Source organism: Acanthaster planci, linkage group LG19 (genome assembly GCF_054643075.1).
Source record: "Acanthaster planci isolate LZ-2023a linkage group LG19, COTS_SCS, whole genome shotgun sequence".
In the NCBI taxonomy this organism is placed as follows: domain Eukaryota; kingdom Metazoa; phylum Echinodermata; class Asteroidea; order Valvatida; family Acanthasteridae; genus Acanthaster; species Acanthaster planci.
Genome location: NC_141795.1, coordinates 54,702 through 126,509, shown reverse-complemented (window position 1 = coordinate 126,509; position 71,808 = coordinate 54,702). Strand labels below are relative to the sequence as shown.

Sequence of the window (71,808 nt, the reverse complement as noted above, 5' to 3'; positions counted from 1 at the left end):
CTGAAAAAGAAAAAGATCTACTTTTCATTATAAGTGATACCGTGACATATCAAGGTTTATGAAGGAACCGGCTTTTAGGCCTGAAATATTTTCACAATCCCTCGAAGTCTTATAATCACCAGCTGTGGAAAAGTCACAATAATAATGTGCAAGGGGGCTGGACATTATTTTGCGGTATTGGGTGGTACTCACATAGTGGTGCTTAACAGGCTACTTGAGCTGTGCTTCCTAACGCCAGTTGATTCGAAGGGGCCTGTATTCTTCTTGAGAATGATGCAGCGGTTATTCTCGAGTCATCAGTCTACAGTTCCTAGCGTAGCCGTGAAGAGCGGCGCCCGGATACGGATCTGGAAATTCATCCTTCACGCAGAAGAGGAACTCTGTTTAAGAGATTTCGTTTGAAGAGAGAGAGGGTAGAGATTGATGGGCTACATGGCGTGGCGTGAGATGACGTGGCAAGAATTTGGGAAGTGAAAACAGGGAAGCATGTGTACGGGAAGAGAACCCCCATCCGCAACAAGATTGATGTGAGGCATTATTTTTTTTAAGTTGGAAGTTGTGATGGGGGGGGGGTTATACGGGAATGACTCACTGTGAAAGACAGCGGCCGTCACCATGTGGCTCACATCTTTTCTTTTCCACAAAATGTAACGATTTCATGGGTCATTTTGGTTTGTATGCGGTTGTTGTAGTTAACGTTAGTTTTGGTCTGAAAGGGCGGCGCCGAACCGTTTTCTATGCAGAGAGCTGAGATGGTTGTAAGAATTTTAAGTAAGCATAATAACAATGTAAAGCGGCTTTATGGTGGATTTGTGCGCTTTATAAAATCGTCATAATGATTGATTTCCTCTTAATTAGCTTTTTAATCAATCTTAGATAATGTGTGAACGTCACCACTACTCCAGCTAACACCACCACCTTCAACGCAATCTTGCTCACCACAATTGCCGTGTCATTGCCTTTGTACAACCTATCATAATCATCCCGAGTGCACCGCGTCTTGTTCATATTTCAATCCATATGTCGTAAATCATAAGGTCAGCATCTTCGTGTCATTTCATGCAAGACGCCCTCCACCACATGCTTTCCTGACCCATTGGAGGATGTCCCAGGGATGTTTACGATTCTTTCCAACCGTCCCAAACGAGTCATAAGGCTGTGCATTCCAGCGAGGGGTTCATCTCGGCTGACAAGCCAAGCGTTAACCGATATGACAAGGTTGCCGCGGATCAACCTGCCTGCAGACTTTGGTTCATAAACCTATCAATTATCCTGTCAAAAAGTTGTCGGCGAGCCAGTATAATTAACCGCAGAGGCTGACAAGCGGGAGGGTTTCGGATTTTCTCCCTGGCTTTCAGCTGGCGTTAAAATGGATGAATACAGGAAGCGAATACACTTTGGACAGGATGGTCGCAGGAGTTGCATTCTCAGAAAAGGTATATTATCGGCATGTCCATGATGGATGACACGCGTGGTGCACCTCTGTCGGTCGCCTTGACGTTGCAGATTTGTCAAAAAGCTATTAGCTTAAAAGTGTTAGTGCAGCGAGAAGGCAACAAGTTCACTTTCATCCAACAATAACATTTGGAGGGAAGCAGGCTTGTGCACTTTGTCTGATATCTGATGGGAATATCGATTTCGTGTTTCAAAAAGACAACGGTTGATATTCAAACTGATAAGCAAGAAAAGTTTACCAGCCAAAATCTGGTTGGTTTTTGAAAAAAGTTTCAAGTGATGTAATCTTTTGAAACCTAAATGGTCCTTTTTTGCTTTGGCTTTAATAATTTGCATCATTGCTCGATAATTAAATAGGTGTGATAGGTGGAGGGTATAGCAACCAGGATCTCTGTATACATTATGTGGGTTTAATGAACTGACTGGATGTCGTCCTCTTTGGTCTACTGGTCAAGCCAGTGTTTCTGTACTCTTGTTGAAGATGAGAAGCTATCTCCGGTCACTGACGACGACAGGTGAATTTGTTCTGGGGTAAACATGCAAGACCCTCCCGTCTACTGCGGCAGGTTGGTCTGGGAGAGGAAGCATCTGAACACTGTCACTTCTCGCTGTGCTACCGTACCGTCGGCTAGCCGCTTTAGAGCTGCTGAATTCTCTTCCTCCTAGCGACTTTCGAAATTAAGCGGTAACACCAATTCTGTCGGAGCACTACTGGCATCGGGGTGGGGGGGGGGCTGCGCCGCGGATGTGTTCGGGCAACGTGTTTTCTAACAAATTAAAACGCTTTGTGTCACCGGCGTATCAAAGCCACCGCGACTGCTCGGGACATCTGTCCCGTCACCCGCTATCATTTCCTGACCGCGCACTGCAGTCTTGTCCGCTGCTTAACCGTCCCCGCCTGATACAATATAATCGGCGGTGCCGTTTGCTCAAATAATTAAAGGATTATTCAAGGGACATGGGGGCATATCCCTCTCACATTCATGTATCTCCTCCAGCTAGTCTCCATGGTGACGGGGGAGATTGTGATTGGCGCCTGGAGCTTGTGACGTAATTATCGATGATTAAAAGAACTGCCGACGAGGCAGGTCTACCGCTAGACTGGCTCTTCTCTTCGGATCCCCCCCCCATATTTCCCACAAGGGTGAAATGACAGTACGAGAAAATGTGGCAGAAATAAAATCTCAGCGGGTGCCGGTGAAACGGTGTTATCTTAAGAGAGCCATCAAAATTGTGTGATTGAATCCAGACAAACAGAAACTCGGCGGCCGGCGAGTGGGAGCCTATTGAAGCCGCGGAGGCAAACTTGGCTTCAGTACAACCATCATCATGGTACAGCAACGCTAAGCTGTCAAAAATTCGGATGAAAAGCACGGCAGCTCCATGTGTAGGGCCTCGAGGCGTCGGGGCTGTTCTTCGTATACTTTTTTTGGTTTTTTGGTGGTTGCGGTGTGGTGATGACGCAAACCGTCTTGAGGAGATTCCCAGGCGGTGCAAGGCGTGAGACTTCCTCACTTGGCGGGGGAGCAGGCCCGGTGATGTTGGATGACACTCGTTTAGCCTCCGATATGACGATTTAGGCCCGGGGATGCAGGCTGTAATGTTCGAACTGTGCGTCATAGAAGAAACAGCCAAGAAACATATGAAAAAACAAAAAGAGGCCCTACTCTAAAATTGGCCACTTTTTAATCCAGTAGCAAGCACTGTAGAATCAGAAGGGAATTTACTTCCATGAAAAAAAGTGTGAACTTTATTTTGAAAATGTGAATGTTGCGAATTTGAACAAAATTAATGCTGAAGTTTGGACATTGGAAACCTAGTTACTGTACACTTTAAATTGGATAGCACCCTCTTTTAGCGAGGAGTGTCGATTACGCTCGTTCAAAGGCAGATCTTTCCTTTCAAATCTCAGTGTCGCCATCATCATCACAAACGTATATCAGAAATCTACATGTGGGATGCTCGATTTTGTTTTATGCTTCCCTTTACTTGTGGCCCCTGGCCCAGGTCTAGCACCTAGTATACATCCCAGTCCCTGTGTACTGACATTATGTCGCATAAAATTATAGTATGACTTGGCTATCGATACAAAAAGCGTTGTTTTAATCAAACATCTGTAGAGGAATGTATAGATTCACTGTCGTCTCTCTTCACCGGAATCATGGTGCCTGACTAACCAACCCCTTCCCCCAAATGCTGTCATCAAATTCAGCTTTGGAATTCCTTTGATGGCTCGCCGAACTGACATCGCAATTTCCCGTCGTCCCAAATGCTGCTATCCCATGGGGTCTTGGCCCCGAATTCCCTACCCTATGGGATCTAGAAACGTCTGCAAAACCACTTTTCCCCCTGTCACCGACTTTTAATTCAACATGCCAGCGGCGGCACACCATACCGGCACTGCACCGAGACGTGCAAGTTATCGCTCTGAAATTTTAATCGAAATAAATGCTTTGACTTTCCGACTTTTCTGGTGATCAATATCTCGGCATGCGAAAATCCAATTTATTTGACAAAAAAATGGATGAATGGAGATCTAGAAATTGATTCGGTGGAAGCAGCAGTCATTGGAAACATTTGTTTGAAGTATTGCTGACTTTTCCCCATCAACAGCCGCCTAAGGCCGCTTTTACTCTCGGCCAATTTTACGGAGCTTGTATAGACTGCTGGTAAATTGAGCAGAGTTTCAATGACGCTTCACTGGTTGGCTGAGTTGCCTCTCGGAATCTTAAGGTATAAACATCACCAGATTTCATTACCTTCCTCGTTTCAGGTTTTGCGAAAGTTTTTGTCTGACCTAAGTAAATAAATAAACGGAGAAAAGGCCATTTGTTTCGCGCGAAACGACAAGAAATTCATTTGTGTAATAATGCCCTCTGTCTTGCAGGACACTTGAGAGTGATAAAAGGAAGCTTCCCTAAACAATGTCGATGATGTAATTCATCAAACAGCCTCGTAAGATTCGCTCCGAAATGCTCCAATCTCCAACTGTCGGCTTGTCAACCGAACTATGCAGATGTTGACCTCTGCACACCCAGGCTCACTAAGCGCGGTGTGTTATATACCGCCTTGTTTTATTATCGACAACATTTCTCATTTGATGTCAATTTGTCATTAAGGCGCTGTATCTGTGGGTAGCCTCCGCACAGCCCCAGAAGAGCGTCTGTGACGAGTCAGAGCTGTGAAGCTGACGGCTGCTATAGAGCGCCAAATGTGTCAATGATCGTCACGAGCTTCAGTGATGTCTGCCACCCATAAACATGTGCAATGCATGTTGCTGATCACATTACTACGTGTATTGTGTGATGTCAAGTGACAACATTTGTCTTCAAATGAATCCTGAATTGGGAAAGGATCACAGCAGAAGACCCCAAAATCCATGGACTTTAAGTTGAAATGTACCCCATCGCAAAGTACAACCCAAATAATATTCTGCCAACTTTTCAGCCCATGTGGCAAACACCTGAACTGTGATCCAGTCAAGTCAAACGTTGATAATGAGTTGAACCGCATGGCTATAGTCACAGGAAATTGACAAAGAAATTTGGTTCATATGACTTGACCTGATACCGGATGAACTTGTCATAGGGTTGTTAGTGACTTACGATGACTTGATCGTTATGCACCGGATGATGCCGACATGAATTTGTTTGTTTCAGCATTTCTTACCAACGGAGACTGCTTGTTTCCCCTTGCCATAGTCAGTACAGTAGTCGGGCCCCAAGTCAGCTGAGTTGAATTTTTCCTAAACGAAGTAGTTAAAGAATCTGTCCATAGATTTGTAGATTTGTGCTTAGTTTAAGATTTTGTAAGTCAAGTGCCGCTGAATGGTGCAAACCGGCCGTACTGAGCACGATGTAGGCCTATGGCACATAATCCAGCATGTGCAGGTGTATAGTTCGTTTCACGTTTAAGGTATGATGCGCTGGGCTCTTTACTGTCGTGGCTGTCTCCTTCAATAGCATTATACATGTTTATACGTATTACCCTTCAAACTGATTCAATGAACTTATTCGTCCTATGACAGTGGTCTCCGTTCAAGACGTTATACATGAATATGGATCTTAATTTCTCAACCATCAACTTGGTTTTTTTCCTGTGGTCTTTTCGTACCAAGTGGTACAAAACTCACGCAAAACAGCTGCTTTATGTCTCAGCGTTTCTTAAACCATAACAAATTCATACAGGATATTTTTTTATTTGGGATTACAAAGGTGAGTTTGTCCGAGTCATAATTCGGGTTACTGAGGCCGTGTCCGAAACGGATTTTCAGAACTACGGCTATATTGTCTGCGTGTCTCTGTATATTTTCAATAAAGTGAAGACCTAAACCTAGCTCTGGACAAGAGATTCGGATGCATGCAGCCTAACTTGATTCCACCAAATTCACACAAAAGAAACCCCCAAGTCTGGCCTTTGTCGTCGCATGCCTCCCCATGGGGGGATTCGGCCGCCGCTCATGATCCTGCTTTATACGGGACATGTGTCAGACCATAGCTCTATGGTCAGACCACAAAGGGAACAAAACGCCAAGCCCCCGTTTTCACAAAACCACTCTGGGTGATTATGAAACCATCGGCTTGCCATACCCATCCCTGCTGCGAGGCCCGGGGACCGGCGGTGTGGGCTGTTTGTTCCTGTCGGCTTCGCCTCTGTTGTCGCCCGTCCAGTAGACGATAAATATTGTGTTTTGCCTGTCTTGCTGTGCGGATACCGACAGCTGAGTTTACTGTCAGTCCCTCGAGCCGATAAGCTGCGTTGTCCTGTCCGTTAATGTCAATGAAATATCGCTGTTGTATCGATAGAGAATATACCATCTGTAAATGTTGTATACCAGGCAAGATATGGGACGGAGGGGTATCCCCTTACCTGTCCAATCCCAATACACACTCTAGACCATTGTTACCTAACACATCCCCCCTAGAAGTCAGTAAAAAATTCATGAGATTCCGATCAAACACTGACCAACACAAAGGCAGGGGGGGTTCTCTCCGTCCCATATCTTGCTTCAAATGAAATGTTGTAGGAACCAACAACAATCGCATCAGCTCAGACCAACGGGAGCTTGTGGCGTTTCATTTGCGCGTTTTACATGAGAACAAATCAAGGTCACACCTGCTTTAGGGACAGTATTAGGCGCATTCTCTTTATACTAACAAAAGTGAGTAACTTTCTTCCCACTCCCTTTCGCACAATGGTCAATATTCCAACTCACATGTACATGTAGAAGAAAACTCGTCAGAGACGAGTAATTTTTTTCACGAGACTGCAGTGACAGAGGAAACTTTGCGATCATCTAAGCACTTTCCAAACAACGACTTCGACTCTAAGGTAAGTTTAAGATCATTCTGATTGACAGCAATTACACTAATGAAAGACCTTATGAGAAGCTGTAATCACTCGTGTTGAAAACAGAGTCTGGCCTGACCGCTTTGGAACCTATGATAAGCGATACCAGCGGTGATTGACGTGCAGCATTTGCCCACTGCGGACTGGGCGGCGGACACCCGACCACAGTCAACCCTCGCGTAATCAGACCTGGCATATTACGGATACGTGAACTACTCGTCTGAGGATACCGCAGGGGCCACCCACCTTAACGTGTCCTATTACGAATGCAGTGAGTGGATGGAGGACCAATCAAAGCGATGGAAATATGAAAGGTCTCGAACGAGTAGTTAATGACCCAGAAATAGGATTTGAGAAAAGGTGCACTTAGACGCGAAAAACAACGGCAATTTTTCATGGTCTGGTCGGCCAGCGTGTTTTGTTTTTAAATTACACAACTATCAGGGATGTACATGTACTTTCCTGTGGGAAAATGGTTCAGCTTGCTTGAGAGAACAGTCTTGGCGCATTGTGGGAGCATCCTTTGTTGACATGCCGGACTTTACTTCCGTCTGAAAATATCCTCGAGAGCCACGATTTTAGCCTTTATTCAAGTCGGACTTCCCCAGCATGTTTTGTAAAGAACTTGATTCTGCGACCGGCCGACGTCAGAAATTATCTTTTCCATTTTCACGAAGTTAATGAGATTGGACCTAAATCAAGTCTTTATTTAGCAGGAAATTCCAGCAACACAGTCGGTGTCAGGAAACTCACAGTTTTAATATTAACCTCAGTTTAGATTAAGACCGGTTGAACAGTCTAGTCTCATGATACTATCAATTTTTCTTTGGACGTTTTCCGAGTCTTGGTTCCGTCGGCAGCATGGATTGCAGGCTCCGCAAAGTCATAATTTCATATATCAATTTAATAATCTGGGTCAATTTTTCTGGAGCACAACCATCCAATCTTCTAAACGATCAGATATTTGATTTTTATTAGTATTAGTTTGTGTCGTGCATTCATGATTTCCAAAATGGTTCTAAAGTCGGATACACATGAGAGTTCAATGTTGCTTTATGGAGAAAATTATAACCGTCTACGGCATATCGTTTGAGGGCGCACTTTGTCCCAGCGGTGAAAATTTCTTGTTCCATACTAACGGTTGAGTCGTAGACTCCCAACTTGTCGGAAACGAAGCAAATAAACGACTTGCACCTGCATTGCCGCGTTTCGCAAATTACGATATGGTTTCAATCCTTGCCGTGGGCTGGCCAAATCACGAGGTCTCTGTAACTGGTACTGTCTCCAATATTAGATTTTAATGTCCCGCGAGCGTCTAGTTCTGCCCTGCCAGTACAGCTCTGTTCTGCCAAACGGAATCTGGAAAAGCCGGTTTGATGTATTATTTAGCGGTGTTTTCTGTGGCTTTTTTCCCCTTATGTGGCCGTGACTGGGAGGGCAGGATGGCAAGCGGCCTGAACAAACTGAGACGGGCCTTTCATCCGCGCCGCTTCCCGGTAGGACCTCCTTGGCTCTCGGTCGGGTGCGACGGTCCGAGTTGATGATAATGTCAATTTGGATTTGAGGTGGGCAGATTCGAGATGATGGCTTGATGAACCAGATCCAGCCTGGGCCAGTCTCCGAGCCCAGACCCTCGCATTTCTACTGCGGTTGGGCACCGCTGACCAGGTTAGGAGGGAATGAAACTGCCTTGTTGGCGGTCACCGCTTCGGGGATGAGACGAAATTTCGCCAAGCTGAAATCCAATCTGAAGACACGTAGTTGTAACAGTCTTATGGGTGGTTTGTGTCAACACAATTATTGATTCGACTGCAAGTCGTGGGAATCGAAATAACAAAGCTTGACTGCAGTGCTGTGCACTGAACCTCACTCAGAATAGTGGAATAAATGTAGAAAGTCGCATTTCAAAAGATATGAAAGATACACGGTGTATTAGTTTTCATCTCATCATCTGCTCATCGTCCCTGATGTTGACCGTCAGCCAATTTTAGTCTTATTAGTTGTGGCCTCTGCACTTTCTTTGCTTTACATTTACCTCATCACCCTCAATAATTTCAATGACCTCAGCTAAATTTATGCTTTCCTGGGTCTGTTTCGTCAAGCAGTTCCCTGAGTTTGTCTACACTCATGCACCCCCATCCATCACTGACTCCGTCTCACGTCCTATCGGGGACTTCCTCCTTTCGTGTATCCAGTCTCCCCTCTTTCCCCTACCTAGTTTAATTATCATCGAGCCTGTCACCTTGCCATCATCTCTTCTCTTCATCTCATCTCCTGTCACTGACCTTCCCTAGCCTTGGAGGGGGGGTATAGATACGAGGAGAGAGAGTCATCCTCTCCCCACATCTCGCCGGCTGACTTGCACCCGGTTGTGACATCCCCAAGACGCGGAGATGAAACCAAGATGATATTTCCGTTGGCTGGCCTGTCTTGTCGCGCTGTCTTCGGCGGGGCGGGCTCTCCACTGCTCACTGAACCGTGCAGATTGGAGAAGAGTACATAACAATGCGCAGATCCATTGGGAGACAGATTGCACTATCCATGTCAACGTGGTTCAACTTGCCTTGAATACCATTCGGTTTTGTAATGTTGCAAGTTTATCACTTTATTTCAAAGTACACTTTAACAGTGCAAAATTGAGACCACCAAAGAGACAAATCTTGGTTGCCTCTGGTTATAATTCGCAGAATGCTTTTTTATCTTTTACCGAAAATAACACGAAGAGTGATTAGAGACGGATGTTCACGGGACACAAGGTAGGCTTGTGTTTTGTTGTTCAGAAAACTGAGTCGCATATAATTTCGGACTCGACGAAAAACGACCCCTCGACCACGGTACGCATTCTTGTTATTCACAAGCAATAAGAACATACACGTGAGGAAATTTCATGCAAGTCGAAATTTCATCCGTCGCTGTAGCAAAACGCTTGTCCTATACCCACCATGTCCTCGGGCATCGGTGCTCTCAACGATAATAGTTGTATCCATTGTGTCAGACTAATAGAATGACCGACATTAATGCTTGTTATTATATTGTCCTGCTGGAGCGAGGTTCTGTGGTTCCGTATACGGAGAGGATGGACAGATCATCCTCGATGACGTAATGAGTTGCGACACAGCCAATAAAAATGACGCCCGCTTGAAACTGCAGTAAAGTAGGGTAAGTGTACCAATCGGATTTTGCTTTGCAAAAGAATACATGTGACGTTACACTAATAAGCTTCAAAACTTCATCATCATGGGACGCTAATTGATAAAAATGACGTCTACCCCACTCACTGGAAAGGACACAAACATGCACACTCCATGAAGACATAGAGAGATTGTACTCGTCCATTTTACTGACTTAAGTCCTCTGTTTTTAGAGTGAGTAAGTTTTTTTAAAGTCATTCTCTTGAAATGTTATGGGGTTTTCTCATCGCTAGTTGACGCAAGAGGGCGCAACTTTAGGTTGGAGGTACTATGTTTACCGTTGAGAACCTGGTACCGTGACCTCTATGGTCTCTGGCTTTGAAGACGATTTTGAAGCAAAGAAATAAAGCTCATTCGTTGTACTGGCATAGTGTACTCGAATGTTGAGTTTTGCTTTAGGGGATACCTTTTGGGGGAGTTTATCTGTCAAACTGCGCCAAAAAGAAAAAGAAAAAATGAAAAAAGAAGTGAATAAATTCTGGCAAAAAAAGAAGCACTTTGTAGCAGTGCCAAGGGGAACACGGGTATGTCATGTCTGTATGTTATGATACGGCGGTGGCAGCTCTTGATGTAGTCCCCGCATAATTAAAAGTAAACACGCAACAGAAGGTTGATAGGCGCGTTGTTGGATCGATCGCCTGCGGTAGCCGGCCCGGCCAGCGGTTTCGCCCCAGCACGCTCAGCCGTCAAAACGTGCCCCGGAATACCGCCAGAAACTCCCCGCCAAGCACACGCTCCTCCCCAGAAACAAAAACACACTGTCAGGAGCGATCGCGCGGATAATTCGGGGGCAAGTCCTGCAAAAGGGGCAAAAACCTGCACAACACTAGAACAAAAACAGGACGTGGATGCTTAATATCGCCGTGATATGAGCGACTTGATGGGGGGAGAGAAGCAAAGGGGGGCATTCCTGGGGGTAGAAAAACAAAAATCGAGCGAAGCAATTCCGAGGTTCCGACATCCCTAGGGCATGGATTGGCCGGGAAAGAGACAGAAAGCCGTTCATTGTCAGATATTTCTACTGAGCACACATCCGAGTAATCACAATGGAGATTTTAATGGTTGCCGGATTATTGCATAGTTTCTACTGTGTACTAGCAGGAGGGTGCATTTAGGCGGTATCACCGAGTTAAAATCAAACACAAAAGCCAAACAAAACACAAACACTCGCAAAACACAAAAACAGATCAAGGATGCATGGTTGTCATTCCGGTTGCGATTAATACGTCTGACTCTTCAGCTTTTCTTACTACGGAACAAATGAGCAAAAACAGCATCTGATTAATTTATCCTTGTATCACTCGAGCAAAAGCTGCGATTGGTTTGAAAGCAGTGACAGACGTTAATTCACCCTACTTCCCTGGTTGTGAGTAAGCATCGAAGGAGCTCATCTTTCTCACCCAAAGTACCGTTATCTAAATTTGAATTCATTACCTATACTTCCCCACCGACATTGGCAGGTCCAGGCAAAGCCAACGGGGTCATGCCCCAATATTCAGGGGGGAAAAAATGAAACAACGACATTTCTAAAAGGATTTTGTTCACTCTCCTTCCTTCTAAAAGCCCCACAATTTAACTTTATCCCTCGAAAAGACCATAAAGGGGTACGCGAAGAGGTTTCCAAATTCATGGGCTGCTAACAACGATAATTTTGACACCTCCAAAATCGGTTCTGGATCCACCCTGGCCGTCCCAAATATACATTAGTAAGCATTGGCTCAAAGAAAAGAAACAATAATGGAATTTTAAAACCGCAAACATCCCAAAGAAAATAATTTTTATCCTCTAGCGATCCTCAAAGACAGTAGGAAAAACCACAAATTACCAGAAAAAAAACACAACCGTGATCATACCACATCCGCGCGAGGACAAAAAAGACGCCTGCATTCAACGTGTTATCCCAGTAACACGATTACTGTGGCGTTATGGACGCAGGCGAGTGTCGGTTGTATCGACGGCTAACGCACCTGTAGGCTGTGCCTCTCTCTCTCTCTCTCTCCTTCTCTTTTTGTATGCTCTCCCCTCACTGGCCCAGACTGAAATAGCGTGTTCCACTCTCTCTCATCAATGTCAGGCTGAATCATCAGCTTCTCGAAGATGATTGATGACTGGAGGTAATATCACTTTCTTCATTTGCTCCTCGAGTGCGAGGTATTCCCCTTAGATTGGTTGCTAGTCGCTCCAGGATGCAAACCCTTTCACACGGATGAGCATGGTATAAATCCATTCTGTAAGGGGGTCGAGGGCGCTACCGGACCGTCTGACACAACAGTGCAGGTTATTCCTTGACTTTCAAGAATACTTGAGTTGCACGAATTAGTATTTTACAGACAAATCCAGAGTAAAACTTTGTCTGAGAAGACGGGTTTACGGGCCCGCCCTGTGGATTGGTTAAATACAGGTTTCACGTGTGGCGTTGTATGCCGGATACCACCACTTTGAAATTTGAAATTTGACACTTTCTCACCAAGGACAATATTTTAGGGCCCATAAATGTCTTGAATGCAATGATGGGACAAGACCAGGTAATAGTGAAATCGGGTGCATTAAACCTTTACATGCATCATTTATTAATAGGGCCTACATGGAACCCCTGTACACCATCCAAACAAAGAAGATCATCCATTTTATGTGGGAGTGAAAAGAGACATTCCAGTTTAAGAGGACCATCTGTAAAATAATAGCAAGACAAGTTTTGAATGCTGAAAAAAAATGCTTAAAGCCATGCACTGTTGTTAGTAAATCTTTTCTGGAAGACTGGGGGCTATGATAATCGTTATGAGAAAAAAAACAGTGTCTTTCCAACGAGCGACTTGTAACGCGTCTAGCGATCTGACTGCGAGAGATGTCTCAACAAGCCAATAAAGTTCGCGGGTCAACATCACTTATCACATTAGATCATTTAGCCCCGTCCTCAGTGAGAACAGCAGTAACTACATTATCAGTGAGGAAGATAGCCTGGAATACATCCTGGTCAAATAATTGGCTTTGGCTGAAATGGGTTAGCGAACTGTGGTTTAGAATTCAATTCAATCCCTTCTGCATGAGTCTCGGTATTGCCATGAAACTCCAGTTTTCCTCTTCCTGAAAATAGTAACTTCGATCGTTGGGCCTTCGTCCTTATCCTTGGGATAATCATAACGCATGTTAGTGCTGTATTAAAGTAAAATTTATTTGATAAAACAAGCTTCCGCCTAATTTCTCATCCAATTGGGGAATGCTTTACACGTATAACTTCGTGTCTTCGTATAGCCGAACCACCTCTATATGATGGATTAATTAATAGGTATGGCATTCACAAATGATCCTTAAAACTCATTTCAAAGTTTTATTTGGGGTCAGCTTTTGGCCAGTAGAGATCTTTCATTAGCCATCCCTCGAAGATTGTATAGCTAACGTAATACATCAGCATGCAAAATACTGACGATGGAATTGGGATGTTTGCGATCTAATTCATATAACTGGCACAAATTCACCAGATTTATGGCAGGGCTCAGGCTGCAGGGCCGCTTCAACTTGCCAACTTTTTTGTACGTCACCCTCTCTGCAGAATAGCTAATGTATGACAGCGTACTGCTCGAAGTCATCAGCAAGCGCAACCGCTTCCCTAAGCTGGTGGTCCGCTGACTTCTCCTCATACATCGTGGGTTGTAGGAAGCAACGGCGTTTGAAAATTAAACCTGACGCAACCTGTCTGTTGATTCCCTCTCCCTTCCCGTTGCAACCGAGAACAGACACCACACCTACCCGGCCCTTGGCAATAGCATTGACCTCAATCCTGCAGACTCAAACTAGTCATATCCATGTGGGGCATCGGTGCAACCTTGAACCAACCTCAGCGATCGACGTGGCCTTGAAATAATTTTCAAAGACTCAGACCCACCAAATTAGTCATCATTCATCAGTGCTTTCACCCTAAATCGAGACTGTGCCACCCATCGAAGTAGTTGGGTTCTATCACAGACAATCAGTTTGTTGGACCACGGACCAGAGTGATTATGGCGGCTTGACAAGTTGTAATTTGCTCTGTCCTCGCCAAATCTTGAGGGGTTGAGTCTGTCCCGGCCCTCTTCTGTTCCTATCGACCCAGATTTCGACGGTTCGCGACGTCTTGGGCCTACCAGTCCTGATAGTTTTACCGAGCAGAGTGAAGCCAGGCTAGCTGACGGTATACAGGGGCTCCATGTCAGAGTCGGTTTCTGCAGATGACTGATATGCAATATCGCTGTCTTCAGCTGGCAATCAGACCCGATATCGCTGCCGCATCGGCCTGTCGTGTCTTGAGGCCATCACCTGGAGAAGAGAACCAAGCAAAAACGACTGCTCCATGATTGAATGAAACCAAAATGATGGACTGAAATAATACGGTTTGTGACATACGGAGTCCTTTGAAAATCTGCACGATGTAAACACTAAAGATAACGAAACATTCAACCAGACGTGAAAGTTTCCATCTCTCAATATGCTCTATCGCATCTATTTTTAAGAATATACATAATGATCATGTCAATTTCTGCCACGATTCTAATCTAAATGTTGAAACTAAAATACAAAATGAAGTAGAGTTAAGTGGCTGGTTTTTCAATAGACATAAACAATAGTCTTTACACCAGCTTGCCGAAATCGTGTTGAAATTTCTCCTATGAAAAATATATCTTAACTTGGCAGCACCTTTTTAAACAAGCATTTATAGTTTCTTAGTACTGATTTTAATATTTATTCATTTATATTTTGGTGTACAGCGCCTTGGAGCAGCATAATGGATTGGGCGCTTTATAAATGTCAGTTGTTATTATTATATTCCCTCCTGGTTTAATAAAAATGATATAAAGTCAACAGGGTAATGGCGTTTTAATTAATTCCCCCACGTTATGGGCAATAAAAACACCCATCGAACCGGCTCAACCGCGACACCCAAACACGAAACGGTCGCCGTCCAGAGAAGATTGAGCCCATTCCCGTCGGGTATCACCTGGTCTCAGTCGGTCCGTCTCTGTACCTTGATCAGTTCTAAATCGCATTAATAACAGGCAGTGTGTCACTCATATGAAACTCCGTCGTGTTATTGTCCCGTCAGATCCCATCACAAGCTGAGATGATGGGACGCTAGAGAGATGAGCTTGACGGGGCTCGGAGAAGGAACAGAACTCGGGGAGGGAGCTTATACCCTCCAGCAGTATCAGAAAAGTCGCTCTGGGAGTTTCGTTAGACTGGAAGGGAACAGACCAGCTTGGATCTGAAAGTTTTGCAACATTCATCGGAGCTGTGTCTCGTCATACCTTTCCATTGTTTTGATCAACTGAAGAAATAGGACATTCACCCTCTTACTCCGTTTTGGTACGAACTTCCAGACAATGGGTTTGGACGATTGCTCTGGTAAAAAGCTCGATTCTCTTCATTCGAAAAATTGCAAAACATTCGTTCGGCAAGAACGTTGAAATGATAACAGGATCGACACTGCCCATTTTAATATTAATCCGATCTCCGAATAACCCAACTTTCATCTAACTCAGACATCATTGCGTTACGATTATTAGTGAGAAGGATCTGCTTGCTGCTCTTAACTTGACAGTCCTGTCTCAATTCTAACAGAGAATTAAAGGAGCAGCAACATTTTTAGCAGTGCGTGGTACACCGTGTAGGTGTACTTGGAATAAGGTTGATTTTGGAATCTCGGCAGCTGACTTTGTTGCTATATAAAACCCACTTTGGTATTTTGTTCGTATTGCTCTTTGAAGAGTACGTGTTTTACTGGGCCTAGCACAGAGGTAAATCGACTGGCGTGATTGACCCTATTTGAAATTCTTTAAAATGTCATCGAATGTGAACTAGTTCCATGTTTATCTCTGGTTACTGTCACCCAAATCGGGCACAAAAACGAATTGCCAACTAATTTGTAATGAATGGACTTCACTTATGGTTGAGTCCGCCAAGCCCTTTATTTTGCTCAGCAATATTTGCTGCTGAGAAGTGCCACAAATATCGAAAACCTGCGGTCCAATCTTGACTTGGTTCCTTTGCCGGTCCACCCCCACCGGCGCCATTTCGCCTTCCGTCACGGAAAGGGGTTTCCGTCCATCCTCTTCAAGAACTAGATCACGTCATCGACGAAATGCCCCTTCAAACGGCATACGGTCAGCCCTAGCTGACACGGGCCACTGCACATATACGCCGGCACCGGGAGACGGACTTGGGGGCTGTTTTGAGATGAATTAACGATTAATTATGAAATCAGCACCGTCTCCGGTTGAAGACATCTCGGCGGAGATTGCCAGATAATACGCCCCGTCCTATCGACCGGCCTGAGGCGCTGGTCTCAAGGAGTCTGTCGAGACTTGCCCAAGGGGGTGTTTTTTTCTCCTGCTTTCCTTGGCGCTTGGAAGTCACGGTTTGTAGGATTTGGGCCCGATAATGTCAATAATTTTCGAGATGGTGGAACTAATGGGAGCAGTTGAAGTAAAGATCACGGAGAAGCAACTCCAAGGTATGATAAGACGTCCTTACTTGAGCCCGAATCGACCCTTCAACCCTTAGGGGAAGAAAGGACCAAGATTTTTATCATTAACGGCTACCGCTTGCTACTAGCCGACAAGGGACCAATCCGAGGTATTTAAGAGCTGAAAATTCAAAAGTCAGAGTACTTTCAAACACTGACACAAAATTATCATAAGTGAAACTTTCATTACACCGGGGTTTATTTCAATCAGTATTTTTTATTACTTCTAGAACTACAAAACAAAGATTACTTGAAAAGAAATGATACCTTTTTAATCCAACCCTGAAACTCGTGTGTACCGGTGTCAATGTATTTTGTATTTCTTTCCTTGGGACCAACTGAACCATAGACTGTCACATGTATTTTTATCGAGTATTCTTTGACTCACGGCTTTGGATGTTGCTTTTGTAAGAGTAATGTGGACGAAGACGTTCGTGCCGTTTCGGACGCGCGTCAGGTTTTAGAGGCCAGTAAAATAGACCCTACGAATTGCCTGTGCGGTCCGTGGACAGGAGTATGTGTAAAACAGACGGATGGAAGCCACCAAAAGAGACTAGCAGCTTGTATTTCTGAGAGGTTTGAAAAAATCAGAGCCTTCCACATGGCTTTATTTTGCAATGGAGTAGTGTAGGTATCAGTCTTAAAAATGGCGATGGGCTTTAAGACTATTTTTTAGGCGGGATCATCTTGAAATGAAAACATCTTCAAAATTCATCAGTTAACCCAGCAAGAACTGAAAAGAGATTGAGAGATCAGCTTTAATTGGATGTGCGTCTTTATCACCTGACTTGTGATAATTTGTCATTGATGTCTGTGACATCTAATTTTGTGGTCTGCAGGAAGCAGACCACTTTTTCAAGTGATGATTTTTGCCAAGCTCAGTGCATGAAAAGTGCCGCCACAGTTTCTTTTCAAAGGGGAAATTGGTGGAAAACATCTGGTATTGTAAACATGTGGGCCAGGATCATTTCTTGGTTTGGGGGCTTCTATTCGATTTCAGAGTTGATAAAAAATTATGGATGAAAAATGAGTTTAAGTGCCTGAGAGAGATGGCATTTAAAATGTCTGCGTGCAGGTTTGGAGTTATCACTTTCCGGGGACTGAGTTTGTGTTGTTTGAATAATAAAAACTCTAATCGGCTAACCCACTAAACATTTAAAGGATGGAAAGATTAGGCACAAGACAATAATTTTATTTTGTTTGAAGAACTTCGGTTTTGATTTTTTTTTAGCCCTGAACTTTGTAGACATTACACCGTTTTCAATGGGCTTAAATATGTTCACTACATAACAACCACGCAAAAGCTTCAAGACTGCGCTTCACACTCAAATGGCATTTTAAATAGCGCCCTCAAGAGGTGTATTCCTGGAATCGCTTCGCGCGCACATTACTTCACGCCTGTGTAATGCATACAACTATGAACTAAGGTTGAGTAGAATTTTAAGCCAAGGATTTATGTTGAAAATGGCTTCCCAGAGTAGTCAAGAAAGTGTTGGTTCCAGACAGGGAAAAGTTACCACAATTGTCCCTGAGAGGTCGCGGTTTCCATCCAGAAGACGACTGGCGTGAGTTGATTGCTAGGCCTAACATGCTAACAATGCTGCTGAACTTAGCCCCGCTAGTGTGGCTCGGATCACTCCCGATTTATCCACTAGTGGGGCAATACTGAACTGTACTAGGCTAGGCCTAGTTCATTAGCACCCTGTTCCTGTCACTCTACAGACTTACTCGGCCTATAGCTTTATAAGGAAACAAATTCTACTTTTTCGAAATAACTTATCTAAACAAGTTGTTGGTGATTTCCTCTGTCGTATCAGAAAGAAAAGAGAACAGGGCTTTTGGTTTTGAGGGAAAGTTTTGATAGAATTTTTGGTAGCGTACATGACCGCCCTGAAGAACTAGCTGTGAACATGGTGAATGATAAATAAGCGAATGTAGTCTGGCTCCTTGACCTGGATGTAGGTTTGTTTTGATGGTTGCACTACACCAAATATGCGCCCATAGTAAACAGTGCATAATTGGACCAAAATAGCTCCACCTGTTAACTATCTTGTGAAGAGGTTGGCTTCCGTTTTTTCCCTGGAAATTCAAGATTATTGCCAGAAGATCACTTTTCGTTTCAATTTCTTGGGGGTTAGCCATGAAAATTCTTATGCACCTTTGAATGAAGATACCCCCAAAATAGCAGTAAAAGTTTTACTAAAACTAAGCACTCTTTTCTGAATGTAGCTGTAGCCGCCTGCTTCTATTAGCCAAAATAGGCCTGCAATTTGGGGCTTTTTGTGAAAGAAATACCACGAACTGGAAACTATCACTCCCAAATTTGGAATTTATAGAAATATTTCTATGATGCCTCCTGATTATGGCCTGTCATTGTAAAAATCCCATGGGATCACAAAACTCGGGTTAGAAATTTGAAGTTTTCTCTCTTGAATATTGTCAAAATTTACCTAAACTAGGCCTATCAGGATTGAGTAATGGTTCCGTAAGGTCAAAATGTTAGTTAGGTCGAGAAAGTGTACTTTGTTTCCTTATTATAGGAACAGGGTGCTAATGGTAATGAGCCCCACTAACATGGCTGAGAACTAGTCTGACCATGGTCTGACATGTCCGTGTAACTTGGGACCCTGAAATCGCCTTTTTAAACAGTTTGACATGGTTGGATGATAGAAGGGTCCAAGTACCTTCCATAAGCTTTAGCTTCCATTAATTCATTGCACTCAAAATAGTTCCTACCCCGAATCAAATCCCTCCCCCCATGGTCTTTAACCCCTTCACGCTGGAACGCGGCTAGAGCCGCCGTAAAAATTGAGATCGTCAACCCGCTTTTCAGCTGTTATTCTCGGCCCACGCTCGAACAAACACGGTGAAAGAAGGCAGACCCTGGCTCTTGTATATATGGTGATTGGCTTTTGTGTGTAGCCCAGAAATGAAAAGCCGAATTTGCATCATAATCACCAGCTTCACAATAGTTCCCACTTTGAAAAGAGGCAACGGGAATGTGGAAGTGTGAGTAGAGCCGCATGCCACCTTACAATCAGCCTTTTCACCGTGTAATTCAAAGTGTGCAGAGCACGCAGGGCCACAAACTGAGAATTTGTGGTTTGGCAGGTGGCCTTCATGGCCAAGCGAGGCTGGAATTCTTGGAGTCGGCTTTCAGAAAGAAATTCCCGTTGTCAAGGGGTTAAACTGTCTAAGGCACCCAGCTAAGGATCAAGTGAGAATCAGAGATTCCAATAATGATGAGAAAGTACTCACATTTGGGAAGAAAAGATTAATTTCCCCTTCAAATCGGAAGATTGAAAAAGGATGAGTATAGTGCCCTGGTTGATGGGTCTGGGGCATGCTTTTATTTGAACTTGTTGCTTTTTTGTTGCACAGGAAGAGGCAAACCACCTTACGAGCATTCACATTTGTCCGAGATTGGGATGTGAGACAGTCACCGTTAGCATCGGTCCATAGCCAGCCAGCCGACAAGGTACTTCCATAGGGGCTAACCAGATGGAGACACTACGGTTTTGTCCAAATTACTTGGCTGTAAGGGTGTGAGGTTCAAACATTTAAATGAAGAAATATTCAGTTAATATTCACATATTTTCCGAAACATTTTGAAGAACCTCCTTTTTCCAGGTTTGACACAAATTGACGTGATCTGGCGTTGGACCTGAGTAAATGTCCATGCGTTCCTCCTAATTGCATAGGGATTGTTTCCTTTCCTCATCCACCTACAGTTTTCAGGGAAAATTTGAAAATTCAAACTAGAAGACTTGCTTATATTGAATTGCCCCTTACATCGATCTACATTTATACATTAGGCTGATCATGTGCATTGTTGATGAACTATATACATACGTAAACACTGAGGTACATGTACGCAATGGTGAGCCTCTGTAATGTGTTGTTTAAACATTTAAAAAGTATGGGAAAGTTCTTCTAAACATTTATCAAATAAAATGTAGATTCTACCCCTTACTTGGCTGCAGCTGAAAATTCCACATGACTCTATTGGAAGTGGCTAGCCTATGGCCACAAACATAGACTCATGTGTCATTTCAAACCACAACCAAGTACATTCGATACGGACTTGGCCTAAGCAGAGAAATTTACTAACATCTCTGACTGTATAGTCGCCAGGTTCCTTATTTCGCTACCTATTGTCAAGTCTGATTGTTTTTCACAGTAAGTGGCGAAATTAGGGACCTGGCAACTATACCGTCATGGACGTTAGGCACTGAAAATATTTCCTTAGCAGAACACGGTTCCAGTCGGCAGACTAGCTAAGTGCTCATTTTGGCAGCAACTTGTTTCGTTGTGCCGTGCTAAGTATAATGTATAATGCTTGTGAGTGGTAGTTTGGTAATTTTTTATTAGTGTGTAAATTCCTGCCAAGTTAGTTAATGTGCTGAGCAAGGCCCAATTTTATCAAAGAGTGAATAAAATTCCATTCTTAGAGAGATTTTGTGATAGGATGAACTTGGACATTATTAGTAAGGGTTGGATGTTAACACGTTTAAACGTTTAAACAAAAAAAGTTCCAAATCTGTTTACAGATTTTCCCAAACGTTTAAACAGAACCGCCCCTTTGAGATGTTTGACGTTTTAATTGATGCAATCTGGCATTCATTTTTATTGTAAACATTGCCTGTAAAATGTGATCTGATTTTTGATCTGATCTGAAAACACTTTACTGCTCGGTTATATCCAAGGAATACCATGAATTCATCACCTGAACTTTATGTCAACTATTGACATCATATACAGTTTGTTGTTTTAAAGTTTTCAATGACACCATGCTAAGGGTCGGACGTTGAAACATTTAAACGGTATGGGAAAGTTTTCCACATGTTTTTCATATTCAAACATAAATTCCCACTCTTAATTATTAGAAAAAATGTGATGTAGAAATGTAAATAATTTGTTCAAAGGTTTGATCATTTATGTGTTTATCTCCCTCAGTCGGAGGATTCAGCCAGCCCTGCCCGTAGTTCTGTCACCATCTCACCATCTCCCCAAGTTAGCAGTCAGGCTGCTTCCTTGTCTACGTCTGGTAGACCTAGAGTGAGTCCAGGTCCCATCATCATAGCCAGTCCCTCCTCCAGGACTCGCTCTGGCTCCACCCAGAAAAGACGTGAGACTTGCACTTCTCATTTTTTGAGATTAACTCCATAAAGTACACTGTACCAAATTTGCCAAGATCCAGCCCGAGACCTCAAATTCACTGCTTTGTCTTAAAATTCTTTGTTAACTGCAGCAAACAGTCTGCCGTAGCTGTTCCAAAGAATTTTGGCTCAGTAATTCAAGATTCTGCACCTAGAGAGAAGCGTGGTGTGTGCATGTGCTGTAAGCATAGTGTGGTGATCATATATGCAGAAATTGATTTGGGCAGAGAAATGAATTTGCTCTTTGACAAAATGCGGACTGTGGAGTTATATTGCTGTTTTTACAGCTGCTGTCAAACTTGAATATTCTTGAATATGCTTTTAATAAATGCAAGTTAACTTTTCAGTACAACACAATTTCCGTTAAGCCTTACATCAGTCCATTATTCAATTCTTTTGCACCCTTATTTGACCCTGTCTCTGATAGCACCATCCTCGCATCGCACAACTCGTCATGGTTTGGCTTCCACCTCTGCTGGAGGTCATGCAACTGCCCAATCAGGAGAGAGCATGATGCAATCATCCACAGTGGGCAGGGCCACCCTCTCTGAACCCACTGGTCCATCAGCGACTTCTACCCCGGCTTCGGGGGATCCGGGCCCGTCAAGCGAGGGTGCTTCACAGATGTCTCTGGATGAGGACAGCTCCCTGACTACATCTGCTCAGACGGGCCCACCCACCGGTCACTCCAGTCCCATCACCGATGGCTCAAGACCGACAGTCACCTCTGAACTTGCTTCTCAGGAGAGACCGGTTATCGCAGCCAATCCGTTAGTGATGGACAGCCCGACAGCCAGTTCCACCCTTTCGCAGCCGGTCAGTTCCAGCCCAGCCCTGTCCATTCAGAATTTAGGTCAGAGACCTTCAGACATGCCAAGTGTCCAATGGAGAGTAGACCACAGTCAATTCACCACACCAGGTGAAAAATCAATGGTAGGTTGCTCAGGATAACCCACCTATTTCCACGTGTTTAGAAATTTTGAAGTTAACAATTTGATGTTTTCATGTAAGCTGCTTTGAGATGTTTTCACATGTAAGGCAGTTTATAGAAACTGTTATTTCAACATACATTGGAGAAGAATTTCATTTTCCTGTTGTTAATTTCAGTTTAATTTCCAACTTTCTGCCAAACTTTGGGCCTGCTGTTCACTTCACACCATCAAAAAGTGAAGTAATGACAGTTTCAAAGTGTATTCCTTTTTGTCTTTCTTTTCTTTTTTGTGTCAGAGCATCATTGCAAAAACACCAAAGAGTGGCCCAGTTGCCAGACACGTAACTTCCAGAAGACGTAAGCTGTCCCCACCACCAGAGGGCGACAGACAACAGTCGATAATAGCGCCGGGGGCCAAGAAAGGTATTTTATTAAAGTGTAGCTGCAATGAATTTCTCACAGACACAAATTTTCTAATTCTTTGTACTCTTCTTTAAAGTATGAAAACGTGTTTTCATTCCTCTATGATTACATGCATTAAAACTTGCACTTTTAAACACTTTTAAAAGTATGCATGCTTTTCTAGACAACTGAGGGCGCTGTTGCTGTGCTGTCATCCAGGGAAGACATGGTTCATTGCACAGGTTTTTCTTTTCCAGTTGTGAACCCAGAAAATACTTACTGAAAATATTTCTGAGAAAGGGATTGCTGCTCTCTTATTACTGTGCTCATAAACAATAGTGAATCTGCTACAAAAATGCAGAACTTTTTGTTTCCAGACCAATGCATCATTGGGGCTCTTCCTGAGATGACATCATGCTTTTGGTCATGAATATGGAAATATGCTCATTTGCATAAAACAAAAAGGGCACAAAATACCCTTTGAAACAGTGAAATAAACATTAGAAATAAGTGACACAGAAAAGTGCCTTTTGAAGGTTTGTATTAAAAGAAACCGATTGCAGCACGGCTAAGTCTTACAAACAATGACTGCCTGGTCGCGTTATTTTTTTCCTAGGAAAGTTAGGGGTAATTATCATATACGGGCGTGGTTAACTGCAAGTTCGATCAGGTTAGGGGAGAGTTAGAAACTATTATAAAATCATTCTCCAACCTGCTAATTCCCCACCAAGAAGAGAACTCTCTCTGTGGTTCTAAGTAAAATACTCAGAGCTACCATTCAAGTCAGCCAGAAAGGCAATCTTGTGTTGTTTTACACTTGTCCCCTGTTATGAATATTGTCCCCAACCTTCCTAGATGGAAAACGCATGCGCAACGGTTAAGATACGCCCATTTTATTATGATTACGCCTAACCTTCCTAGGAAAAACAATTTACGCTGCCTGGTCTGTGTGACTAGTTTTCACCTCTCATTTCCTGTTATCTGTGATTTGACTCAGCATTTGACTTGTTACTAGACTTTCTGTTGACTCAGTGACACTTCACAAATCTCAATATGTCGTCTTGAATGGGTGGTGTTTAGGATTCTTCCAAAGACAAAATCCTTGTCTTTGGAAGAAAACCTTAGAACTCTGTCACGTTGCACTGTGGCCAAATTGTACAAAGTTTTGAATTTCACACATTTCTCAGCTTTTCGTTTTCACCATGGCAGAGGTTCCAGTACTATTTACTGTGATAAATGAAAAACCAGGAGAGTCAAGATAGTAATTCAGTTAATGTATTATAGCATTCTTTTTTTTGTTCACAGCAAAAGTGCGTCTTTGGGCTGGTAATGGTCGCCGTCGCCTAGCAACTGATGTAACTGATTTAGATATGGTGTTGAGTACGCTGGAAGACGTGATAGTTGATTACAAGTTAGTCTTCATGTTAAGTTCCGTCTACCTTATAAGTATCTCTGCCTGAGCTGCTTTGGGTGGTTTGAAAGATACGGTTGTGTGTAATGCCCATGTCAGAAAAGAATCAGGACTATTGAGTTGCTACACAAAGTAAAGTTGAGTTGGGGTGTTAGAAAAACTGCATTGACGTACAAGAGGTTACATATCACTTTGTCACCTGTGATTAAAGTAGCCTGTTATTCTTTGGTTCTGGGTACTTGTAACTGTACGAGACAAACACCAACAAGAAAATGATTGGTAAAGACCTCTTCAGACTTTTTGTTCTTGCTGCGAATGGTGTCAGATTGTGAATTAAAACTTACAGTTGCTTTTTCTTTAAATGTGGTAAAGTAGATAAATTTCAGATTTTTAACCGAAGTTAAGCACACATTTCAAGTAGTTGGTTCTTGAACCGTTTTTACTTTTAAAACTTTTTTGTTTATACTCCTAAACAGTATATAAGGTTCTAGAAACTTATCTCAGAGGGCCTGTCTGACTGACATTCCACAATGACGACTCGAAAAATCTCAGCCAGTGTGGACAAAAATGAATCCTGATTTGTTTTTTCTTTCAGACAGAAATTGGAGTCTGCATCCCAGAAGCGGGCATTGACCAAGTTCTTCTACCTTATGAAGAAGGAACTGACTAACAAGGTTGGTGGAAACCAGATTCCTCGCATGTAATCAGGAATAAAACTTCTACAAAAATCTGAAAGCATCAGGAATAATATTTACAGAATTTTTTCAAGTCCAACTCCCAGTGACCAGTACATAAACATGAATCCCGTATGTAGACACCAAATCCCATGCAGATTTTTTTTATTTTTCTGAATTCCACTCAAAATACCTTGTGACGTTTTGCTCATCTTTACAAAAATGACTGCATAGGACTTTTGACAGCAAAGATGATTTGAGAAATGTCTTATTTTACTATTCTTTGGAAAGGTGATAACAGTTGTTCTATTCGTAATCCAACTCCATTGGTATTTTAGCTGGAAATCCTGCAAAATGCAACAACATACATGAACAGAGTCCCAATTGGCACATTTTCCAGCTTGACACATGTATTTGGATCTTCCTGCTTTTTTTGGCGGATACAACTTTTTTAGGAGTTTGTAAGTATTCACCATGTGGTGTTATTAGTTTGACTGAGAGCTGAAACCTTTACATCCGTTGTCAAAGTGAGAAGCCTACTCAGTGTAACAAGATGAGGTCAACATCTTCAAGGCTAAAATGTCTTGGGAGATGAAGCTACCGGCCTGCTCAGGATTGAACAGTGATATGCATGTAGTTCAATGGGACTAGTATCTGCTTCATGTGCCCAAGACAACAGGGTCCTATTCACACAACTGTTGCATATTGTTGTGCCGGGCAGGGTTTTTCTCAAGCTCCTTCAAAACTTTCAACCAAGAGATTCGTCCTTCTTCTCCTGTGCGTCCTCAGATTGACCTAGGTCAGGAGTACAAAGTCTTGAAGAGCGGCTTGACCCGCATGACGGCAACCATGAGAAAACAACGGAGGAAACTGTTGTTACTGCAGCAGGAGAATGCAAGGTGAGGGAACGGAAAGTTAGTGCTGTGAACAGCGAGTACTCCCATCAGAACTATCCTTGTCGGCTGAGGTTTATGCATCTGTATTTGTCATGCACTGATTCAGGAATTTTGAGGGGAGGGGTTCAAATCCTTTTGAGCTCTTGGAGAGTAAATGAGTTTTTTGATGCGAAAATAGGCCTTTTATGAATCCTTTGATTGTTCTGTTCCAGATACGCATTATTTAGGTTTCACTTTTCCAAACACTTTTTTTAAGAGGAGAGAAAGAGGTTTATGACTAGAAGTGGTGTCAGCATAATTTTTGGTTAGCATTTTTTTTTGTTAGCATATATTTTTTGTTAGCATATATTTTTTGTTAGCATATATTTTTTGTAAGCATATATTTTTTGTTAGCATATATTTTTTGTTAGCATATATTTTTTGTTAGCATATATTTTTTGTTAGCATGTATTTTTTGTTAGCATATATTTTTTGTTAGCATATATTTTTTGTTAGCATATATTTTTTGTTAGCATGTATTTTTTGTTAGCATATAATTTTTGTTAGCATATATTTTTTGTTAGCATATATTTTTTGTTAGCATATATTTTTTGTTAGCATATTTTTTTTGTTAGCATGTATTTTTTGTTAGCATATATTTTTTGTTAGCATTTTTTTTGTTAGCATATATTTTTTGTTAGCATATATTTTTTGTTAGCATATATTTTTGTTAGCATATATTTTTTGTTAGCATATATTTTTGTTAGCATATATTTTTTGTTAGCATATATTTTTTGTCAGCATATATTTTTTCTTAGCACATTTGTTGGGGGTACTGCCTCTAATTCTTAGCCAGAGTTTGTATTATCAGTGTGAGCAAAATTTGGGGATTGTTACTCTCATATGCCGGGCCAAGACTTCAATGTCTTCTCTGAGTTATATCAAATCTTTAAAGTCTTCTCTGAGTTATATCAAATCTTCAAAGTACTTGATGTTTCAGAACAAAATACCCTAGATGAGCTTTGAAGCTTTTCATTGTGATGGCAAGTTAGGTAAAGAGGTTTTCGGTAGCACCATACAAGGCCGTCTCTTTTTTGAGTATGTGTAATTCTGAAAAGAATTGGAGGGTACTCAACATTTTGGACGGTATGCTCTGTCTGTCGTAGGAGACAGAAGAGAAAATCGTACTTAACGGTGATGCAGCAACAGACAAGTACTTCTCCAACAAAACAATGATTTTCAACATACATTACTTGAAGGTGATCTTGTACATCCCAAACTCATAAAATTTGTCATCATTTTCATGAAGAGACAAATTTGGCCAAAAATCATCACTTTTCAATTTTTGTTTTGTTTTGACAAGTCAACTAAACCATCTGTTGCCGACAGCTTGATGAAATCATTTTGACAAAATCTATATGTGTCCGCCAGATCGCAATAATATCCGCAGGACAACTCAACTAAAACGCATTTTGCAGTTTCATGAATGATGAAGGGACAAATGTGTTCTCCTCAGAGATTACGTGAAGCAATGCAGAGCAAAACTTGACCCGCCTGAGTTTTTTATTTTTATGAAGAGACAAGTGGAAGACAAGACACCAAGCTGTACACAAATGTAACATCTGGCACGTGTAATGGCCAGAGCACGTGGATTACCAATACTATTTCCCTAGTGTCTGAGTCTTCATAAAGGAAGGAGTTTTACGTTAATAGGTAATCCTTAATTGCAGTCAAATTAAGGAACTGACAGCACAATTTCGGACATTTTATTGCTGTTTAAGATATATGCATTTGCGAAATTTACTTTATTTCTTCAGCACCGTTTTCTCAGAAGTTTAGTTTTACACTGCATGACGAAGTAAGGATGAGGAAAGTGATGTTTTTCCCCTCTGTTCATAATCCACAGACTCAACAGTCGTATCAGAGAGCTAAAGGACAGTGCCATGAACAAGAGAGACAAGAGCCAGGAGATGGCGGAGATCAGCACGTTCTTGGGTGACTTACAGCAATTTCATCAGGACAACATAGAACCTACGAGTGGAGACAAGGGCGAAGCCCAGCTGGTAAGTTACTTGCTGTCTGCTCCACACATCGGCTTTATGGAAGGCATATGGGGGGAAGCAATTACTTTATTGGAAAGAACCTTTGAGAGAATTTTTCTTCAGCATTGTAAGAAGACATGAGGAAAAATTCAGATCTTTTCTAAATTTCAAGGGACCTTGACATCGTATGATTACGGGGAAAACATGCCAGTTTTTGGTTTAATGTTCATTCATTTATTTCTTTATAAGAAAATGACCAGTTGAGTATATTCCCTGGCCACTGGCCAATGCCCAGGCATCTAAGCCTTGTCTAACGTTCATTTGTTTTGGCTGTAGATTTGATTTTTGTCCAGTATTCGCAACAGTCAAAAGAAACAGTTGATTTGACCATGACTTCTGTTCTCTGTTTTTTGGTCTTTGTGTACAGGAGTTCAGCAGCGAGAATATTGGCCCTCTATTGGCCAGTGGTCAGGCATCTTCAAGATCGGAATATAACCTGAGGTCAGTGAATGACAAGCTACAGCAATGGCTGGACACTCATTAGTGGCCTGTAGTAGCCAGAACAAGGGACCTCTACTGACCAGTGCCCTAGCATCTTTGAGATCTGTGTCGTATCTTATTCCCTTGGATGAAAATGTGCAGAAACGACTGGACTCATCACTGGCCTGTAGTAGCCAGTGTGATGGCCTTCTACTGACCAGTGACCAAGCATCTTTGAGATCTGTGTCGTATCTTATTCCCTTGAATGAAAACGTACAAAAACGGCTTGACTCATCACTGGCTTGTAGTAGCCAGTGTGATGGCCTCCTACTGACCAGTGCCCAAGCATCGTTGAGATCTGTGTGTAATCTTATTCCCTTGAATGAAAACGTACAGAAACGGCTTGACTCATGACTGGCCTGTAGTAGCCAGAGTGGTGGCCTTCTACTAACCATTGACCAAGCATCTTTGAGATCTGTGTGTAATCTTATTCCCTTGAATGAAAACGTACAGAAATGGCTTGACTCATGACTGGCCTGTAGTAGCCAGAGTGGTGGCCTTCTACTGACCAGTGACCAAGCATCTTTGAGATCTGTGTGTAATCTGTTGCCAGTGACAAGCTGCAGAATGTTGAGATTCCTGGCCATTCATTAGTGGCCTGAAGTAGCCATTGGTGACCTGTGCTAGCCATTCTCCAAATGTTTTCATGTTAGGGTGTAAAATGAGACTGATACGTGATCAGGACACCCGTGAAGAGGAATTTATTGGCTGTTGCCCAAATGATGTCAGGAGTGGAGGCAACAGGTGTGAATTGTATTATAGCCATAATTAAGACCCTGCAGCCAATACCCTTGCATCATCTAAGTTAGTGATTGGAAGTCTTTGATTTAGCTGGGCGTTCAGTAACAGTGCAGTAGCCAGGATTTTTGCTTCAAAGTTGCAATCTTAAAGTTGACAGTTTCGGTTTGGAATTGGCAGTGTTTACTTGTGATAAACTTTACATGCTTGAATGAAACTACCTAATACTTCGTGAAAATCCCATGCAAAAGGTTGCCGTGGCCCTTTGAGTAATGATTTGCATCTTTATACTGTGTATTCATCAAAAACAATTTGAAACAAGAAGGTAGGAAATATTGACAAAAAAATCCCTGGTAGAATAATTGCCTCCCTTTCATTTGAATATGTTTTGTTGATGTTGTTCCCTAAGAGAAACTAATCCATGTCGGCACTGTTTAAAAGCAAGATATGCCAAGTGTAACATAATTTATGTACATGTAAAATAATGTGATTGTTTAACAGTGTTTAAGATTTTCCAACATGTACTTTTCTATGCAGGAAAAAAAAAAGTTAACTGTTATGCGAATTTAGTGCAATTTCCAATTCAGTGTTTGTGGTTTCCCTTGAAGTGTAAACCAATGCTGGAATTACATTCCCCATCATGAAGGTTAAATTCCCAAGCCAAGAAAAACCTCCTAAATGGATTATCCTGACTGAAGCCCTCGTAATTTTAAATTTTTTCCTTAAAAAAACTTATCAGAGCAGATGTAGTGCTCAGATATTTACACCTAAGTTGTTGCAGAGCTGTACTTTGGAACCCAAAATTTAATGGCTGTTCTTCATGTACAGCATGTAGCTGTAGTGTGCTATTTGTCCATGTGCACTGATGCTTAATCACCAAAGATCGTATAGCGCCGAAAGCGCTGCCCAAAAGACGTAATTACCATGGGCGCCATTTGAGGAAGCGTTACGCCTGCGCAGTTTACGGTAATGCTTGGGCGCAGGCTCATTAGGTGCGCGTGCCCTGCGCCTGTGCATTAATTTGCATTGCGCAGGCGTATCGCTTGCTTAAATGGCGCCCATGCGATTACAACGTTTTACGTGCATTCACGGTGAAGTTCGCCATCTTGCGCCGCTTCGCGGCGCTATACGATCTTTGTTAATTACCACTTTGGTTCCAACAATAAGCCTTTTGCGAGTTAAATTTTAATAGAATTTGGTACACTGAGTTCTTTTAAATTCACGTGAACATAACAATTGGAATTCTCCATACTAAAGCCACTGTTGCTATACCTTCTGATTCGGGACAAGCTTTTCCTTAGTTACGTAAGAGACGCCTTGCAACAATACACTCTTCTCAATGGAAAAGAAGGGCACAAAGGAACCAGTCCATTCCAGAGATGGTGGTCGCGAAGCAAAAGCTTGACCCAAATCACGAGGAATAGCAACAGTGTCTTTAGTCTGGGGAATTCAAATTGTTATGTCTATGTGCAATCAGATAACTCAGTATACCAGGTTTTATTCAAATTTAACTCGTAAATGGCTTAGGCCGTATTCCAGTACTCAATTCGGCTCTGCCTCAGGCTTCAACTATTTTTTCACTAGCTGACTTTGAAGCTGTAAGCGCAGTAATCAGTCTAATAGTGCCACAGAACATCAAATAAGATGCGAGAAAGCCAAAAATTACAGTAATGCAATGTAATTCAAACGCTTCAGGCCCACAATCGGGGATTGGTTTTGGGAACGACGCCTGAGACGGAGAAGAAGTTAAGTATTGGAAAACGGCCTTATTGAGACACTTATGTTGCAACTCTCTAGACAGCTCTGAATTGCTGCTACGGACAGCGCCACCAAAAGTCTGATGGTTTCCAGTCCTCCACCCACAACCATGTCTCCCAGCCCCAACCCATTCCCCACAGGCTTTTCGAAATTTTCATCGTACTGTAATACAATGAGGCCATAATCTTGGCAATAGAAAAACACAAATACGTGCAAAGGATTCGCCGTCACAACGTCATCGCAAAAAGAGATACCAATCATGACAGACGTCTTGTCAACAAAGACGTTTCTGTAAAAAGGAAACCATGCAATTTTTATACATGTATTTAAACTTGAGAACAGAAAACCTATGTATGTCGAGCGCTGTCCGATTCCTGGTCCACTTCTGGCTTCGAACTCTAAACACCTGGCACATTTGAACTGTTATATGATTATACCCCCATCTCTCCAATATACCTGTCGGGACACATTAATCCCTGCCGATTAAAGAGTCTGTTGGAAGTTGTTCAGATATTCAGATGTTGGGATCCTCTGACACTGGCGTATCCAGGTTTTGAGTTTGGGGAGCTAAGTGGGATTTTTTTAAACCAATGTTCATTTTTATCCATGAAAAGAGATGTCCCTCGGAAAGGTGGAAGTAGCGTTTCGAAAGTTTGGCTCTTTCAAGTGCTGAAAAAAATTGCCCGTGTGTCTTGGGGAGGGACAGCTCCACCCCCCTCTCCCACTGGATACGCCACTGCCCAAACACTGTCTTTGACAATGTTTTTCTGGGAAGAAATCCCATACACAGTATAACTTGAGTAATGATTTCATTTCACTCTTAACCAAGCTATTTGGAGCTGGCTCGCCTGAGGCATCAACATGGTGAAGTTAACCACCCGTATTTGCACCCAAACATCCATGCACGTACAATAGTGTCACCGACTTTTCGAATTACCAGCTGGGGAACATTCCACCCTATCAACCCCAAACAACAGTGCCCAGCCCATCACTCTCACTAGTTATTGTTTACGGTGCTGGTGTTTTTATAACAAGGCCGTACATTGCACCACGTACATGTACAGTGTACATGTTCTTCCATTCTATAAGCTGGCACAGCTGTCACCTTTCCCACTGTATCTGCGGGAAATAAAGCGGAATTGTTTCGTGTTGTCTACTCTTTGAAGTTCGGTCGATTGTGCGCTGTGCAAGATCGATTGTATCGCGAAAAAACGTGCTTAATCACTAACTACTGTATTCAAGTACACTTTAACGTTGTGGTTTCTCCTTATGACGTGGCATAATATGTCGGATTTGGAGAAAAGCAACGCAATGGCACCTTCCAAGTTGGAACACTGATATCTAAAATTTCAAGCTGCACCAATTTCTAATATATTCAGAGAATTGACGCCTGCAAACATTTCAGACTGAAGCTTTCGCCCAAGATGACATCGGAATTTAGTGATGCCATCTCTGAATATTTTGCGCAATATAAAAACCCAATAGGACCCTCTAAAAAGGGACCTTTGAAATTTGCCTAGAATGAAAAGTATAGAATTACACCAAAAGTTGTAATGTAGGAAAAAATACTTGGAATCTTGGAGTCCGTTAAGTTTGTGTGAGAGTATCTGCGACCTTCAAAACACCGGACGCCAGGCTACCAAATTGGCACTTAACACATGACCATGAATACACACTGTGAATGTTAAATACAGAAGATATTACCAGCTAATTTCTTCATTGTCAAGCTGGTCTAGAATATTTGGTTCTCAAATTCATGTAGTGTCCTGCAATGAAACTTTCCGCATTGTTCTTTGTCGGCCGCCCTGCCACCTTTCCTGGTTTCAATTCGATCGTTTTTGCACTGTTCCTCGGCAGTCAAGTGGTAATCGATTCCGCATCGACATCCGGAAACAACACAAGTGGTTTATACCGCTAGTCTGCTCGGATCAATTTTCGACTTTCCTGCTGTTTGAAAACAATAAATTACACTGCCCATCAGCTCCGTGACTTTTGGCCACACTTTGACTTAGGTCGAGTCCAAGATTACTTGTATAATATACGAACAAGAACGCACTAATCAATGGTGCAGGGATCGATATATGTTCTTGTGATTATCCATGTTGGCAAACTTTAAATCAAAATTTGTTTGAAGGTATGTGTCTTTTCACGTCCAAAAGTTGTTCTCCAGGGCACCCTTTGTTGCACGCCTAGGTCTGCTTCAAAATGATATAACCGAATAATCACGGCGCTAGGGATGCATCGGAGTTTGGCACTGACCACCCGAACTGGTACACGGTACCAATGATGAAGTTTGCGTGGAAATGTTTCAATCGAAAACCGTATACTATCAAAACTGAAAATACTGTTTGAATAGAGAGGTCCAAATACCTGCACTGCACTGGCGAGCTTTGGAAAACTTGGATCTTTGAGGTTCATCTTTGGGACTTGAGGCGGCATGGAGTCCATCTTGATAGAGAGTGCTGAGATCCTTCGAAAGTTCACGGCGTCGTGGAACTACATCCTGGGTTCGAGGTGAGATGGAATCAGGCAGATGATTGACTGAGAACAAAGAGATACATGAATCATTTGATAGGCTGACGTATATTTGCAAACATGGAAACGAGAAAAAAGTTATAAGATTCACTCGTAATTTCTTTCTTGGAATGACGAGTTTAGAATGCTAATGATACTGTGAACGATTTTTCTGAAATGTCGAGAATCAACATAGGCCTATGTACGTCTAGAAGCCTTGGTTTGCAAAATGTTTTAAGAAAGAAATGTGACTTCTGAGTCAGATTTTTTTCCAATGTGTTTCCAACCTATCTTTATTCAACTTGCACTATTCAACTTGCACTACAGCTACAAGTTAAGACGCGAAAGGTCCCTCGGGGATTTTCGAAGGAATGAAGATATCACGTTCGGCGCGAGGGAAGACGTCTCCCCGATAACCGAGCAAGACGAATTTTATTATTCGCACGACAAAGACCTTGCAAAATCTGCTCGGGACTACGAACAAGAGTGTCAGCGGAGAAAATCTGATGTTAGACACGATGCGTCTACAACACAGCCTGAGACCACGAAGACTGCTTGTGGAGAAAAGAGGAAGAAAAGGCAAAAATCTTGTGTGTATTATGGCGAGATGTCTGGTTGCAATCTAACGATGGATGTGATTGGATGTCTTCCTGACAACATTCAACAGGTTTGCATACGCTCAATTAATAACATCAACACGGATGACCTGTTACTGGTTCATGGAAGGTTCATTCCATGTGTATTAATCTTCGCAAATGTTGCCATTTTCTAGCTGGTTTTTAATACTTAAATTTTCAATCTCATTTGCAGGCCATAAAGAGTTTCTCTATCAAAAAGGAAACCGAACATCTTACTTTGTCGTTTCCATTTATGACGGAGATCTTGAGGAAAACATGTTCCCTTGGGAACGGCGCAGCAGGTCGTTATGTGACACCCATGATTCTCTGCAACCACAGCTTGAAACTGACCAATTATCACCAGGCAATAGTGACCCTCGCTCCCGATTATCAGAGGTGAAGATTGTTTTCCAACGTATGCAGCTAGTGGGCCTGTCGTTTCGGCAGTGGCGCCATGGCTTGACTGGGGTAGAACTTTTGGGGCACTTGGGTATACATGCATCACTCATTTTGCACGAGGCCCTGAAAGCATTACACGGGAACTGCGGGTTGTATAATTTTTGTTAATATCTAAATTTCAAACGGGGACACCTTTCAAGCATCTGCTGGGGGAGGGGGAGTTACATACCCCTGTTGCCTAAAGCCTACCACACGCCACTGCTTGCTGGTGTTACCGTTGTTTTCTGTACCGTACTATCATTTGTATCAGTGTTGCATGTATGCATTCAACATTCTTCACTTCCACGTTTTACCCAGGTCAACTCTTTGTGTGGTTCAGTTTACCATCTGTCGCAGTTATACCAGAGAAGGACTACATCAACACTACACTCAGCTACTCTCCTCAGTGTTGAAGGATTTCACAAAGATGCGGTGCTTTCGTTTTCCCGTGGGTTAAAATGAATCCTATACGTTGTTTCCCTTTTTGGCTACACCCTCCATTTAAAACTGTTCATATCCGTCGTTTTAATTTATACAAACAATATAAAATAATGCAAAATTGCCACAACAATATTCGACATCGCGGAATTATATTTGTCGAATCTTTTTCATTTTCCTTTCATATACCTACCTATCATTAAGCAGCAGTTAGTGGTTCTAGACGACACAGATCCAATGATGATAGGATCTCTGTGCGCCAAGATAAAAACCTCACTGTGCCCTCCGATAACTGGGGAGAACAGTAACTGCTACGCCCACCGGATGCATGAAACTTCGGTAAGTCTTTTTTTGCTGTACCTGACTGAAACCGACGGGCAAAAAGAGATGTAGCTATTTTTTCCTGAATAAAAAGCACTGGCAAACAGATAAATCGTTTTTTTTAACTTTCTGTTCACAGCAGAACGCCGAGTTCCTGGTGTCGGGACTTAACAGGGAAATCTTCAACCAAGCTGTTAATGAGACGTTGTATCTCCTTACAGACCAAGATCGAGACCGGTTTTTAGTATCGATTAAATATCTTCTTTCCGAGAAATGCCCGAGACAGGAGTTTAAGAAAACAGAAAAACTCCTTGGGGTAAGTATTATAACATCAAAATCCGTTTTGATGATCGCGAAAGTTCGATGTAGGCCTATAGATTTATAGTTAATTTTCCGAAAAAGGGCTGTAAGAGATGCATAATTTTCGGTCATATAAAGAACATTTTTTCAGACCCCCTCGAAAATGCTGATTAATAATAATTTATGAAACTCTAAATTCTGATGGCGACATCCAGCACCGTTGTTCGAATAGATCTGTTGCCACAGTTACAATATCAAAAATGAAATTAAAAAGAGTGAAATTTGTTCCCAAAAGAACACTCTTTAAGTGTTTTGTTCACTTTCGCTTCAAAATAGTTTTGAAAAAGAAAAATAATCATTGCACTGGCCGGGAATCGAACCCGGGCCTCCCGCGTGGCAGGCGAGAATTCTACCACTGAACCACCAGTGCTTCATACAAGAAGTGGAATCAATAATGTATATAAAGATTACATTTAAAGTCTCTGCCACAAATTTACCGTGTACAGTATAGTAACACGCTTAAAGCTAAACACAAGTAATTAGGTCAAAAATCTAACTTTGGAAGTTAAAAAGCCATTTCGGCGAAATTTTAATCTAATTAATCAGAACTATCGCACACGCGATTTCGTCTAGTCTAGTTTCTGACACATTAAGCTGAACACTAACTGATGGCTACGCGCGCGCCACACTAGTACGAGTTTGCGCGTGACGACAGTGAGCGCGCATTTACGGTTTCACCATGACCACCACCAGCGGTACGGTACGGTACCGCTAGTAGCAAAGATTGTATAGCGCCACGAAGCTGTGCGATCTTTAGCAAGTACTTAGTAGCGATAGCACGGTCGGGGTACAGATGGCGTACATGTTCATGTCATGATTGTATATGATGTACAAGTACGGACATGATGCTGAAAACTAAAACAATTCTCAGAATTTAAATTTAGGAGGAAAACTGAAGGTCTAATGTGGAGGTGGCTTCCTCCATTCCTCCATGCTTAATCCCTCTCGGCTTCTGACCTCATTGGTACCCTAGAAGTAGAGGCCTATGCAGCGCCTACCAAGTTCTGCTTATTAGTGCAACAAACTCCACAGTAGGATATTCACTAGGCCTGTGTTGGAAAATTCGCAGGCCTACTTTCAAAGACACAATTCTCAGGTTGGATTCCTCCTGACTAACGTCCGACCTAGAGCTCAGACTGGGCAGCTTGTGCTGACTGTGAAAATGGGCTAGGCTTGCTAGGGTCTATTTCTCCCATTTGAGTACCTCAAGCCTTCATTCTAATGACATGAATGAATTCAATTTGTGATTTCATTACGTAAGCAGACTTCAGAGTGCTGTGCTGAGGTTCATGGCCTGCGCCATGCTGTCATGTTTAGGTCCAAGGTACCCCCAGAAGTGTGGGGTCCAATGTCCTCCCCGCTCCTACAAACTGATGAGGTTCATTGGAATGGGGTGGACCTCACAGTTCTGGGGGTAGGTCCGAGGCTGAGCCTTGGCTTTAATTTGAGTGTTCTAGCTTTAAGGTGCAGATCTGTCACAACAATAGGTTTCTTTTCAGTCATGATTGTTTGGAGGGGAGGGGGCTCAGATCAAAATGTTAACATACACTGTATTTGGTTTTGAACTGAAATTGAATGGGACCAGACAGTCGCATCGTAGGCCTAACGTTAAGCCCCTAATGCAATTGTTACTTGCACGTTTTGACCATTTTGTCTTCTATCTAGACCCATAAATAGGGTCCAGTAGATATCGGTGGAGTGTACAGTACATTTACATATTCGTATAGCATATAGTACCCTGTTTATGATTGAATCTAGGTTCCCTCTGGCTATTCTTGCTGTAGTAAGCCTACATGGATGAATGGATGCAGAGGCCTGGCCTGAATCAAACGGGTGTTAGTTGGTCATTTTTGCTGAAACTGAACTGATGTTACTAGGGCCTACCAATGACTAAGATGATTCTTTCCGGTGTACTTTATTTGCACGATCATTGGTGTAACGTTATGCATGTGTTTGAATTTTTGTGAACAGGATCATGAACTGGTACCGTTCGCAATCAAAGACTTCTGGATGATATGGGGTCATGAGCTCATCAAGCCGTTGATCTTCCCAGTTGCAAAGGTGATATGGGATGACGAGGTTCAAGTTGAAGACAGTGCCAGCGGTTCGCTTTGCTGGAGGGCGCTCTTTAACCCGCTGAGGACGATAGACTCAGAGGGGGGTGGCAAGAACGAGAGGACGGGAGGAATGAAGGCGCTAATTCAAAGCATTGTGCGGAGACTAAGAGGGCAGGTCCCAGACGGTGACGTCGGTGAGTCAGTCATTCATGGTGTTCATAGTATTTTCTCCTGAGTTGATTCTCCTACGAATCGATTTCATTCAAAAGGCAAGTCAACTCAGGATGGGGTACTGTAAATCCACCCCCTCCCCAGTATAGCTAGGAATGAGTTGGGGGTGGGGGTGAAGTGCCAATTTCTTTCATAAGTAAGGATCCCCCCAAAGGTACATGGTATAGTAGGCCCCCCTACCAGTGAACCAGTTCAGTATTTGAACGGCGCATGCCAAAAGTAACCCAAAATGAAGCCTGCCGTAGGAACAGCAACTGATGCATGTAAGCTGCCATGTATTTGAAGTCTTATGCCAATTGTACGCTGGCATTGTTCTTCACTGACTATGGCTCCTATTGTGCAACTTAATTGCCCCCTGAAACACTAGGAAGCTATTCTAGTCAGTGTCCTTACATAGAGAAGCCCGTTATTCTTACGTCCTAAAATCTGATTTATTCCAATTTTGCGTAGCATCTGAGTTGTTAGAACATGAAAAGTGTTCTCTTTTTTTTGTCCCAGATATACAGGACCGCAGTTGCACTCCACACCTTTGTAGGGGAGTTTGTTTCCAGCAACCACTAACCAAATTTGCAAAACCAAGTTCTGTGCCATCTTAGCTGACAGCGTCATCTGATGTTGATGGATGGTTAGTGTTGCAAACAGCCTTACATTGTTCTCAAATGGTACGGTACCACCCACGCTAGTAAATTTCACACACGAATAATGTCTTTGTCCAGTAGGATTTTAACTTTCTGATTCAGATGCTTAAAAGCATGGTACCATCTTAATAGTATTCCCTGATTCTAGTTGCTGGAAACCTTTGTTACCAAGACTGGTCCTTCTAATAGAGATACTTACTTGATGTAAAAGCCTCGTGTACATTCAAGTTATTATCCTCCGATCTGGGACCCATTTGTACACGGTTGCTGTGTAGAAACCTCTTCCACTTTTCTAGATTTACATGAAATGCACAATTTGCCAGCAGATCAGACCAGAAACTACTACTGAAATGTTTTCTGTTCACTGCTGAGCCCAAGGTAAAGATTTCTTGATGGATTTGATTTAAAACAAAGACTTAGGATGATGGTTTGCTTTTTAAATCATGGTGTTTTTTTCAAGCAACGGAATGAGTTCCTGGTTTGATAAATAATCTGTTGAATTGGATTTCTGTTTTCTAAAGTGCCAGTGAAATGTGCAAATCATGATTTTTATATCATTGTAATAAAACAGTGCTTTTTAAATTAATGTGAGATTGTACAATGTGCTTTTTTCTACGTGGCCAGCTTTTCACGGAAAGACCTGCGTTGTAGAATTCTAATACCGAAGCATGGATCTGTATATACAGAAACAATGGACTCCAACACGTATGATGATGGAGGGTGATTTTTTTCTCGTATAGCAGTGATATCTGGTGTGGGCATGACCTGACAGATATTTTGGGAGAACTTTAAATAGTTTACAAGGATGTTGCTTGTAGCAAAGGTGAAATCCATGATGTAGCACTCATCTATGCAGGAAGATTTGCTTTATCACAAACACATCTTTTGCAAACTATTCTGACCACAGTATCCATTTTAATAACATGTCCAATCATAATGTAGTTTACATCAGATAATTACAGATATACAAGTGAACATTACCAATGTACAAGTACAATGATACCCATGCAGTGACCATAATAATTATATACACAAACATTTAAACACTTTGTTTCAAGCCCTCACCCTTCTGTGTGTTATTGGGAATCCTAAGCCTTTATCTATGAGCAGGGTACTACATCATGTTTCACTTTTAAATCAAAATATTCAATAATGGTGTCGCACTTGTAAAATGTGCGAAGTATTTTTCTTTCAAATTACATCTTAAAATATGTGTACTTTAAAATGTAACACTTGCTAAGGTTACACGCAGAGTATTAAAAAATAAATCAAAAGAACAAATATCAGACCAGCACTGAGTCCGGTGTCTCATTCCAGGATTGTTGGAAGAAAATTTCAGCTGTGAATCATGTGGACAAATTCAGCATCTGATCATTTTATTCAGTGTCTGAAATGGACGACATTCATCCAGGAATTCAAGCAATACGTACAGCTCTTTAGTAATTTTTAAAAAAAAAAGTCTGAATCCGAAACCTGCTCAGTGTGTTACCTCCCTTCTCTAAATACAAAGCTTTACTTCAATGCAAGCAAATTGGGCGGCTTACATGACATGCCTACGTGTCCCTAACTACAAACCAACCCAATTCAACCTCAACTTGCCAGAGGGCACACACATAATTTCAAACGCTAGTTAAAAAAATGCCTGATTTTTTTCTAACCACTTATTTTAAATCAACCGAGCTGGAAAGTGGTTTCTGATTTTTTTTCTAGGGTCAAAGATGTGCACAAATTTTTATACAAATAGTCTCACTCACTGAAGAAGTTCACAGCAGTGTAAGTGAACTGGGAGAAATATCCCCGTCTGATATCTTAGTGATCATTGAAATGATTTACCACTGCTAAATGGTCATCAACAATTCCTGGAAGCCCAATTGTCATGTGTGTATTCATGGAATCCATTTACCAATGTTATCTCTGAGAAAACTAGGGGCAACATCCGTGGGTCTGTTCCATCAATGCCCAGACTTTTTCACAGTATTCAGATCCTTCTTAATTTGTCTCAAAGGAAAATTGACAATTTGCGGGACAGAGCCAACATGCCCTATATACATTTACATTACCAATGAATAAATCAGTAAATCTTGATTTTCTTTACATAAATGCATTCAGTGTCATCAAATTGACGTAAATCGCTGTACCTGAGAGTGGCATTTTTTCCAGGAAGAGTGCAGGCGTTGTTTAAAACAGATAGGTCTCAACAAACTGTCCATCTGTGATGGCAACAAAAATGCGTGTCCAAATACTGTGCCAACATGTGACAGAATTGCTTGAAGCTCATTGAGACGATGCACAACACCAACTGACCAGTATTCAATGCTGAAGGCAAAATACACTGCCGAAAATGGTTGCCTAGTGTGGCACACAACCACAGAACATGGATTTAGCCCACAGCAAGAGCTGTATACCGGGCCCAAGAGTTTACTTTACTCCTGTCAAGAATCTAGAAACCAAGGGAATGCTACAAATGGCCTCTATGGTGGGACCGTGGAGGTCACTGTGCGGCCTATTCACTATAGACAGAAAGCATGCACTGGTTCTTATGTGTGTGGTGTAATGTACATACCACAAGCTTTCATCAGAATGGGCACAAATGCACTAAGCAGCAGCACTCGAGTTATCCCAGGTTCTCCCCAGAGCATGCGCACTAATATCTGGGAAATTGTTTTCCACTGAAGGAGGTCTCCCATGATTCATTTCTCTTCCACCTCAGCTGATTGGTCTGTTGTAGTACAGGACAAAAAGATGACCCTATGACTCTTGCTTTACCGTACCTTTCAACACACCTCATAATTTGTCTGTACATCAATGTTGTCATAAAAACCACAAGCTATAGTGGATAAACAGTTTGACTTATCCACTTTTTGGGTTAATCTCAAATGATAGTTACAGCACTGGTCTTGATTTTTTTTAGCAATTGAAAATAAGACCTAAGTTTCAAATAAACCTGAAAGGCTGAACACGATGATGACTTTCGTGCACATTTAACAAGATTAATTAAAAAATACTGTTTCTCGTAACATTGAATTCATTGCAAGTGACTTAACGTTTCTGCAGCTTTTGTTTTTGTCTAAAAGAACTATGAAATATTTAACACATTTTCACCAACATCAGTTTTTCTCACGGGCGTCACTCAATTTGTCTAGTGAACAAAGTTGGCAAAACAACAGCATCACACTCACAGCTTCATCTCTAGCTAAATTAACGATTCTCATGTAAAACAATGCGTAACGTCTAAAATCACAGATGTTAAGAATTCAACATTGCACAAGTGTTAACACCAATTACTCTAACATATGCAGAAAGAAAAGGAAAATTGTGAGTAACCAACTTTGGTTTCCTAAAGCAGTGTATGATCATAAAACAAATCCTTCAAATTTTTCCACAATTTATATGGATCTGGTACTGCTGTTTTTGTAAGGGTAAAATGAACCTTTTTGTTACATTCCCCAAAAGTGTGAAGTAATTTCTTTTTCGATCACCTTTTTATGTTACAGGTTTTAGTTCAATTTATTTTTAGATTTAATGCTTTCTCTGTTCTTTCAAGGATGAAGATCTATCTATATACAGTTATCCGTGAACTGACAAGGTATTAGTTTATATGTAAAGCCAGAGATTAAAACGAATGTAATCAGATCGTAAAAGATGTTAATTATTGCTAACGACTAAAGGAGTTCCTTGATGTTTCAAATAATTTTAACAGATTTGCCCACTTGTTGACTGCACTGGTCCTCAAATCTTTTTCAATCTCTGACCGCTATCAAATCATAATATTTTTATATGTCACCCAGTGTCATTAGAGTGAAATGTTTTTACTAAAGTGAGGAATCAATTCAGGTAAGGCACAGCGAAGTGAACCTGCTCCTTGCTTCAAGAAACGATAGTTTGTGTTCGTCCTACTTGTGCTTTATTTGACTGATGTATTACAACATAGCTGCACCCTTGCCATGGGGTGTGACTGATGAAATCTTACACAATGGTTGAAAACAATTGGGAAAGAGGTCTTGAGTGAGTTTGCCGCTCGGTCGTTGGCCAATATCTAAGAGCTTCCCGTTGTGGAGGATTCGGGCTGCGGGAGTATGGGCGCGACGATGGGGATAGGCGAGCCTTTCAGGATGGCCGGATTAAGGAGGAACGGCACGGAACTGCCCGGCTTGGCCTCTTGGGCCCCAGGAAGGGGGGCCAGGTAGGGCAGGGGCGGCTGCAGGATGATGTTGGGCTGGCTGGTGACTGGGTTGGTCTCAATGGTGCTGGGTGTGGTTGTAGGCGTGGCTGCTGTTCCTGCAGTGGGCAGGGCATCTTTTGTGGGGGTGGCATCCTGTGTTGAAGGTTTTGGGCTTGCTTCTATGACAACAAAAAGGTAATGATGATGTCACAGCTTTACTGGAAGAAAAAAACACTGCTGGTGATAAAAAGTGATTCTTATATCCATCCACAAAGATTGAAGTTCTAAAGCAAATTGTGATATTACTTTTCCCTGTTGACCTACCTTCTGGTTTTGCACTGACAGTAACTTGCTCCTCTTCAATTGGACTGCCATCTCTAACGATGTCATCTGGTGTAGGGGCCATGCTTGGTGCCGGCTCTTTGCTCACAACTAGACAAGGAATTGACAGGAAATACACCCAGATAATAAATACACTGGAAGAGAATGAACCCTGTAACAAACATTGCGCTGTAGACCAATCTTGCAGTCGCAACATGGCTGCACCAAAACGTTGAGGCTAAAAACTGCTATCTTCAACAAATGGCTAACGCGCGTGGTTGGATGTATAGCACAGCCAACAGCCAACGCCTCACTGATGGCCTGGACCGAACCTACCTGGCTCGTGGGGCTTGAAGACTTCATTCTTGAGGCCTGGCAAGAAGCAGTCAATACGCTCCCAGGTGAAGACCCAGAGCTGGCAGTTCTGGCCTCGCTCTGAGCCGGCCGCATCTTGGAAGACGCCTGCCGTATCCATGACCAACAGCATGTTCTTCAAGGATTCCGGGATGGCCTCATACTGTAAGTAAACAAGGAAAGAGCAAACAAATCAACAGTTAGCATTACACAGCCCAATGCAGACACAGCGTACTATCTGATGAGTTGCTGTGTAGAATACGCTCCTCAAACAAACTGGCTAAAAGCAAAAAACTACTGTTAAGTAACATTTACTTAACTTGCCTGAGAGAGTGTTGAGAATGAAATGACCTGTATTGAGCTGCAATTTTCCCCCACGAAATGTTATTTAAAAAGATTAGATTACCCTATAAGGCCTCTAAAACTTTACATAGATCACAACAAACATTTAGCATAAGGCTCCGTTGCATACCAGTCTGCCATTACAGATTGCTTACAGAAAATTTTAACTGCTATTAAGCTGGATAAAAACACTTGAGTACAATAATTCTTGCAATATAGAATGCAACATTAAAGCGGTTTAGCTTACAAGTAGGTCACTCTTGTCAGCATGCATGTACTTGTCCATGAAATCCAGGATGGTGAGCCACAGTGCCGTGAATGTAGACAGCGATAGAAGGGGTGTCAAATGCTGTAAGAATACCTGTGGGGGTTGTTGGGGAGAGCACAAGTTTCGATCATCCTCACTGAAATTTGTGTGTTGATTTTGTCCACTTAAGCTTTATGCATTAATGAGGCAAGTCCGACTGGCCTTGTTGCTAAATACACCTGCACAGAGAACGCAGCACCTATTCCTGCATACGTGGAGGCAGTTTTGCAAATATCGGCTTCCTCTTGTCTCAGGCTCCACCTCCCACACTAAAATCTCTTGTCGGTACACAACATTTGAACAAAATAAAATAATTCCATTACTGGGTCGACTCCATACCTGTTGAGGTTCCTAGAGCAAATGCCGACGTTTTTGGAGCAAAAACTCAAACAAAAATTTAAAAGAGCAAGATATGAAGAGACATAGCCAAAAATTTGAACCCCTCTCCCAACACCACTGATGTCGGTGATACTGGGTACAGCACCTCAGACCCACTCACCTTGCACAGCAGGGTGGCAGCCCTCATGCGTGTCTCCTCCAGCCCCACTGGGTCCTGAGGGTGGATCTGGTCCAGCAGCTTGGCGAGCAACGGGAACAGGACCTTGTTGAAGCAGGATTCCCACTCTACAGCCGACAGCGTCTGCAGGTCATGCACAAGCAGAGCCCGCTGCAGGTAGGTCAGGGCCTGCATGCGTACCTGGCGTCGTATGTCGCAGCACAGCCGGGCGATGCCTGCCAGTGAGAGAGGAGGAGGTCTTCACATTAAGTTCTATCACTTTGGATCGGCGCGCAGGAAAACTTTGCTGAGCAGAAAACTCCCATTGGCAAATTTATGTGATGTGTTAAGAACCAGTCACAGGAATAACGACATGCCATTCAGGCTAGCAACCTGTTCTTTTCCCATGCTTTCGACAGAATTCTGCCATTTCAACTAAATGACCCAATCCTATGAAATGTACTGACGGACTGGTACCTCTCTGCTTTTTGCTTTTTATAAAACAGCACAGTATATTGCTAACAAGGATGCTAGTTTCCCATTTCTTCATTTCCATAATTCAATTTCCTTGGATCATCATTCACACTGTTCTGTTTCTAAGCAGGCATTCTCTGTTAGCTTGAAGAATGAATGCAGACAGCAATGGATTGAACCAACTTGCTCAAACTAATGTCTACTGCTGAAGGACATGCACAAAAATATCCTTTCGAGGCTGCAGTTGCTGAGAACACTGTCCATGAACCTTACATCCCTGGCATGGAATAACTGCAATTGTGTCTTAATATTGCATGCAAACAGGAGCAAAAGAATCCATTTCCAGACTGTTTCATGGTGATGTCTCAACAGTCTGGGAGTAATTGCACTCAGCTCTTGGGATTTAGCCAAAGTATACCTTCCTAGAACTGACTTTCAAACATACATGAATGATAAACACACATGAACAGGCTGGAATTGGATGGCCCTTCCCTTGCACGCAATATAAAGCTGCAAAAATGCCCCGCTCTGACGTGAACAACGACCCCATTATGTGACTGTAAGCAATCAAGACAACAACCTTGTAGTAGCGGGCACCAGCATTTGACCCACAATGCACTTGCTCCTGCGTCAATCGTCATCTGTGATCCCCCTTTCTTCTCTTCCTCGGCCCAGGAACTGAAGATGGATGCTGCCCTCGTGTGGAGGGTGTGCATCAGGTCCAGTAACTAATAACAAAAAGATTAAAAAATTTCTTCCAAATTCAACATCTATTTTTACCATTATTATCTTTGATTTCAGCAACAAATTCCTCCCAACATGCAACCAATCATAGCCTTCACTGCTTGGACCCTCCATTCCCTATCCCATAATGTTGCATGAGTAATGCCTTCATAATACATCAACCAATCAAAAGCTCAAGTCTGTTTAAATCTAACCAATCTCCAAACCAGCATTAAAAGTGAATGACACCACTTTAAGAGATTCCACCAATCAGAATTTGCATTCACTTTGAATCAGCTAATCCAGATTCTGCATTGAAACTGAGGGATCCCTGCCATTATCGCTCAACCAATCAGTACCCAGTTTCTTTTTTTGAATCAGCCAATGACCCACCTGTACAGACAACGAGTGATAGCCTCCAGGAGGTCCATCATCTTCCCCATCGTCTGCCCCGTCTGCCATCTGCGAGATCTTTTCGGGTACAGAGCTTATCTTGGGCATACCCTTTTTATTCCTCTGATTCCGTGACATTCGGGAGTTTTTCTTGTCTTTTGTCGGCTCAGGTTTCTTTTGTCGATCGTGTCTAAGTTTCCCTGTACACGCAAAACAATGTTTCCTTTAACTCATCACAAGAAACATCATCACATATCTTGGTCAACGATTTTGTCATGGGGGAGGAGGCTGACTTAATGTGTATTCAAGGCGTAAATTTCTTTTAAAACTCCAGTAAATACAAATATAGATTGATGAAAATGAGAACATTTGTAACATTGTTGGGAAGGTAGGGGTATGATTGGGATAATGTTGCTTGATTAACCTGCAATCTTGCACTCAACAATATTACCAAATTAAGATAATTCTTTTGATAGGAGGGGGGGTTTATGGCTACCATAGAGCAATCACAATTTGAACTATTGAACATTATCTGCTAAGAAAAGAACCCAAATCTACATAGGGTTGTGCAGCACCTACCCCCATTGACTGTGGCCTCCACAAAGCTCCTGATGGCATGGACGCAAGACTCAAAGTTGGCGGGTGTGACGTGGGCGGCGTCTCGCACCAGGAATGCCAATGACTCGCAGCACTTCATGAGGGCCTTGGTGTCATGGTGGCTCAGCGTCTGATCCAAGGCTATCTCAAACTGGTTCTGGGGCTTGGAAACGCCTTTGGAATGGTTGTGGGTGTGGCGGACTGTGCTGTCATTGTTCACCTGACAAAGAAAGAGCAGACATCATAGCATTCAAATTATCACCTGTTAAGAAGCTTTCAACATCATCCAGATTCAAAAACGGTACAGAGATGTTCTGCATAAAAACACAATCTGAGGACGTGACGCATCACATTCAATTAACGGAGGCTGAGCTTGACCATCAAACTGGGGATTATTGTGCAGTCTATATGTACACTTCAACCTTCAACATACACTGACAAGAAACTCAGCATATTTTGGAAAAGGCATAATCAATAAATCATAGTGTAATGACGCCTGTTAATCTTCAAGGATGGTTCCTCTGTCTGGTCAACCGCAGTTGATGGCTGATCTGTTAAAGTTGTTCATCATTTGAACAACTCACTGATCCACTGACATGTTGCTATCCATTGTGACACAATCCATGCTTTAAGCATTTCAGTTTTTCTCTTTGATGCAAACTTCTTTGACCAGTGCCATGAAAGTTCATGCTTATAAACAACCAGTGTTCTGACTTCATCAACCACTCTACTACTATCCACTAACGTTCCACCATCAACTACGCAGTAATTTACAGCTGTCCCATCTGGCCCCATGTTTTTTGCTTTACTTGATGCGATTTCTTGCTTTAATCAATTCAACTAATCCAATGAACTCCCAAAACATCAATGAACCCAATACCACAACCATTCGCCAGTGCCGCTTTGACTTCATCTATCACGGCTCTACTGCAGTCAAACCTGCCTTAACGACCACCTGTGCATAACATCCATCTGTGTATGAAGACCATTTCCAAATCCCCCATGTAAAAACTATAGTTTACATACTGTGTATAACGACCCACTGTACAACGCGACCAGCGACCGCCCCCTTTTTGCATCTGTCTGCACAGGCACTAAAGCCTGTACACAACGACCGCCAATCGAGACCCATAAAAAGGAGACCACTGAAAAGCACTTCCATCACAACTGCCGTTTGATTTTTGAGACCTTCATAAAGCCAAACAAACTACAGTACTTAAAAGGATTAGTGATTAATGCCGGGCTCACTTCCAGCCATGCTTCCAGGAACTTTTCAGTCTTAACCACTTCGGGCCGGGGCATTTTTCAACTTTGAGGATGCTGGGCCGGCATGACTTCATTTTTTCTGTTTTCAAAATCCTTCAACAATTCATCATTCCATTTAACAGTCGTTTATAGCCGCACGGAGTAATCTTCAGGCACTACTCTAAGTTGACAGGTGACCTTCATTGACGCCCGAATATTTCAGCCAGGCCTGCAGCCTTGTAAACAGAGCCCAGATTGTGCAGTGTTATACAACTGTCTTTTGTTCACGAACCTGGCTCAGTGCACTGCTGACCTCTTTTCAATAGGGGCCAGATTAGCATGCAGCGGTGCTGTGTGGCTCATCGCTGCGATGGTGGAGAGCTTTTGTCCCCGGTGGTAATCCGCTTGCTCTAAATACCCCAAACCCTGGTATACGGTTTCAAAATAACGCTGGATTATCACCACTTTTGAGAGTGAAAAATGGCGGTCATGCCCAGCAGCCTGCTCTTTTGTTTGGAGTACGGTCTTTTGTTACAGGGCCCTGTTTCCTTTGTCCGAGTTCGGAGACCCCGGCCACACATATAAACCATACGGCTCCGATTTCGGAGTCCCCGGCTGGTAGTGGTTAATCTTGGTTGTAAGTTGCATCCACAATAATGCTTTTGTTCGTTGGCCCAACCAAGTGCTTGGTCCGAGCCCCATGCAAGCACACACACAGCGCAACCACACGCGATCTTGAGCATTCGTGTATGCACATTATGCACGACCTGTGACCTTGGAATAGTCTCGTTCAAACAGAACGTTATTTAAAACTGCTCTGAAATTTTAATTTTCAAAGGTAGAATCGTGGATTTTGAAAGTATAAAGCTGCTTTAATACGTTTACAATTTTCTCTGCTGCATTTGAATTTTAAATTTGCCCAATAGAGTTCTACATTTAAGAACTCTGGGCTGACCTAACGACCTTAAAGTCTTGCAGGTTGTTGCTTTTGTCGCATATTGTGTTTACACAACTTTGCAGACATTACGTCTCTCTCCATATTGCTGGTTTTGAAAAGGAGAAAACATAGCTCTGAATCCTTCAAGATATGGATGTATGAAGAGAGGAAGATGAGGTGCTGAGCGATCGTTGAGTTCTTGGGCATGTGAGGCCATCGTGGCCAGCATGCAGTTGGCAACCGTTATGACCAAGATGGCGCTATTACGATTACAGCCACAATTCTTTTTCATCTCGCTAATCGTGAATGGACTAAATGTTTTTGTGGAAAATACTGCGGTTTACTTACTTTTTTACTGTTTTCTCAAGAAGTAGGAACTGTATGGAGCTGAAACTTTCACAGGTGACTTGAATTGTATCTTTCTTGAAAATTTTGCCTACCAATCAGGATTCCCTTGACAAAAACCAATCTATGATCCTACCTTTAACAAAGCGTTACATGAATAAAATAAAATTACTGCATAGGTTTTTGCAATAAGAAAATCCTTCAAAGCATTCACCTTTATTTGGGACAGATGTAAGAACAAAAAAATCATTAAATAAGGCAGGTTTGACTGACATTACTTTTATGAACATGAATCACTGCCTGTGGAGAGGGACCACCTGTCTATAAAGACCCACTTTTTCCATTTCCATTGATCTTTCTGGGCAGGTTTGACTGTATCTGCTAAGACTCACCATAATGACTCTGTCATCTGTCATGGTTGACACGTCGGGCTCACTGCTCGATCGGTGAGGCTGCCTGTGTTTGAAGAGTTCGCTGTCAGACGTGTAGCCTTGGTCTGAGGCACCACTAATACTGCCGGTTGACATCTCGCTATCTGACTGGGTGCCTACAGAACAAATGGAAAAAAAAAAACAAAGACCAGTTCAACAATTTGATGAAAGCACCATTTTTGTTATTGCTTATCAAATTGGCCTCTGTTCACTCAAATTCTGACAATAAGAATTATAAGGTTGAGAAATATTAAATAAATATCCAGTCAAACACAGACGAGAAGAGCACTTTCAATACAAGGTCATGTAAATGCCAGATTTAAAAACTTTACACATCTACATAAAATTTCCAGTTTGTAATAAACTGATAATTTTTCAATGCAATTTTCTCTGTGATGACATATTGGTGGTTGTGGGTGAGAAATTGCTATTTTGATAGTTCCATTAAGGTTTTATAGAGGCTTTGTGTGGTAGCCATCATGCAGGGCAGTGCTTTTAATCCACAGGGTATACACAAAGGAGGTTCCCCTGTGGAACAAAAGAACTGCCCTACACGATGGCTACCATGCAACGCCTCTATATAGTAAGTTGAATCAACAGATCAACAGAAGAAAGATTTTCAGAATTCAGTTTCTTACATACATCTTCAACACATCCCTTTTTCATCTGAAAAAAAAACTCTGGAGCTTTTTCTCTGAATCATGTTATGTATGATCCAGAGAAATCCAAATGCAGGCACTGGCTGGATTTCTCAGTGACAGAGAAAATAACACGGATTGCTTTCTCCTACATTGTGTATCATTTCAGTCACTAACAATACTACTTTCCAGTGCGCATGCTACTGCGGTGTGCCCACCTGTGTCTGATATCTCCAGATTCCTCTTGCCGTCTACCATGTGGACGCTAGGGGGCACTGCCCCAGCCCCAACGCACTCCAGCAGAGCAAAGAGCGTATACCAGTCCTGGGAGGAGTGGATGTTGGCAGCGTTGGTGCGTAGCAGCTCGTGAAGGCCATAGGCCACCTGGCGACAGACGCGCTGCAGGACCGACTTCTTCATCAGCAGCAGCATTCGGAGAGATGTCAAGACCTGCAGGGGAAGAGAATTTGTGAACTTCAACAATTCAAACATATCCCAAAATTCTGGTCATCAATACAACTGGCGCTGGGTAAGGTAATGCACACTCGAATGAAATCTGCTATTTGTAGAGACAGAGGAAGAAAATGACTTGAGGTAGGTTCATACTGCATTCCTTAACCCTAACAGTCCTCAGTCCTCCAACAGGTGAAGGATTGAGGAGGGTTAGGTTTAAGAGAGATGACGACTATTATCACCCTCCCTCTTGATTTAAATCTTCTGATCCCTGGCATATCACATGACCCAGTTGCATATCACATGACCCAGTTGCATATCACATGACCCAGTTGCATATCACATGACCCAGTTGCATATCACATGACCCAGTTGCATATCACATGACCCAGTTGCATATCACATGACCCAGTTGCATATCACATGACCCAGTTGGTCACTGCTACAGAAACAAGACGCGACCTTCACTGCTCTGCATAAATGCATTTAACATTGTTATTATTTAATCTGGACATAATACAGAATCTTCTGTCTCAACTTTGGTCTGAGTTGGGCCTTCCCCCCCAGACTCACCTGAGCAGCAATGTCTTCCTTCCTCAGCAGGCGTATAGCAAGTCGTAGGATGCCCACCACGGCCCTCTCAACCAGCTGGCTGTACTCTGATTGCGACACAATCAGACTGTAGAGATGATCACAGATGCCCTGCCACAGGGTACCGACCCGATCCCTGCCAGACCAATAACAGAACACAGTGGTACTTATACAAATCGCAGAGGACAAGCAGGAAATGCCTTTTTGGTGAGCTCACATGAGTGTGTAAACGCCTTCAATCATGGACCTATAACAATAGGGGACAATAGGGTCCACAGTTGCCGAAGAGTCCGCGGTTGGAAAACGTGTACAAAACAGGTCTTCCGAAAAAGTTAAAGTACGAACAAAAGAGGAACAATTGGGAGTCCAGGATTGAAGGCATTTACACACTTGTGTGAGTGAGCGAAAGACTCACTGCATACACACAATGGTGCACACAGGAGAACAGTGCAAGCATATGACCAATTTCCAAACTGAATGTACATGTCATATACTGAGTGCAAACTTGTGGCATCTCTCCGCTGGAGCCCTGGTGCACTACTAAAGTGGTGCTCAATGTCTAACAGTAACAGCGAGTCTGTACTAACACGCAAAAATAAACGAAATGAAATTTTAAATTTTGGAAGATGCAACAACTCCCCCCCTTACAATGCAACTTTTCAAAAAGCTATCCTTTTAAATGTGAACACTTCCAAACATGGTGCACTGCCAAGACTATCAGAGACAATTAAGTTCTTCTAACACAATGGGAATAGTTGATAGCACTGTTATTATCATTATTTATTTCTGGTAATGACACCAAGGATTCCTCAAAAGTGCCCTAGGCACTGTAGCTTGTGAACCTGAAGAAACCTGTAAAGACAATGAGAAGCAGTTATAGTTTTAGAGGTGGGAGGAAAGACCCAGGGGAATATTCTGGGTAACACCCACGGAATCAGGTAGGGACTAAAAATGCAATCCACATGTGGACCGAGCTAGGAATCGAACCCGGACTGCAGAGGTGGAAGGTGAGGAAAGAACCACAACACCAACCCGACTGTTCCAATATCAGTCCCTTTTGCACAAGGAATCGATTTGGTTTTAAGAGTGAACGGCAGTCTTAAGAGAGAAAAAAAGCAGCAAACCAACCAGGAACTAAGTAATTCGATGGAGTGTAGGTGTGAGAGTTAACATCTTGTACCTGTTTTCCAAGACAACCCTGATGAGGAGCTCAAAGTTGAAGACTGCCGCCTCCTCCTCGTACTGCATCCCCAGGGAGTCGGCCGCCTGAGGTCCCTGGGAGGCAAAGGTCAGGGCCTTCATCAGCTCCTGCAGTGACTCCTGACGCAGGAACTTGCTCTCCGTGATCAGGTGCTCCGGGTGACAATCCTGGCGGGGGGAGGGTCAAGTGGGGAAAGTCAGACTCATGTCAAGTCTAGGAGAGTGTGTTAGGAAAAATCAGCAAAACGTCAAACGTGCAGCCTTGTCCGAAACAGGCATTGTTTGTCAACGGCTGAAACTATTTACTGTATGACGCCATGGGAAAAATTACACAGCCAAGGTCAGAAAACACTCGATTCGGACGCAACCTACCTTTCCAATTGGTGTCAAAATTTGAGGACCTCGATGACCCCGATGGGCACGCAAAATCTTCAAACATATGCCCACAAAAACAGTCAATATAATGTACCCTTCATTCAGAAGTCAGCAGCAAGAACATTGCTCATTGTGACACTGATAAATACCCTCAGAAGTGACCACCGTGTTCTTTTTTGCACTACTCTGTTGATGCCAAGCGGCTGGAAATTTTCAACGGCCACCTTCCTGACTTCCCCACCAATGTGCAGCAACCCCAGGCGGCACATCATCTTCAACTTGCAAAGGGGCATTAAGGCTCTTGGAAAGTAATCATTCCTGGGTTTAAACCATCCATAATTCTGTGTAATTCCCAGACCTCAACATGGATTTAATGGATCTTATAGGGTTAGGGTTAACCACAAGATCCAAATGATATTTGCCCTTTGTGCCTTCACTAAATATTTGCTCCCACAGCAGGTCAACATATGGTATGGTGGTTACACCTGGTTCTTAACGACTGACCTCTATACAGCTCCTGGCTTGCTCAATGGCCTCTTTATCTTCATTGGTAGGGCCTTTCTGAGTAGATGTCTCAGCAGTTGTGAAGTAGGAGTAGAATGAGCCAAGTAAGGACGAATCAGACCTGAGCATAGAGAAAGCAAGAAACATAAACAACTTACTGACTCTGCACACCAAGTTAAAATGGTTCTAGAGCCTGCGATGTTACATCTTACTATGTTTAACCTGATTGGCTGCATATCCTAAGAAGGAAACCCTGGCCCTTGGATCCATAGTCTTGGACCTCAAAGGTGTCAAATGAGGAGAGGCAATGTGGAATTCAGCATCAAGCAGACCTTAAGACAAAAACGGTTCTAAGTCTGAAGGGGTTGAGACATCCTTGGATGACTAACTTGACTAGCTGCATCCCCTCTCCAATGAGGTAGACTCTGCTGCTAGCACCAACAAAGTCTCTGACCTCCACACTCTCTATGCAAGGTTGCTGGCACACAGCTCAGTATTAGGTAGATGAGTTATTTTGGTAAATATCTGATTACAATCTCAGATAAAATATTGTTTTGATCCCATATAAGTCAAGATACCTCAAGATGGATTACTTGACCGGCTCCATCTCCTCTCTAATGAGGTAGACTGCTGCTAGATTCCACAATGTCTTGGACATCTACTATCTCTGTTCAGGGGAGCTGCATGGCAGCTCAGTATTGAGTGAATGAGTTACTCAAGTAAACATCTGATCACTAACCAAAGTAAAATAATGTTCTGACCCCATATGAGTTCAAGCATCACAGGATGACTTACTTGACTGGTTGCATCTCCTCTCTTATGAGGGAGACCCTGCCGCTAGGATCCACAAAGTCTTGGACCTCTACCATCTCGATGGGGAGGAGCTTGGCCCGATACAGCTGCAGCATGCAGTCCAGGAGGTTCTTCCAGCCTTCGGCTAGGATGTCGCCATGGCGATGGGCCAAGCCAAAGACTGTCTTGGCCGCAAGGTGGGCCTTGGCATTGGAGCCAAAGGCGATTGGAAGGTTCTCTGGGGTCTTTTTTCAGGGAGGTAAAGCAAACATGAAATACAATTGTGAGTTGAGTTTAAAATACTTGGAAGGGATAGTTGCCTCTGTTACTGAAATGGATGGGTGCCATTTCGGGGATCTGTTAGCACCATAATATAAGATTGTTGTGCACATGGCATTTTGGGGGCATTTGGGGGTATTAGACAATCTTGGGAATATCCAATGAGGTCAAGGTATGAGGTGGTTTCAAAATGCCTGCTTTACCTCCATGGAACTTAGAAGAGTGGTGAACTTGCAGAGGGAGATGACCAAATTGTCGAACACGTCCGTCAAACCGTAATGGGCTGAGATCATTGCACATTTCCTACACAGAATACGCACAAGACACAGATCAGCAAAGCCTGTGACTCAAACACAGCACCACAACCTGGAGAACCGAGTTCACTCAGACAGTATGACTTAAAGCTGGACTCAAGATCTGAGGAACAAGTTTCCAAGACGTTTCAATGTTTACACTTCAACGGTAGTTTGAAATCGGAATAACATTTCCAAAATCAACACAGATCTTCACAACAGTCCTCAAAGCATCTCTAAAGTATCCCCAAACTAGGTATGAACCTAAATGGTCTTCAATCTTCTAATTCCTCCATCTAGAATTGAATTGAGTAGGATGAATTTTTTCACAAAATGAATCCTGTACCTGAATCCAGCGATAGCCTTCTGTGTGATGGTGTCATCCATGCCTTTGTCAAAGACAAAGGACAGGGCAGCCACTGTGGGTCCCCAGGCCAGCAGGAACATCTCACGGTCCAGCTCACCGCACTGGGCATGCAGGAAGGTACCCTCCTGACTGGCCCCTCGCTTCAGCAGCACACGCCACAAGTAGTTGTCACGGACTAAGCCCGTCTGCTCAGCCGGCATCACAATCTCCTCGCTCCTGAAATTGACAACCTCCAATAAATGACTAACCGGGCCTACTGACCAATGACAAAATCTCATACATGCGTGTGTAAAGAAAACTTATCTTTCGTTTCAGAGCCCAGTTCTATGGAGGTACTATGCAGAAAAATTGCTAAGCAGATTTGTGTGTTAAGCAAAGAGAAGCGGGGAACTAGTTTCAAGTTAGTAGACTTTGCAATGCACTTTGGCTGGTAACCTGTTTTTGTGCTAAACTCATATTTTCAGCAATTGGCCAGTTTCAGAGCTTAGTAGCGTTATGAAATTGACCCCAGAAAGCTTTTGGCCAAGAAAAACTTTCTGTTGGAATTGAAATGACAGGCTCTCTAATGTGTTAAGATTTATCTCAAATTCAGGGTGCTTAGAATATTTTCCATTGCCTCATTCTGTGCGGACCGATTCACCAGAACCACACTTTTAGTTACCACTCTATTTGTCAGTGCTTTTTGACACAAAACTGAAAGTTGTTTGTATTGATGAGCAGTGCCCAATAAATGTAAACAGCAACAAAGATAATAGGTAAACAATGGCGTTACACTTACTTGATAGCATTGAAGACTTCTTCCAGCATGGATTGATCAAAATCTGACCCGCCATTCACCTTGCTCAGATTCTTCTTAAATTGCTGCATAAATGAAAACATAGGACACATGGGGACAAGGGATACAGGCAAAACTGCAGATTGATTGAATATGTAGTCAAAATAAACACGGTATATCGCATACAGCAGAAGTCAATATTATATACTTTGCCTTCAACAGCAGTCAATACTGTATTTATTGCTTTTAGCAGAAGGCAATATCATATATACTGCCTTCAGAAGAAGTCAATATCTTCCATACTGCTCTCAGTCAAATAATGCTTCTGTGATGATATTCAAATATTACCCTAGGCAACTTGATTTAAACATAAAGAATTACCAATTGTATTGGCTCCCTTATTTTGAAAATTTACAGACTTTCTCTGCCAGCTCTGTTTGTTACTGTATAAAATGTATCAAGTTTATTGGTTTGGAGGAATCTGTGCTTACCTCGACGTTCATTGGAATGTTCTGCTTCTTGGCATTATGGTTGTGCTGGTCCACATTCAACATGATGACTGCGTAGGCTAGTGTAAAAGCAGCGTCACTGTTTGCATATGGCTGATGGTTGGTGTTCTAGACCAAAAGATGTCAGAGAATGAAAATATTCAATGAAGGGCAGGTTGTATTCAAGTCCCGACTGATGTGCCAATTCCTTAACCCTAACCCCCAAGGGTTGCTGGCCCTAACCTTCCCCATTCACACAAAGTTAAACACCCATATGGGATTTTGTGCACAGAGGCTGTTGGACTTTGTTTTTCTGAGGTATGCCAAACCCAATGCAAAAACCAGCTGTTATGGGCCTACAAGACCTATCTCCACAGAATTAAACACATTACTACTGTTTAATTAAATTAATTCTGTGTGGTTGGGGAAGGTTAGGGTTAAGGGCCAATCTGACCAAAACACTATCCGGGCATTATTATTTCAATTGGGACAACAATCGAAATCAGTTTTAAACTTTTCTGGCATTATCCCAGCTTTTTACCCTGATAGGGGTTCTTTTCTGAACTTATTACAGTCTAAATAATGATTTCTCTGTTTTACCTTTATCTGAATTTTCATATTGTGGAAAACTGAATAAATCAAATAAAAAAAGGCAGAGTGAACAAATAACTCTAGGACTTACATGCCAGTAGGCTGAGAAGTGCTCCATGAGATGTTGGATGACAGGAGCCTCTCCTGGAAGTCGGAAGGCTTCCAGGTACATCCTAAGGGCTTCATCAATCCTGGTGCCCTCGAACACAAACAACCTGTGGGCAAGTTACACACCCATAAAATCTTTACAACCAATTTCCAAAAAGTGTGAGCTTAAGCATCTACCGGAAAAGCAAAAGTGTTTGGGGTAAACTTCTTAAGGAAGAGATGGGAAATAACTGTCTGTTCCGTGACATCTGTTGGAGGAAAAACTGGTGTAATATTAACCAAACACAACTGCTTTTGATAATTAACCCTAACACGGCCAAGATTTTAATAACTTTGTGGTATTGTGGACTACAGAGTCAAGCCAACATATCTTGAATACCAAGATCTTGAATGAAAGCTTAAGTACCAATCCTGTGTAGGTAGCTACATGCACAATGATGAAACTGGAAGATTCAGAAAGATTCCTTGTAAAACAAAAGTTTGGGTTGACAAAATGCACTGGCAACACAGTAATAGTGCTGCCTTGTATTGACTCACTTGGTTCCAAGCTACACATATCTTTGGTGAATGCTCAAACTCACTTCAAAAAAGCTTCCAAGACCTTCTCGTTCTTCTTGCTGCTGAGGTATTCCCCAATCATCTTCTTGTCCAGTCGGGGGTTCTCTTTGAGGAAGATGGCCACCTCGTGGGGGTCCAGCGGGGTGTGTAGGATGCCCTGTTCTATCAGGAATGCGATGCCCTTGGAGGGCTTGAGGTTGAACTGTTCTGTTCCCGCCTGGATCATCTGCAAGAAAAGATAGGACCAACGGTGTATCTGAGATCCAATTTCCGGGGAGGGGGGGCAGTTGGGGGAGCAGACCTATTTTATTATGGTATACAAAACAATACAAATCCCAGGATTCCAGGGGTTACAGATATGAAGTGGGGCCATCTATACATATGTACCCCTGATACTGCTTCCAGTACTGCCACTTGATGCTCTCAAGATTAGGATTAATCAAGGTCTTAAATGACTGATCATATTGGCCCAGAGAGTCTCCACTCTTGTGCCATCTCTGAAAATCCTAGGTTTAATTTCCACCTGGATGGGGTTGTCAAGTTCCAGACTTACCGGGAATGCATTTTAAGGAATGTTAATCCACGCCTTAATTCCGCATTTTTCGCTCTTTCTTTTGTAAATGGATCTTCAGCTATACACATAACAGGGATTTTTACTTTCTGAAGACTTCAACTCAACCGTTTCAAATCGTTGAAAAATGTTTCTATTGTTTGTAGTCCTTTTCCTTTAGGGGAGCAAACACAAAGCCGATTGGCATTAAAAAAACTTCAAACTTGAAATCACAGAAACACAGCAATTGAAATTAATCATTTAAACTTGCACATCATCTTGCATTTATGAAAATCACAAAGTACTGCAAGTATAATGACAAGAACCAACCTTTTTCTTTTTTTTGATCTGCATGAGTTGCTCCAGCGATGGCAGATTGGCTGAGGGAGGGAAGCGGCTGACTCGTCGGTTGGGGCTCCCCTCGATGAAGTCCTCTGAGGCCTTCAACTTGCCTGCAATGCCAAGGGGTATAAAGTTTCACACAGTTACAAACCCTTTTTCTGCTATGCCTTCCCTCGCAGAATTTGTTAAGAGGTATATGCCAGTCAACGGTTAGTTGGGGAGCCAAGGTGTTAGATTTCAAAACGCGTTGCCTCACATTACAATGTTCCCAAACCTAAAAGGTTCTGGAATTATTCTGATCATCATTCAGGATGCTAAATTCAAACTTCTGCATGGAGACTTCAGGAAAACAGACAAGACAGAGTTTCACAGCTCAGAAGTTAGAGTTCGCATACTTCGGCATTGACAAGGTTGAAATCTCGAAAGTCATTTTTTATAGTTCACACAATTCACTTCAAAATCTGCCCACAGACTTGTGTATGAGGCAGTAGATGCTACTTACTAGTGTCTATCTCTTTGTCGCGGTTCGCCGACATGACCTGAGCCATGGCGTAGCCTGTGGTGGGGGGAGTCACGCCCATTCCGACCTGCCGGGCTCCATCCTCATCCTTCCCTCCTCTCTCCTTCCCCTTGTCACCGTCCTCCTTTCCCGAGATGTCCTGGACACGGATGGTGACAGCCGACTCACCAGCCTTGTCCCTGTCCGGGGGGCTGGCCTGGCCCTGGGCAGCCACCATGGAGCTCAGGATGCGGTGGTGGCAGTTGGTCTCAATGCTGTCTACCACAGCCAGCAGGGCCTCCAGTGAGAGCAGGTGGGTGGTGAAAAGAGACCCCGAGACTGGGAAGGCATTCTGCCAGGAAAGGAAAAAGTGATCTGGTAAGAGAGACCATCCTGACTGGGAAAGTATTGAACTGGTAACACAAACTGCAGAGAGGTTACTAGTGGGTCCTGGAGAGAAAGCCACAGTCTGGCAAAGCAGCAAAGCTCTCTTCAATTCCACACACTTCACCAGGTGCGTTTACAAGCAGACTTAGGCATTTTTTCACCAGACATTTATGGAACGAGGCTTGTTGATACTTGGTGTTAAAGCAAACATGTATGTTATTTTGAGACACTACATGTAGATCAAATATTCATGCTGCAAATTCCCAACAGCTGAACACATTTCAAGATGAGTGGATTTGACAAGTTTCATGGTGTCAAATTTGCTTTGCTTCTGCATTTGTCTGGAGTTTCAACCCGCTTCTATAGACCATGCTTATGTCAGGTATGGGAGCTGTATCTTATCCCAAACTTGAGAAAGCCCAAAATACAGATGCTGAAGGAGGCCTTACACCACAGATGTAGATCAATGCCATGCAAAGCTTCAACTTTCCTTCATGAAAATTGGGAGATACTAATTTTCAGTCTTAACGCTGTACTGAAAAAGTTTACAACAAAAATTACAAGTTTAAAACAAATCCTTTCAGATTAGAAATTTTTAATACTTTAAGCATCACACCAACAATAAGCATTACAACAGCACAAAGAAATTCATATTCACAGGATATAGGAAAAAAATCAGGATGTTCAGGGCAAAGAACACTTAACTTCCTTCAATCTTTAAGTATTGAACAGAAATGCTGGGCCATTGGAGATTTCTTCTGGTTTCCAAGACTGACCTTGGACAGCAACTTGGTCAGATCTTCAAATAAATTACTGCAGTAGATGTCACAGTCATAGTTCAGATAGAGTTCTGTCACCATACAGGGGAGTCGCCACAGCTGTAAAAAAAAATTACAGGTTAAGGATTTAGTCAAAGGTGCAAAGACTAGTCATAACCCCACAAATCTTCCTGAAACCTCTATCATCCTCAATACTGAAGGAGTCCAATGCTGAATTCTTTGAATCTTATGTTAAGCAAGTGCCTAAAACCCCGACAACGTAGCAGTAGGCTCTGCCTCCCCCAATCCAACAAAATCTTGCAAAATCACCTGTTGGAATTGGAAGGATCTAGGAGGGTTCACAGGGCTAAGCACATGGAATTACACGGCAAATTATTTCAGATATTTTGAAAATACTTTAAAACAGTGTAAACAATATCATTACAGACACTCTCATAATATCTTATTTATATGGAAACCCCCCCCCTTCATGCTTTTCTTTTTAAGAAATGAACAAATAACAGTTCAAAAACTTCAAAATCTTGTAACTAAAATCGTTCCAAATAACTTAAGATTTGACTGCTTATTGGAGGAGAGTAGCATCAACACAGTAGCTATCATCTTTATTAAAGGTCTTGGAAACAAGTTTGAAAAACCCCATCAATCATTGGAACTTCAGCAAATGTCAGTTCTCTCTACATGTAGTAAGTGTTGGGCTGCTACACCACCTCGTCAGACACCCTGCCCACCTGCACAATGGAGTCCAGTGCCATCTCACGCTGCTCGTAGGGAATGCGGACTGACTCTGAGATGATGATCTCCATCAGCTTGTGCAGGAACATCTCCAGCTGGAACTTGAGATGGGTCCTCATGGACTCAAAGAGCATGAAGCAGACACGCAAGGAGGCTGCGAAGAGCGACAGCCTGTCTGCCTGCAGGAGCTGTCGACAGGAAATGGCAAAATTAAGTGATTAGACAACTTGACATTCCAAGTATGACGGGGGTGCTAACAACACCTGCTACAGACAAACACGCATTCAGTGCATGTTTTCAGTGTCGGTAACCGTCAAAGGCTGATTACACATTTGGTTTTGTTTTCATTTTTAGCAGAAGTTTTCTTTTGAAACTTACAGCCAACAGGTTCTTGCACATGTCATCTTTGATGAGACTGAGCAGAGCAGAAAAATGAGAAATGTGATCGCATCCCGTCTCCAAGGCGATGGTCAAAAGGTTCAGACCCATGTGCATCATCAAGTCTGTGTTATGCCTGAGGGAAATGAAACACAACCTGTTTCTGAATTTGATCCCTTTTTATTAATGCAGTTAGCAGGATACACACAGAGCTGTTACAGCAAATTCTACGATTCCGCTTACTACGAGTGAGGAATCACTTTTAACAGCATTTTTCACGGATAAAGTAAAAAAAAAGGTTCAAGTACATGGATACATCTCATATGAGGATCTTACAAAGCCAGGTCTGGCAGAGAATTCTGTGCAAGGTCTACAGGCAAAATTGATACTGTGGTTAACAGAGCTTCAAAAGTGGGCATAGCTCTAGTGCACAACCCATATCAAAACCTATCCAAAGGTTAACAGACCAAGTTTTCCACTATGCTTTCCACTATGACAAGCCAAGCCATTTTCTCTGAGCTACTGTAACAAATTGATGCTCACAAAAGGAAAAAAAAATCAAAATAAACATGCGGCAAAGATACAAGTGGCAGCAACTTGCTGCTAAGCCTTTGGAATGTCTACATACGTCTATTTCAAATCTACAACACAGTTCACAATCGGCAATTACCAATGGTGCTGTGTAGTTTACAGTTTCACACTCAGACATTCTCTGGAGTCAAAGACATGTACAGTTACACCTACCTGTCATATGGATTGATGAGGGAGATGAGGAATCTCATCAACTCCCTGACACAAGGTAGCCCATAGGGTATAATGGGCCCCGAGCCTGTGGGGAACACACGCCAAAAACACTGAGTGTAGCAAAAAAGAGACTGTTTGAAATGAAACTTAAAAAAACATCTTTTGGTAAAAGCAAACACCGTGTGGGCAAATGTGAATTTGTGTGAAATATCTCAAACAAGCCTCTTCCCAAGTCAAGTTGACTCAAGTCATGTTTCGAGTGACTCAGGTCACAATCAACCACTGTCTCAAATGTGGACTCATTCTCGCTGCTGGTGACTCAAACAGCAAAACTCCTAATACTCGCATTTCATCAATACCATTGGAGGTGGTTTCTACCTAATCAATTTCTTGCATACTATTTATAAAGACAATAGCTGTAAAAAGTGATGAAAACAAGCCTATTTTTAAATAGCCCAACCCCACTGATATCTATTTAGAGCTGTCCTTGGAGTAGCAATACTCATAACATCAGACTTGGACTGATGTGATTCATGACAGCGACTCAAAATTGACGTCACGACTCAAATGCAAAGCGCTGCCAAGCAGATATTGCTGAACAATTTTGGAGCCAAGCACAAAGCCAGTCACAATATGCACTGCAACTCTGGTATCCTTACCATCTTTATGCCTGTGGTGGGGTGTGAACCTGACCCCCTGGGGATTGACGTATTCAGAGTCTTGCATGGAGGCACTGTCAGAATGCTCTGTGATGGACTCAGTGTCTTCGGTACCATCCACTAAGGAATCGGATCGTTCCACATCAAGAATCTGGTCATGCTCATCACCCTTCTGTTAGAAAGGAAGATATTTCAATACTTCCACTTCTTTCATAATATATGTTTAAATAGCTGTAGCCTCTTTGAGTGATCCTTGTTCACCACTTCCCAGGCTGTGTCATGTTATTGGGGTGTGATCCCCAGCCACATGGTGTTTCAGGTTTAATGGCTTCTGGCTAGCATCCCCCAAACAGAAGATATTGACAAATGGGAAGAGCCACCAACATAGGGCTGGATAGCTCGGTTGGACGAGCACTGGTACGGTATTCCAGATGTCGCAGGTTCAAATCCCACTCCAGTCAATTACTTTGTTCATCTTTATAATCATTCATAAGCACCTAGTCAGTTTCCCTATATAGTTTCTTTCATAATACCCTTCCAAAACAGGAGATCATCTTTCATCCAAGATCCCATGTCTGTTGAATTTCCATTGCTTGGCAACATTACACAGCGGGGCCACTTCACAGTGTGGAGTGGTCAAACTGTGAAGTCACGATCCTTGCCATCAATTTAAAGCATATGTCATATCCATAACAGTCTGGCATGTGTGGACTCAATTGGGGTTAGATGTGTTAGAGTGAACAGCAAGCAAATTCTCATTTAGCCAAGAAACAGGAACTTGAATCCCTGACAACTTCTTTTAATAGAACCCATTTTTGCAGACAGAGAAACATACATGTACATGTATTGTTTCTGCTGAATGTACATGTACTGTACGTGTATGTATTACATGTACATTATATGACTTGAAAACAATTTTCAACAACCCTAGTATACTTGTCACTCTTCACTTTTGGAGTGTAAAGGTACCATATTTTGCAGAGCAGAGAAACACATTTTTAATTTGCATGTAATATGGAAAACAACAGCATAAAAAACCCACGCACAATTGTTCATGCTGAACAGTACTTCCTTCTTGACTTACATTTATGCAGTTTTAATTTTAAAAAGCCTGAAAAATGCGAGTGCTAAGTTAACATGTGGAAGCATTCATGTGGAAGCATTCATGTGGAAGCATTCATGTGGAAGCATTCATGTGGAAGCATTCATGTGGAAGCATTCATGTGGAAGCATTCATGTGGAAGCATTCATGTGGAAGCATTCATGTGGAAGCATTCATGTGGAAGCATTCATGTGGAAGCATTCATGTGGAAGCATTCATGTGGAAGCATTCATGTGGAAGGGTGAAATGTGCTCATTTTTTTGAGTGAATTTACAGTAAAAGTGTTTGCTTTTCTGCCTTTGCAAACGTTTCCTGTTTGAAAATTACCATGAGTAACAACAAGAAACAAAAGCAATATTACAGCATTTAACACGCTATCGTTTAAAGGTGCCAATATATAATTAACAGTAACCCTGACCATCGGACTCACACTATTTGAACATTCTCGAAGCTGTCTCAGCTTCCTGGGTAGGATACAGTCCGATGCTGCCATTTCAGGTTCAAATGGCTGAATAAAATAACCATATCTATGACTGTACCAAGTTACTTCTGGTTGGAGAGGGATACCTAGGGTTAAAGTGATTTTCCGAAAGTCATCTGCTAGGATTCAAACCCCTACCCCTATGATCACAATTTACTAACCCAAACCCCGAAGCCACATGTCCCTTTAAAATTAGGGAAGACAGCAGCTTGAGGGCCTCCCACCTTGTTCTCTGTAGGCTCCTCCTGCTGCTCTCCTTGCATGGAGATGACCTGACCTTGGGTTGGGGTGACGTCACTCTCTGAAGGGGTCACGGCTGAGAGCGAATCCTTCATGTCCACGCCACTGTCGAGGGATGGCGAAGGCGGCAGGGCCTGCTCGTCTGCCTCTGAGGGTACGTCCAGGGTTGACGGCGGACTGACCTGAGACTGGCTTGCTTCCGAGGAGGCAGTGGTCGCAGTGCCGGGGGTGACGGTTGTGACAGCAGACATGGTAGCGGATGCTGCTCCTGGAGATGTCGCTGTAACCGGTGCAGTCACTGTCGGGCCCAAGGCGTTGGTGTTGGATGTCGGCGGAGAAGCGGCCCCCCCTGATTGCATGGAGGGCTCGTCAGTTGGTGTGGTGGCAAGACGGTCCTTCTTGGCACGGACTTTGGGAGAGGGACGGGATTTGCGGCGGCGACTTCCGTCAGTTATGCCGCCTGGCCGCATTTTTAACTGCAAACAAGATGCTCTCAAAAATGAGCCTAAAGCTTTTGAATTATGTTGCGAAGAACATTAAAAACACTTGAAAAGAGTAGTCATATCAACATTGCTGCACTTTTATGGTATTCACATTTTATTTCTGTACAGTAACATAGACATCAGACCCTCCTGTGCAAACATACATGTACACCCTGGACAGAGCAGTCCTTTTAAAACCAGTAAAGTAACAGATGACATTTCTATGTGGTGAAGCAGAAGCAGCTTAAATTGTTTGACTGTCCATGACTGATCCAATTCAAAAAGGACACAAATGTTGCAATAGGGAGACAGTTAACATCCTTGTTACCAAACGCAGTAACAATTCACATGCTCATCATCAAATTTACCGACTAGATAAAGAAAGTGAAACTGAAGAATGACTTTCTCATATCGACAAAGCAGACAAAGCAGACATCAGTGAAACTATGTGATGCTAAAACATCACGAGTACCTTTCTCATGCCCGAGAGTTTCTCCTCTTTGAACTGTGGCAATCTCGAGAAGAGCAGCTGCACCATATCAACCAGCGTGTGCTCTGCCGATCGGCGTAGAAGCTCTGAAAGGCAACCACAGTATGGAACTTGTTACTAATCTACCCGATGGGTGATCTTTGCTACAGCTCACTCAAAGTGCTTTGTAAACAGTACCTTTAAATTAAAATTAATTTTGCAATAGCAAAATGCGAAGGAAACTTGTGAAAATAACAGAACTCTCTTTCTAAATGTGGCGAATGTAAGCAGGCAAACAAAAAAATATATGTACAAGTTTTTAGATGTGAAAAAATTGTTGACAGGTGTTTTGTGAAGACAGGAAAGACCGGATTTGTTTCATTATTTTTTTTAAAAATTTTCAAATGTGTTTTTCTAACTTACTGATATGAATTTTACAGTCGTATCAAAACTTTAGGATCGGTCATGTAACCAGACACAAAACTATTTTTTTGGACTTAAAAGGTGTATTTAAATCCAGCCAGGCTGGCCAATCAGCTGTTTTGGTAGAGAAGTTAGACTGACGCAATTGGGCATGTGTGGTGGGCCTGATCGATTTCATTACATGAACTCAACCTAGGCCACCAAATTTTCATGAGGGCCAGTGTGGTGCACTTCCCCACTGGCCCTGCCGTGCACTTCCCCACTGGCCCTGTGGGCCACCAAAAGATTGAAGTTAATTTCGACCCCCGCAGATTCAACAGGGCCCTAATTTCACAAAGCAGAAAATATCGTTCCGTAAAGTTACTTTGGCCAGTGACCACAAGCCAGGCAAATATTCTCCTTTTCCAGGCAAATGTCTGAGCTTATCAGCTGTCATTAAGGTACTACAGGTTTGTGCACATTCTGGGGAAAATTCAAATTTCCTAAGCATTGGAAATACGGATTAATTATTGCCAGCTTTTTGGCCAAACTGCCATCAGCTACTGGTACATGTACATGTTTTGTGACTGATGTTCAGCCAATCTTTTCTATGCAGTAACAAAAATCTGAAGCATTGTTTCCCCATTTAGCAGTCTTATGAAATTGGGCCTGGTGTATGTGCATGTATGTTCACTCACTGTGTCCGTCCCAAGTTTTTCATAAGTACATGGTCACAAGCCTTGATCTGTAATCCAGTACACACAAAACACTGGTAATAATGCATACAAGTGCTCTCATCGATAACAATCATGCTAACTGGCACTCACCACTTAGTCTCATCTCAAAGCAAATTCTGAAGCAAGACTGCATGATCTCACAGACAGACTCATTGGAGAGATGTGCTCCAACAGGGGTCAGAAGTAAAGTCCTGAGAACCTGTGAAGCCAAGCAAATCAGACCCAAACAGGGAATCAGAAATGACATACATGTACAACAAAGCATGGAACCTTCATACAATGATGATTGTATCACTTGTATTTCACCCCCCCCAAAAAAATCAAACACTGGATTAAACTGACACCCCTATCTGGATGGTTCATTATGTGTGGCACACTGATTTTCTTTCCATGACATTTTTCTTAAGCAGTTTTCAACAATGTTTCTCGTACATATTTTTGGAATACCATCTATCCCAATGGAGGGTCTCGAACATTCCATATTTTTGGAATACCATCTATCCGGATGGAGGGTCTCGTACATTCCATATTTTTAGAATACCATCTATCCCGATGGAGGGTCCCGTACATTCCATATTTTTAGAATACCATCTATCTCGATGGAGGGTCCCGTACATTCCATATTTTTTGGAATACATGTACCATGTATCCCGATGGAGGGTCTCGTACATTCCATATTTTTAGAATACCATCTATCCCGATGGAGGGTCCCGTACATTCCATATTTTTAGAATACCATCTATCCCGATGGAGGGTCCCGTACATTCCATATTTTTAGAATACCATCTATCCCGATGGAGGGTCCCGTACATTCCATATTTTTAGAATACCATCTATCCCGATGGAGGGTCCCGTACATTCCATATTTTTGGAATACCATCTATCCCGATGGAGGGTCCCGTACATTCCATATTTTTGGAATACCATCTATCCCGATGGAGGGTCCCGTACATTTCATATTTTTGGAATACCATCTATCCCGATGGAGGGTCCCGTACATTCCATATTTTTAGAATACCATCTATCCCGATGGAGGGTCCCGTACATTTCATATTTTTGGAATACCATCTATCCCGATGGAGGGTCCCGTACATTCCATATTTTTGGAATACCACCAACTGCATCCAGACTTAAAGTGTAGCCCTAAATTGCACAAGAGGTGAAATTCTGGCAAGGCCAATGTATCTCATTAATAATCTGAACTGAAGGAGATAAGCATAGCTTCAAAAGGAAAGTCCAGGGAAAAGGTCACACCAACATTTAGGATGCCACTGAGTGTTTAAGCCTTAACCAAAGGTTTGGTTAGAGTTCTCATCCAAATTCCATGTCAGAAAAAATGGCCCAGAAGAAGAGATCCTAACATTTCACTGTGTTCAAATGCCACTGAAATCTAGACGCCAGGGTAACGGAGAAAGCAAACTTATATTCTGGAAATTTTTGTCTGAACATTTGAAGCCATGGGTTACAGATGAAATATGACCAGTCTGGCACAGCGAACCAGACAAGCCCTACAAACAGAAAGCTGGGAGGAAATGACACGCAAAATTACCTGGAGAATCTTCATGAGTACCACTTCGTCGGATCCTGGATCTGTACCAACAAACCTTGCGTGGGTGACGGCATCCGCTATGTTTTCAATCCCTGAGGTGGCACCTTCAACTGATGTGTCTGATTGTGAGGGGCATAACAATGTTACATTTGAGAATCAAGGGGGCAATTTTTGGTTCAAGTAAAAATTTGACGGAATCTGAGAGAGTCAAGAAGAAATAAAGAGTTGTAACTGATTAGGCATTATGTGCACATTTTTGTGGGTCTGTCAAGCAAACACATTCACAAAACAGTGTGCTACCAAAAGGTTGCCAAGGGAGGCCATTTTTCATGTTTATGGTAGACAAATGCATGACCACTTTGCTGTAATTTGCATTTGTGTGCATGTCAGGAAACAACTTGGGTGAATTTTTGATAGATTGGTACATTGCATGCGCTAGAAAGAAGACATTAATAAAATTACTACTTGAAATACGCTTAGAATCTTCTTCCCGACAACGAACATCAGAAATCAAGTTTGTTGCATGCAGCCAACAAAGAGAATTTGTTAACCATTTAACAAAGTCCCATTGCGAAAATGGCCTTTCCTTGGTACCTGTAACCTCTTAGTGGCCCTACCGAAATGTATTGTAAACTTGCTGCGTTGTTTAGGTGAAACTTAAAAAGTGATCCAATACTCGTTCACGAAAAAGTGCAAAGAAAACAAGCTTTTTCTTTCTTCTTACCTGCCTTTTGCAAACTTTCAAAAGGTAACCGTGCTACTACAGTACATGAACATACACTTCTTACCTAGCATTCCATAGGACAGAAACTTGTTGATGGAGGACAGAGCGAAGCCTGTGATTGGTCCAGTAGTGTCTTCAGACCGGATGACATCGAGGAAAGGACATAAAAACACATTGGGCTCTATATCTGCTATATCTGAAAGGGGGAAAAATCAAATAAAAAAAAAAGACTAATAGCCTTGCATTCCATCAAAGTCTTTCACTGAAGTTGACTGAACTACAATGCACTTATTAGTACCTCAAATATTTAAAAATCATAAAATCTATGGACTTTAGAGGTGTGGAAATAATGTCCTTACATTTTTTAACCTGTATCCTTTTTATTTTTAGAAGTGGATGAAAATTATTGCTCGTATTGTTTGAATATCTCCAAGCGCCAAGCTACTCCACTATATTAGTTATTGAAAAATGGCTTTTTCTCAGGACTTTCTAGTACCCGTTCTGCCTCCCCCTGCCTACATTTAAAAGCTACTGCTCTTTCACATGGTGATGTTGAGGGCATTTATACATGACATCTACATGTATATGTATATTGTAGCGCCGGCGGGTCAGGCCGGTGGGGGCGCCAGCTCGGACCCGCATGGAGTTGGCTGGCTGCCCCGGCTGGTATGCGAACGGCCTGCGGTTTTCCCGCCTCGCGCCTGCGCAGTCCCTGCCGACGGGCGCCATGTTTAGAGCTTGTCTGAAAAACACATTGCTGTGGACGCTACAGCAATAAAACAGAGATTTCGTGACCAGAACAGCGAGTTGCGGCTGTGTGTGTATCTATACTAGCATCAGACCCTAATCCGTGGGACACGCTACAATACTCTGTACATAAATGTACAAATAAATGTATACAAGGAGACCTGTACAAATGTGCATGCGCTGTACTTGTTATAAATATTAAATACCTGACTGGCTTTTGATCAACAGAACGGGCCAGCATTAAGTCTGGAAGAATGTTCTCAGGAGAACATGCATGAGTGCATCTGATGAGTGCTTGGCTGAACAGCTTATCGGCACGGGCTTGTAAAATACACTATGCACAGTGAACATGTACACAGCAAACGACTTTAAGAGACGGACTTGAGGATAAGGAAAATGGAAAACAAGCCATGAAAACCAAAACAAATCACATTCAGCAAGTTTCATGACTAAGTAAGCAGAGGTAAAGTCTAATCAATGCCAACAACAGTTCTGGTGTTACATGTGACACAGCCTTCAACTTCACCACACACAGATATTAGTCCTTAGTATCCTTAATGGTTTAACAAATTACCCATGGAAGCATGACATTTGCTTCACTTAATGTCCCGAACTGGCTCGTTTGCATTCTAGCCTGGACGTACAAAGCTTGATCCCACAGAAATCTGTAGTAGTCTGTGATCACTCCGCGAGTCAGATAGAAAATCTGGGACAGTTGTGAGGAAATGACTTAATAAATTGTTGGCAATATCTTTTTTTACTGTTGTCGTGGCTGATACTCTTAAACATCTACATGTAACGTTTCCATGAATCATAAAAACATTTCAAACTCTTTGTTGCTGCAGGTTATGACAAATCATAATTTTCTAATTCATAAAATCCAATGAAACAAAAAATGCAAACAAACTTTCTTCAAACAGAACTCTGAAAAACATCTTAATGTGAAAGATGTATGTGCATGTATTAGGACACTAAGTAAACAGAAAATGAAGCAAAAAGTATGTAAATTCTTGTTGATAAATACAATGACTACCAGGGGCTTATATCGGTAGCTACATGTAGCTCTGTGAACACAATAACTTTTAGCAGGTGCTACATAAGTGTTTGAACAGTGCCCCCAGGTGACAAATAATGTCATGTCCCTGCTTGTTAGTCCCCCTCTCCCCCGATGGAAGCTAACCCCCTATGCTAAAATAAAAAGCTGGTGAGAACACTGGACTTCAGATACGTACTGTATATACACAGGTTGTACGTATATGTATCATTTATAACGACCAGAAGCGCTTCAAATTCTTCTCATGATTTCAACTTTCAAAAAATATTTTTCTTAATAATATACACTGTAAGGTCACCTTTAATCAAATTCTGACATGAAAAGACAGTCTGTACATGTCTTTACATGAACGGTCACAATATTGACAACTACATGTACATGTACAATGTAAGTCAGATTATGGTCACTAAAATTTCTTGTAATATATAAATGTAAAATTAGCAAAAGAAATAATTATGAGATGTTGGGTAGACTCAAGCTGCACACTTTGTATGTGAATGAATACACTACATGTGTATAGATCTGTACTCAACTGACTGATGTGGTTTGTATGCAGAGCCATACACAGGCCCACCTTATGCATGATTAATGAGATGCTTATTCCTTGTGAATAAGTAATGAGATGACAATTAAGGCACTGCTTTCCAAATGTCAGTTCTGTGGTGTACACAATCATACATATACATGTAAGTACATGTGTATTCATCTACATGTATGTACATGTACTGTACACGTTCTTGCAATTGTACACTGCATGTTGTACACGTAACTAAGTACTGGAATCTACACTGCAACCAATTTTGAGATCATATGCAGAACTTCTCCTTGTAATCTGCACCTTTCCAAAGAGTTCTGCTCTGTCAACAAAGCAACCCACACATGAAAATGCTTGATCTCTATGTCAAATGAATGATGACACACTCCCTCAAATGGCATGGCGAATGAAAACAAAGCTCCCACTTCAACAATTAAGCACA

At 42.4% G+C, this 71,808-nt stretch overlaps 3 protein-coding genes and 1 non-coding gene across 5 annotated transcripts; 2 read left to right on the top strand and 2 right to left on the bottom strand.

The window, feature by feature from the left end:
- Positions 1-17,857: 17,857 nt before the first annotated feature.
- LOC110973710 (uncharacterized) lies at positions 17,858-29,828 on the top strand. The gene is made up of 10 exons (XM_022224730.2): positions 17,858-18,056; positions 19,873-19,969; positions 21,448-21,619; positions 22,078-22,583; positions 22,878-23,004; positions 24,289-24,394; positions 24,990-25,068; positions 25,858-25,967; positions 27,850-28,006; positions 28,413-29,828. The coding sequence occupies exons 1-10, from the start codon at positions 17,947-17,949 to the stop codon at positions 28,527-28,529; spliced, it is 1,581 nt and encodes a 526-aa protein (XP_022080422.2). The 5' UTR covers positions 17,858-17,946; the 3' UTR covers positions 28,530-29,828.
- Positions 29,829-32,976: 3,148 nt separating this feature from the next.
- On the top strand, positions 32,977-39,221 carry LOC147795939 (uncharacterized). 2 transcript variants are annotated; one of them, XM_087129874.1, is made up of 8 exons: positions 32,977-33,535; positions 33,863-34,202; positions 34,346-34,548; positions 34,909-35,038; positions 35,236-35,367; positions 35,492-35,665; positions 37,681-37,960; positions 38,496-39,221. In XM_087129874.1, exons 1-8 carry the CDS (start codon positions 33,459-33,461, stop codon positions 38,591-38,593), a joined length of 1,434 nt encoding a protein of 477 aa, XP_086986000.1. In that variant the 5' UTR covers positions 32,977-33,458; the 3' UTR covers positions 38,594-39,221. The 2 variants fall into 2 exon arrangements, with proteins under 2 accessions (XP_086986000.1, XP_086985999.1); XM_087129873.1 differs by having other exon boundaries at positions 35,489-35,665.
- On the bottom strand, positions 36,009-36,079 carry Trnag-gcc (transfer RNA glycine (anticodon GCC)). Its single transcript has one exon. It is a non-coding gene; the product is annotated as a tRNA-Gly (tRNA).
- A 309-nt stretch (positions 39,222-39,530) lies between the features above and the next one.
- LOC110978671 (Golgi-specific brefeldin A-resistance guanine nucleotide exchange factor 1-like) lies at positions 39,531-69,249 on the bottom strand. The gene is made up of 32 exons (XM_087129872.1): positions 69,095-69,249; positions 68,307-68,425; positions 66,848-66,956; positions 65,622-65,725; positions 64,652-65,143; positions 62,845-63,016; positions 62,186-62,270; positions 61,442-61,577; positions 61,060-61,251; positions 60,329-60,430; positions 59,169-59,517; positions 58,655-58,776; positions 57,798-58,000; positions 57,200-57,323; positions 56,521-56,646; positions 56,033-56,115; positions 55,234-55,470; positions 54,798-54,897; positions 54,319-54,560; positions 53,524-53,644; positions 52,625-52,812; positions 51,427-51,580; positions 50,619-50,850; positions 49,724-49,878; positions 46,787-47,024; positions 46,208-46,407; positions 45,672-45,819; positions 44,621-44,853; positions 44,062-44,175; positions 43,455-43,635; positions 43,122-43,229; positions 39,531-42,976 (listed from the first exon to the last, which is right to left on the bottom strand). The coding sequence occupies exons 1-32, from the start codon at positions 69,099-69,101 to the stop codon at positions 42,672-42,674; spliced, it is 5,481 nt and encodes a 1,826-aa protein (XP_086985998.1). The 5' UTR covers positions 69,102-69,249; the 3' UTR covers positions 39,531-42,671.
- Between the last annotated feature and the right edge of the window lie 2,559 nt (positions 69,250-71,808).

Bases quoted from the DNA above. Each gene is read 5' to 3' on its own strand.
- LOC110973710 (XM_022224730.2), top strand. From the start codon at position 17,947: ATGTTGAAAATGGCTTCCCAGAGTAGTCAAGAAAGTGTTGGTTCCAGA. The intron at 25,069-25,857 runs GTTGGTGGAAAC...GTGCGTCCTCAG, and splicing joins AGAAGGAACTGACTAACAAG to ATTGACCTAGGTCAGGAGTA. The intron at 28,007-28,412 runs GTAAGTTACTTG...CTTTGTGTACAG, and splicing joins ACAAGGGCGAAGCCCAGCTG to GAGTTCAGCAGCGAGAATAT.
- LOC147795939 (XM_087129873.1), top strand. From the start codon at position 33,459: ATGGAGTCCATCTTGATAGAGAGTGCTGAGATCCTTCGAAAGTTCACG. The intron at 35,666-37,680 runs GTAAGTATTATA...TTTTGTGAACAG, and splicing joins AAACAGAAAAACTCCTTGGG to GATCATGAACTGGTACCGTT. The intron at 37,961-38,495 runs GTGAGTCAGTCA...TTTTTGTCCCAG, and splicing joins GGTCCCAGACGGTGACGTCG to ATATACAGGACCGCAGTTGC.
- LOC110978671 (XM_087129872.1), bottom strand. The intron at 49,879-50,618 runs GTGGGCACACCG...TTTGTTCTGTAG, and splicing joins TCTGGAGATATCAGACACAG to GCACCCAGTCAGATAGCGAG. The intron at 42,977-43,121 runs GTAGGTCAACAG...TTGTTGTCATAG, and splicing joins TGTCAGTGCAAAACCAGAAG to AAGCAAGCCCAAAACCTTCA.